This window comes from Pinus tabuliformis, chromosome 7, assembly GCF_031772625.1.
Source record: "Pinus tabuliformis cultivar Carrire ecotype Pingquan chromosome 7, CPIR1, whole genome shotgun sequence".
Taxonomy (NCBI): domain Eukaryota; kingdom Viridiplantae; phylum Streptophyta; class Pinopsida; order Pinales; family Pinaceae; genus Pinus; species Pinus tabuliformis.
The window spans coordinates 16,324,800-16,396,888 of NC_142293.1; positions in this window are offsets into that span (position 1 = coordinate 16,324,800).

Below are 72,089 nucleotides of genomic sequence, written 5' to 3' on the forward strand. Positions count from 1 at the left end.
TTTGAGTCATAACTAGAAAAAATTTCGACCAACTTAAGCTCAGGAAAAGGTGTTCCTAGATTATTTCAACATTCTAAACATAATGGAATAGGTTTCAGAGGCAATGGGGCACTTTTTTACCTGATTTTTCCACGTTGAAGCTTAGGGAAGCTTAGGGCCCCAAGGGAGGAGGTCAAGCCCAGAACATCTGTAGTCCATTTGCAGAGTTTGAAGAGTCATATTAGGGTTTTTGGATGCTCTGAATCCATATAAGTGGGTTTTAGGATCTATAGAGCATTGTAAACTATACTTTTTTTCCATTTTGAGAAAATACAGAGGCCCAAGCCATGGAAGTAGGACCAAGAAGATGTAGCCCGGGAGGGGTGAACTCCTTTATCAAAACACTTTGTTAAGTGTTTTTCTTGATGGTTTGTTGTTCATTTGCTTACTGTTGTTCAAAAATTTAATTTCATGCTATTATGCTCATGATTTCACATAAAATTTACCTATTTCCAATCACAAACAATATAAGAGAACCCTGCAGATGAAGCAATTGACAAGAATATTTTTATAAATCTGTAATTGAAATTAGCACAACAAAACTAACATTCAGCGATAGATCATGCACAATATTTTATAACTAAACTAACTATTGTATGCAGCATTTATTTATTTATTTATTAGCCTACTCTTCTTGAGAAAAAGAAATTCCTCTCCTCAAGTATAGGAGTATTTCCAATGTAACCATGTGTGTAATAGGTGTAAAAATGCATTCATACTCAAGTTTAAAATATAATATTCAATGCATACCTGAGTATGAAGAACCATTTGTCTTAATGATGATGTCAAGAATTAAGGAAGAATGAAGGATTGGTATGGCCTTATAGTTGCTTGAAACCAATTTTCAATAAAATAAAAATTCTCTTGGTTTACCTCGTTATTTGGGTCATTTGGCATATCCTCCTTTACCATGCCATGCATATCTTCTATTATGAGATGACTATCCTCTTGTGTGCTTAGAGGATCTGTAGATACGCATGTCGAAAATTCTTCAATCTCGGGTTCTAATGGTTGCTTTCCATTGAATGAGGTCCATGATTCTTTCATTTCTTAGACAATATTGCAAGGGTGGATATCCTCTTGTGATTCATGGATTTGTTGTTCTTTTATCACTACTAGAGAGATAAGTTCTTGACTGCTGTTAATATTTGTTCTTCCAGAGAAGTAGATGTCCTAGTTGCTGCTGGAATTTGAGAGAATTATTCCAAAATCTTGATCATCCTTGAATAATGTTTTGTTGGCTTCTAATCCCTATCATGCACATGGATTAGTGTATGGAGTTCTTATTAAAAATCCTAAATAAATAAAAAGAAAACACACTTAAAACAAATGCAAGCAAACCAATTGTGTACTCAAAGTGCCACCGTGCTACTAAGATCCTGTTGTCACCAAGTTATCTATTCACACATTTTAGGCTTCTCTTCTTTTCATGAATTGATCTAAAGGAAAACATACTTGCAAAGAAAAATAAATAAAAATGAGGCTTTAGATCCTACCTTTAATTCTATGCATATGCAAAAGAAACTAAAGAATCAATTAGAGACAACCATACTTTGGAGCAGCCCCGCCATAGTGGACATGTGGCTCTTCACTCACATATTACAGTTTTCTCTCCACCCTTAGGTCATCCCCAATATCACTCAAAAACCATCAAAAAAACAAACCATTACCTATTACCATTTACAGCTCCCCGGCAATGGCGCCAAAAATTTTGGTTTAATTATATGAGTGATATATCGCCACAAATTAAATTATCAACCAGGGAATCGTAATCAGTAGATTTGATGCACTATATGTGTCAATAACAGGTAAGTTCCTATGTCTGATGAGTATATTATAGATAAGAAGCATTCAAAACCAATGCTCCATTCTTACAATTTTCAATCTATCCTCCTCACATAACTTAAAGATCAGAAAGAAAAACTCATAAATAAAATATCAACAAGCATGTGATCTAAAGGTTCTTACTCAGGTAATCTTTTGTCCATTTACAAGCTCATGAAAGAAAAATATGGATTCAACTTTGTTTTCCTGTAGCAACTAACTAAAATTAACTTACTACACTCAAATATCGAGCAAAGCAATCATTCCTAATTTAACTAGTTATGAAGGAAGTTAAACATTATTATACAAGAAATGTTAGGTGTAACAAGAGTCTCCACTTAACAACACAAGTAGGTGACTGGTGATATCTCTTATCTTAACTTTTCCTATTCTTCAAAATAGAAATCAACAATCAAACATACAACCTAAGAAATAAGTTTGCATTCACAAAACTAGTGAATCCTTACTCAGAAACTAACATCTCCATATTTATATCAGACACTCTTAAACAAATTACTTGCATAGAATCAAAACTGGAACCATATCAAACACTTTGAAATTGAATTATAACACTAAATCTCTCTTCACACATAAACAAAGTTGTATTCACAATAACTATAATAAAAACTTTCCTTGATGGCTTCAGTGGGCCCTTGCTGAGCTATCAAGGAAAGCTTAAATAACTTACAGAACTAAAGAAACTATTAACACATCGAACTTATCAATCATTTCTCATATTATTGATTTCAAAAGATGGGATTACGAAACTTAATTGTTCAATCAAATCTCTAGCATAACAGTATTGTTTAAATCTATGTATCTCTATCTCTTTTACTAACTTTTGTCTAACTAACTCCTATCATCTATGAGCTTTCTCTTATAGAGGAATGGTCGTTACATCCAAATCTTAAAAGATATTATCAAATCATTATAAAATATTACAATTATCTTTCCTTCACATATTTGTCTTCATCCTCATGACACGCAATGCATGAGGATGAAGCGTATCTCAATTTGCCATAAAATGTTAAGGCTTTGACCATCATTTCCCTTGGTCTCATCAGAAGCATTTCACTCAAACCATCAAATCTGAAAAGTCGGTTTTGGTACTAGATGAATAGGGTCAATACAGGAAGAACGCAGGTACTGGACGAGCACAGGTACCAGATGAACGCAAGTACTGAATGAGCACAGGTACCGGATGAACGCAGGGTTGGTACTGGGTGAGTTGGAACATGGGTACTGAATGAGCAATGTTGGTACCGGATGGATAATACTAGTCTCGGATGAGCAGGAACAACATCTTAAGATCTATTATTGTTTCTAGATTTCTATGGGGTGGATTATGTGAATGAGTTTCCGGAAATTGCTCCAAACAATTAGAGAGTATAAAGAATCAATCATTTTATTTCTACTATCAAGAAATCATAAAAATCAAGCTTTGAATATAAATTACCTCATAGATACATAAGGATGCTAAAAGTTACATTCTTGAATAAAATAGGCAAGTGGTGAATAGATTTGAGGTAAAGTTGGTCAAAAATAGAGGACAATATAGGGTATTATAGGAATCAAAAAGAAGACCCAACATCGAGCATTCTAAATTGGTTGTGGATTGGATGATGAGGATTTCATCAATCAACATCTACTTCTTAAGGATGTTAATAACATAGTTAACAATGGCCTTTCCTCGAGATCATCCTTCAATAATATCTACAAGGAAAATAACTCCACAATTGTTGAGCTAACTAAAAGCACTATAGTATCACAAGAAGGCATCTTGGTTTTTATGGAACATCAAGGAGGGAAGGTCACTCCTCTTCTTGGTGTATAGTGTTGCAAGGAAAAATGCAACATAAGCATCAAGAAAAGGTATTGCAATCAATAAGAAAGCTAACAACAATGTGTTAGTCTATCATAGAACTACCAAAGGCCATCCATACAACATGCATCCCACATCACATGAACCACCCCTAAGCATGGTGTAAACACTTATAGAGTAACCTTGAAGCATAACATGGGATGTTGTGAAGGATCTACTAGGAAGGAAAGGGAATCACTCTGAGAATGTTTCAAGAAAGCCTTGGAAAAGTGGGTAGATGATAAAAGAGAATCTTGATTGTCCAAATTTTCCAGCAATTGTACTTTGGACAATTTTGATCACTAAGAATAAAGCAATATTTCAATGCTCTCTCCCTCACACAAGTTTTTCATATAATCAATTATACATGATGATATTCTGAGGGCCAATACTAAGAAGAAGAAATAGACACAAATCATAAATGCATCCATAAATAACAACTATCCCTGGTTACTTTTTATGGGGCCTTCAAGAGTGACCTAGGTTCATGTGGAGCAATGGCTGTTTATATCATTTTGATACGCATTTGATTTCCTTTCTATGTGGATTAAGTAGTAGTGCTAAGCATAACTTAGAGTAACATCCTTATTATCGGCACTAGGAAAGGAAAGGATCGTGAAAGAGATATATGTCTTTAGGCATTCTAAACTAGCCATGGATTGAATGACGAGGGTTTCATCAATCAAAATCTACTTCTTAAAGATGTTAACCACGGGGTTCACAATGGCCTTTTCCTCCAAATCATCCTTCAATGATATCTACAAGGAAAATAACTCCATGGTGGTTGACCTAACTAAAAGCACTATAGTATCATAAGAAGGCATATTGGTTTTCATGGAACATTAAGGACGAAAGGTCACTCCTCTTCCCCATAGGTAGATTAATATCACTATAGTCTAAATATTCTATGAATTTGATTTTTTCTATCCATTTTAAATAATAAGAGAAAATTGAGCATTTTTCTATGAAATTTGGGAAGATCATTTTTGGATTGTTAAAATGAAAAATATCAATAATTTAACATTGCAAAATTAAATTACAGTGGAAATATTCAAAGGCATTAAATCCATTTGCATTAAAAACAATAAGAAATTGCAATTTCAACAAAGATTTTAGGATGGAATCTATGGATGAAAAAAAAGATAATTTCAAAATCATAAAATATCTAACCTTATTCAATTCATATCTAATAGAAAAGTTTTTGTAACTCCCAATATAAAAATTAATTTATACAAATCTTTAAATAATATTTCGTAGTAATTTATATAAATCTTTAAATAATATTGTGTAGTGAAAGATGAAAAAAGGTTAAGGAAATTAAAGTAGAAATTTTTTGAGTTGAGTAATAGTTAACTTATGACCATTACAAAATGCATTATCACTTATTTCTATTTAAAATATAAAAAATAAAAAATAATTCGTCGAAGTCGTTCTTATTTCGACGCTGGTGGATGGACCCACGTTGACTTTTGAACGCATGGCCACCCTTAATTCTCTATCTGTGATTGCCATCTGAGGAGTGTGAAGGGTTACGTGACGTGCTATATAAGGGTGTCGTTCCGTTTGCCGGTCATTCCCTGACCGCCTTGTCATGCCCTCGTTTCTCTTACGACATGGCAACAACTTGCGGCCATGTTTCCAAACACCTCCATTTACCGAATGGGTTGTGATTAGAAAGGAAGTTTCCTCACCTTCCGTTGGTTGTTTTATTCATACTCTATTGATTTAAATCACAGGTAACTTTTTTATGTTTAGTACAAATTTTCTCTGAAAGGATGATTATAGCACTTTATAAATTTCACCATTTTATGATTTTCATAAATTTGAGGTGGTAACTTTTTAAAGTTTAGTACAAATTTTCGTTGAATGGATGATTATAGCAATTTATAAATTTCACCATTTTATGATATTCACTTTATTTTCATAAATTTGAGGTAGGTAGCAATTATTTTAATATTTAAAATGTACAAAGAAAAGAAAACAATTAGTTGTTGTTATGATTTAAAAGTATAAGTATTTTTATTAATTTAAAATTAAAATCGTTTTAGTGATTTTTATTAAAAAAAATATATGATAATGATGATGATGGTAGTTAATGTCCATTGAGACCAAACAATGATCTATCGGACCTAAATAAACAAATTATTTATTTTGATTTAAGATTTTATTCCTATTCTCAAAAAGTTTGGAGAGAAGCCTCCCAAGCTCACTATAATTTTGACATTGTAAAAGGCTAGGAAGGTCAGTATTGTAACAAAGATTGTGAAACTGAGATCTAATGTGGTTGTACGCAGGGCACTCTAAGAGGAAGTGGCACTATAAGTTATACCAACATTTAACTTATAATTATATTTTTATTTGAAATTTATAAATAAAAATGATAAAAATGATAAAATTAATTAATTCATTATTAATAATTAATTAATTAATTAATAATAATAATAATAATTAACAAATTATTGTTATTTTTATTAATAATAATTAGTATTAATTAATTATTATTAAGCCAAGGGATTAATTCTAAAACCTGAAGGTTTTATAAACCCAAGGGAATAATAAACCCAAGAGATTATAAACCCAAGGGATAAAACCAAGGGATTAATATTATAAACCCTAGGTATATAAACCATAAGATAAATACTATAAACACTAAAATAAACATGGTTGACCATGTTTTACCATGGTTGATTTTCATATTGAAACAATTTTTGTCACAATGCAACATTTGACCATGGTTGACCATGGAATAATAAACCAAGGGATTAAAATTAAAAACCCAAGGGATTATAAACCCAAGGAATGAAAATCAACCATGGTCAGTCATGGTTAACCATGGGCACATTGTGGCAAAGTTGTCTCTCAATCCAATGTCACATTGTGACAACATGGACATCCATGGTCAACCCTTGTCCAACATCGCATTGTGAAAATGATTGTCTCAATATGAAAGTCAACCAGGGTCAACCATGCTCGATCATGATCAACCATGGTCCATAACAATGGTCACATTGTGACAAAGGTTGTCTCTTGGTCCAATGGCACATTGTCACAACATGGTCATCCATGGTCAACCATGGTCCAACGTCGCATTGTGACAAAGATTTTCTCAATATGAAAATCAACCATTGTACAACATTGCATTGTGAGAAACATTGTCTCAGTATGAAAATCAATCATGGTCAACCATAATCCAACATCGCATTTTGACAAAGATTTGTCAATATGAAAATCAGTCATGTTCAACCATGTTTATTTTAGGGTTTATAATATTTATCTTAGGGTTTATATGCCTAGGGTTTATAATATTTATCCCTTGGGGTTTTAGTATTAATTCATTGGGTTTATTATTCCCTTGAGTTTATAATACTTATCCTAGGGTTTATATACATTGGGTTTATAATGTACCATTTACCTTGGTTTGGTATATAAACCCTAAGATAAATATTATAAACCCTAAAATAAATATGGTTGACCATGCTTGATTTTCATATTGACACAATATTTATCACAATGCAATGTTGGATTGTGGTTGACCATGATTTATTTTCATATTGAGACAACCTTTGGCACAATGTGACATTGGACAATTGTTATGTTGGAAACTAGATCAATACTAAGTTGGGGCATGAATCAGTAGTGAGAGCACTTATAATTTTTCTCCAGATTATTGATATTTAACCATGCATAAACTAAAGCAAAAAACCATAGGTCAGAGCATCAAATATAGACATGAAATCATAAAATAAATCAAGATAATTTACACAAGTATGTCTGGTGGAAAACCCTCTCCAGGGAAAAAAAAACCACCCATTGCAGCTGCACTGCTCAAATTCTATTATGTCATACAATTATTTACATAGAGATACAAATATGGCTACTATCAAATGGAGATTGTTTCTCAAGTGGATCTATGGACTACCATCCATTGAAGGCCATCACGATCAACGATCGTCGCCCGGTTACTCCTGAACTAGCAATCGACTCTACAGACTCTGATCCGTTGGAAGTCACCACAACCAACTAGCCTTGCCAAGTTTATGTCGAACTATCGAAACACCAATGGATTGAGAAAATTGCTCACTTATATTGATTTCGACTAATGTTTTTGGGAAAACTAGTGTCCATTCAGAGCTGCTAGTCCCACTAAGATGGGTAGCTATCTTAGAAACAAACAATTCAAAGTAACTTGTGTTTTCCTTTACAAGAGATAGATGAGAGAGAAGCAGGGAGTACCAACCTCAATCTTTCACTTGGCTCCTTACTTGTTTCCTCTCTCCTTTGATAGAGCTTCGCCACTCCTTTCTCACTTATCCCGCTTCAAAGAACACCTATACAGTCAAAGCAGTAAAATACCATCAAAGCATATAGATCTATAACCATAAATAATGTAGAATCAGATGTACATTAACCATATAAATGCATATAAAAATACAAGATTCATAAATATACAAGTATATGGAGGAAAACTCAAATAACTTTATTGATAGAAGTAGTAGAAGAGAGGATTGCAACCCAACTGTCTGATCCAACATTATCCTCCCAGCATGAAAGCTCTCTTCACCTCATAAAAAGCTAGATCACCCAACAATACAATGTCTCAAAGAGAAACCAATAGCACTTCCTTACAAATTACAAAATTCCAGCCTCCTGGATCTCTAGGATGAGGGATCCATATATAGATATCTGCAGGGGAGTGAGTCAACTTCTAGGATTTTGATTAGTGCCATTTCACTAATAGTTCTTGGTTCCACTTGGAGATTTCATGATCTCTTACTCATCCCTAGGCGAATTCAGAGAGGCAAGTGTCATATGAGCAGTTTCTAGAAGATTCTCTTAGTTTCCACCTAGCAAACTGCCTCTGCCATTTGTATGCTCTTGCTCATTGCACCCTACAGAAGGGATTTTAAATATGCATCGCACCCTACAGAAGAGATTTCAATCTGCATTGCACCCTTTGTGTGTTACAAGTGAGATGCATCGCACCCTCAGCATGGAGCAGTCTATATGGTCTAGTTTTGACTAGTTCTAAGCAATTTTTCAGGGAGAACTTTTAGGAAACGATGTAATCAGTTGACCTTGATCCTTTAGGCTATGAAACAACACTTTTAGGGGATTCAGAGCCCTTGGTTTATTGACATATGTGATTGGGGTTGCAGTGCCTAAATATGTCTATAACAATTGCCCCCTAAAGCATGAGGTCGTAAATCTTCTGATGTCAAGTGAAATGCTTTATCATGAGGATCCGAGGTTTTTTGAACTAGAAGGTGACCTATAATAAGATACAATACAATACATTATCTTCATAATATTTTCATGATCTAGTTGAGGCGAGCATTCCCATGCTTAGCTTTATAAATTCATTTTCATGTACATAGGATAGACAACCGTCTGTGTGGCAGACTGATGATTCTAGTAGAGCCATCATCCCTTAGTTTGGATGATTATCTGTGCAGCTATGAACTACATTTGATGTTTTTATTTTCCTGAATATATCGTAGCCCGGATGGATGAAACTAGATCCGGGGTCTTCAAACTCGTTCAATCTTCGCCCAATGTACAAGTCGATCCATGTGAAAAGATATTCTGGTGTCGAACATGGAAAGACATCGCCTGATTACCAGCCAATGATGTAAACTATTAACAGGCGCGAGAGGAATCACCAATAATGATAATGACCCTCAAGGTACTGCAGTACAATTCACGTGGTGTGAATATATGAGTCGATGTCGAACACCACGTAAAATATTTCGATCTAAGGCCATTGATGTAAACTGTGGCCGGAAGTGAGAAACTTGCCATTGAGGCATGCAAACTTCAAAGTACTAAAAGGGTTGTTCCTAAGTCGACTTCTTGGATAATGAGATGGTGTTGACAAGAAGTGACCCGTCATAGGAGGGCCTTAATGAATCCCACATCTACGACACAGAATGGAGCAAATGATTTTGTGGAGGTGAAAACGATCTGATGATACAAGGTTCAGGGTGGTGGTCATGAAAAATGGAGCGTGAAGGTATTGCAGTGGATGAGGCGTTAGCTGGGTTGGTGAATTCTTTGAGCGACTTCTCTTGAACATATCGGCGACACTGGAATGGATTGGTAGCATTAACCCCAAAGTGGATGGTATGGAGGACCAACGGTGATATGACTGGTGAACGAAATAACCCAAGCCGACTCAATCATGGTGATGGAGTGAAAGTGTCATGTTCAAGAGCGACCTGCTACCAATGAAATTCTTCAAGTTTTCTTCCCTTTTTCCCTAGTCATTACTAACCAGTACCTCTTTATTTTTATCAAGCTTGAGGAAGATAACATATGCTTCTTCTATAATTTTCCCTTCGGGCAAACCTGTCGCTATGTTTTAGCGAGCCTAGCAACAGTGAAACTCGCTCTTATCTGTATGGACAAGTTTGTCGCTATTGTTTTAACAAGTTTAATGACAAAGATAACTTGGACCTTTTCAGTTTTAGAGAGTTTGAAAAGAGACAGAAAGGAAACTCCAGTAGTGCTTTTTCATAGTATAATCCCTTAAGTCCGAAAAAGTATAAAATAATACGAAAGGGATGACTTTTCCGATCACTTTGGCGAGCCAAAAAACACAAGCGCTCGATCTTTTTGTGTAATGATCCCTCGGGTCCAAAAAGATTAAAATATAGAGGAGGGATGGCACTTCCAATCACTTTAACAAGCTGGAGAGGCCAATTGCTCGACATTATTTTCATATTTTACGAGTCTAAAAAGAGCTTAAAGGAGACTTGTTTCTGAGGAACGAGTGATGTTTTCGGATAGCAATTGGTTCCAGGTAAGTTTGGAACTTTTCAATCATGACAGTGTAAAGAAGGTGGCTAATAGAATCACTCATCGCAGCTGTTCCTCAAAAGGGTAAACAATCAAGTGGAGGCGTATGATTGGCTAAAAATAAGTGGAGGTGATGGTAAGAACACGACCAAGGCTCAAAAGCTAATAGCAATGTGATCACAAAGGTTATTTATCGAAGGTGGGTTCATTTTTTAATGAGCTTGAACTCTAGGAGAACATATGCTCATTGCTAGGTTTATTTTTTAACGAGCTTGAACTTCGCGGAAACATGCTCGTTGCTGGGTTTATTTTTTAATGATCTTGAACTTTGCGGAAACATTGCTCGTTGCTAGGTTTATTTTTTAACGAGCTTGAACTTTGCGTAAACCTGCTCGTTGCTAGGTTTATTTTTTAACGAGCTTGAACTTTGCGTAAACCTGCTCGTTGCTAGGTTTATTTTTTAACGAGCTTGAACTTCGTGTAAACCTACTCGTGCCAGTCATATAATAAGGATGTCTCTCATTAGTAGGTTCATTTTTAGGGAGCTTGCCCCATGCGAAACTTTGCTCCAAGCCTTTTATATGCAAGTTAGGAACAACCAACTATTGTCCTAAAGGTTAAATAACTACTGAGGTTAGGTAGGATAGTTTCGTAGAAACATCTCCTTTACTTTGTCGGTGCCATTAGCCCTTGCAAAGGTGAATGGTTGACCAGACCAATCACCTAACTTAAGCAGTTGAAGTTAGTAAAAACTATGGGGTTAGAGTTATGTTGGTCGCTTTTAACTTGCATAATAAAGGTTTGCATGCCCCCAGGTATAAGATAAGTAAAGTTTCCAGGTTACCATATGGAAGTTCTTGCATTAGCAAGATTGTTTCGTCTACGGAGCAGACAAAACACTTCCTTGGCTATGTCCATTGAAATAGACAAAGGTGAATGGTGTGAGCTTCCAATCACATAACCTTTGACCAGGAAATCCTATTCCAAACTAATCCCATTTTCCTAAATGTACGGGTGTGTCAGATTGGTCATATATCCTACGTGGAAACCTATCTTATATCTAGGGTTTTCCTACCGAAGCAGGCCAGGGCGCATGCCCCCTAGGTTCGTCACATTCACTGAATCACTCGTGCTCATCAAGTGGATGGACTAGAGGTTGATGAGACATTCCTTGTGCAAAAAGACCATTTAGGGATGGCATTTGACTAGTAGTTATGTTTGAACCGGGGAATGAAAGCTGGTCAACGAGCTGGACCATTCTGCCTTCATACGGGAAACACATCACCCGAAAGAGTGAGGAAACAATAGCTCCCATGTTGTAAATGTATTCATGCCCAAGGAGTAGATTGTAATCTAGAGGCCCTTGGACTACCATCACGTTTAGATGAACGGTTTTCCTTCTCAAAGTTATAGGCAAATTTGGAAGGATCCCTAATGGTCAACTGGTTCCTTTATTGAAGCCTGACAGATTTTGAATCTCAGGCAGAAGCAATGGCAAACCAAGCACTTTCCAAGCAGTTGAGGAAAGGATACTCACATAAGCCCCTTCATCTATGATAGTACCAGCCATGATCATTCTGTAAGCTTGTACTATGATTTGGAATGGTACATCAGATGGTAGGTAGGGTCTCGCTAGTAGATTCCAATCAAAGGAAATGACTAGATTGCTTGGAGGAGGGACTGAATAAATGACCGGATGAATCTCTTGAACTGAGTAAATTCCCTCCTGTGGTAAAGGAACGGGCAGATTTCCCCCATGTTCATCGTATTTTGTGTTAACAAAAATAATTTGAATGGTGTCGTTCTCATTCTCTTTGGATACTGTATCATCTGAAGGTGGACCTTCTAAAGACAAAACTGGGTCGACTGTCGTCTCGACCTGTTGAATTTGGTCCGGTGTGGACTCAGAGGGTTTATCTTCAATGATAGGCATTTCGACCGACAACAGAGGTGTGTCAATCTGGTTTTCAACTAGCGATGGGCTTGGCAAGAGTTTCTTATATCCAGGAGGAAGTTGTTGTGGTGAAGCAGGATGGTTATCCAAGACTCTTTTAGCTTCGTCCAAGAAAGGGCAATGGTGGAGGGCATGATCGCCTTCACACAACCTACAAGGAAACTTAGATATTCCTTTTTTCCCATTGACTTCATTTTCACTAGTTGACGTTATACTCTCAACATGATCGACAGAGGTTGAAGACACCGGATTGTGCAAGCGGGGAGACTAGTCTCTCAAGATCCACGGGATGCAGGGACAATCTCAATGATAGTGGTCTCCTTTGCAAATGACACATGGAGATTTGGGTTTTGATGGTGCAGTGTGTGGATTCTCGCCAGATGATGCATGGTTGACCCCTTTCACCGTTGGCTTCTTCTTCTTCTTCTCCTTCCCTTTCTTCTTCTTCTCAGTTACTTGGTTTTTAGTGTTACTAGTTTCACCAAGCGAAGAAGAAGAAGGAGAGGGAGAAACAATGAATTGGAAGGTGGGGGAGCAACTTCAGTATCATCTGGTTGCTGATTTGATTGGTGAGGAATTATGGTGTTTTGAACGACAGAGATTGAGAATAGCCATACTAGTAGGCCAATTGTGAGTCCTGGAAGGGACAATGTAGCCATGTGTGGAGCACCAACATCTCCCCAAGAGGAGAAAGGACTAGGATTTCCCCCAAGGGGAAATCCTTGATTTTTAGACTCCGTTTTCTCAATCTAAGACCAACGAGGGAACAGGGATGTTATTCTGAATTAAATGAATTTTATGACGCTTTGACACAACTTGCTTTTTCAATTTTTAAGAGTCAAGAAAAAGCTAAAGATGACTCTAGTCGCCTTCGATTTTTAATGAGCCTGAAGTGACAAGTGCTCAAATGGACCTTTTCTTTTGAGGAGTCTGAAAAGGAACAAAAGTGACTACTCTAGAAATCTAGATAGAGGGATTACCAAACCAATCGCAAAACTACAATATACACCTCAGTGGTAAATTATAGAGAAATTACCAAGGACTTTATGTACGGCAGTCAATCTTCCCGAATGTTGTGTTCAGTGCATTGCGATCGATAGGGCAGCAGACATGGTTTCCTAAGGATAAAGGATATTAGCCTATTTTGGTATCCCAATATATACTCGACGGTACGTGGGAGCACAAGTCCATACTGGCACTTGTCGTATCAAAGAGGAGGAATTACCTAACCTATGATGAAAACGATAGTTACCAGGATTTACGACGTCGGAATACATCTCTAGCCTAGACTTCTAGATGTTGTGCATTAGATTCCAAAGTGTTTTTGTATTCATTGAGGTGTATTTTATAGTTTATATTTTTTAAGAAGTTTTCCTTTCAAGGTTCACCGCATGATGTAGATGTACAACTCATAAATATGCAATCTAAAATGATAAATAGTCGTTTACTTTCTTTTAGCAATGAAAATCCTAACTACTAAGGAAAGGAAAATATGATTCTTTCAACATAGAGCAGAGAGCACACACTAAATGCACTTTTCTTAAATCAATTTTTGCATGCAGTCTAAATGCAAATGCACATGCATGTATTTGCTTTTCAGTTCCCTTAATGTGAGAATGACAAAAAGAAAACTATGTACAAATTTGAACTACTTTTCCTCAAAGTGACACTTTAACAATTTCTTTTCAAAAAATTAAAGGAAGACTAAGACAACACTTTCTCTTTCGAATGGAAAATTGTTTTTGACACTTCAAAGAATTGATAATTCAAATAAAATACAATGGAAAAATTTTAATCAACTATCTAAAAGAGGAAACTTTACGACACTCTTTTCTTAACTGAAAATGACAGTTGCGACACTTTCAAATTAAAAGACGACGGTTCGATTAAGCTACTGTTTGCAAAGGGGGACTGTAAATGATGAAAAATACATAAAAAAAAAATCGCAATTCCTTATCAATGGAGGCTGAGTAATGTGAAGGAAGAAGGTTTCAATAGTGATATACTGATCATAGACATCAAAACTACTTAATAGAGCTGAAAACAATGAAGAAAAGAACCAAAATATGGAAGTAGAAACAGTCTCATTCAATCATTGCACCTGTCCTTAAGGAAAACATGGATGCATCTCACTTGTAGCACACGGGAGGTGTATTTCATCCAGACTGCCAATGAGAGATAGTGCGATATTCCAAGGACGAGATTGAGCTTGGTTTTCACCCATAATTTGGAGCTAAGGTCAGGGATTTAAGCTAATCTTATGATAAACAGTAAACACAAAGTACAAGGGCTGATATAATGAGGTTATTGAGCTACCACCAGGGCACTTAGGATGTTTGCAAGTCAAATGTTTAGCTCATAAACCAACCCAGAGATTGACTGAAGCAACGTTGATCTACTTTAGTTGCATAGCAAAAGAAGTTCGAAGGCTAGCTAGCTTAACTTCAGGCTTCGTCTGTGGTTTATAAAGCAAACAATAGTAACAAATAAACAAACTATTCACTCCCCAGTGGAGTCGCCATTTTGTTTCTGGGAAAACTAGTGTCCATTCAGAGCTGTTTGTCCCACTAAGATGGGTAGCTATCTTAGAAACAAACAATTCAAAGTAACTTGTGTTTTCCTTTATGAGAGATAGATGAGAGAGAAGCAGAGAGTACCAACCTTAGTCTTTCGCTTGGCTCCTTGCTTGTTTCCTCTCTCCTTTGATAGAGCTTCACCACTCCTTTCTCACTTGTCCCGCTTCAAAGAACACTTGTAGAGTCAAAGAAGCAAAATACCATCAAAGCATAGAGATATATAACCATAAACAATGTAGAATCAAATGTACATTAACCATATAAATGCATACACCAAATACAAGATTCAGAAATATACAAGTATATGGAGGAAAACTCAAATAGCTTTATTGATAGAAGTAGTAGAAGAGAGGATTACAACCCCGCTATCTAATCCAGCATAATCCTCCCAGCATGAAAGCCCTCTTCACCTCATGAAAAGCTAGATCAACCAACAATATAATGTCTCAAAGAGAAACCAACAGCACTTCCCTACAAATTACAAAATTCCAGCCTCCTGGATCTCTAGGATGAGGGATCCATATATAGATATTTGTAAGGGAGTAAGTTAGCTTCTGGGATTTTGATTAGTGTCATTTCACTGATATTTCTTGGTTCCACTTGGAGATTTCATGATCTCTTACTCATCCTTGGGTTAATTTAGAGAGGAAAGTGTCATATGAGCAGTTTCTAGAAGATTTTCTGAGTTTCCACCTAGCAAACTACCTCTGCCATTTGTCTACTCTCACTCATCGCACCCTACAGATGATTTTTAGTATGCATCACACCCTTTTTGTGTTGTATGTGAGATGAATCGCACCCTCAGCATGGAGCAGTCTGTATGGTCCAGTTTTGACCAGTTCTGAGCATTTTTTCAGGGATAACTTCTGGGAAATGATGTAATTAGTTGACATTGATCCTTTAGGGTATGAAACAACACTTTTATGGTTTTTAGAGCCCTTGTTTTATTGACATATGTGGTTGGGGTTGCAGTTCCCAAATATGTCTATAACAACTAAGTCACCCAACTCCACTTTTCTATGTGGTTCTCGTTTCATACATTTTCATACTGGAACTGAGAACTGCTCAACATGAGCACTGAAGCAACATAGCATCAAAGCACACAATGAAAAAGAAAAACTCCAATCTCCAATACACCAAAAAGTGCAAAAAAATCACACCAAACACTTCTCCAATCCACACTTCAACTTCTCACTCACTTCATAAAAATGATGGCTAAAACATACTTCAACTATCTACTACTGCAACTACAAAGTGCTTTAGAAAATTATGCACTAAACAATTCATGCAGCTTGCACACAATCCTCCACAAACACACACACTCAACACACAAAAGTATCAACCATACTAGCATTAAGCTTCCTCCAATATATAGATGAATTGAGAGTGGCTCAATTCAATAATTACCAAGAACTATTGGGTTTCACAACTCTATTCATATGCTTGAGTTGATCTGGATTTAGCTCATTGAATGGTTCATGAGGCACAATACTTTCTAAGGTTTTGCAAATGGGGTAGCAAGCTAAGTGGGCTTGATTGTGGGGAAAAATCCACAGTTAAGCGCGCTTGAGCTAAAGGTGATCTGGGATGGGTGACCTCCCAGGAAGTCCTGGTTACTGGGTGCAAGCCCTAGAAGTGATGATTGATGCTATGTGATTCATTTCACTAGTTTCAATCCCACTTCTTCACCCCTGTGAGCATCACCCAATGCAATGAGTGTTAAGTGGACTATTCAAAAATCATGAGAAATTAGTTAGTTACGACTACCTCTCATGAAAATGGTCATAGATGAATGACTTACTTAACGCAGTTGAATCGCAAAATGATATCTAAAACTCATTGACTCTATCAAACTACTAACTCAACTTGCCTTTTTATATCTTCAACTTTAATTAACTTTAGGAGGTCCCACAAAATTTTGTGAGCATAAACTAAAAAGTTTGGGTTGATAGACATTGTATTTTCCACTCATATACAATAAATACATTAGCTTCAAAAATAATGAGTGAAAAGAGATAAACATAAATAATCAAGCCTTGAAAAACATAGCTCCCCCTAAGCTTGATATACCTCATATGAAGTGATCTGGTTGATATGAAAGTGCATGAAGGAACTGAATCCAACTGCCAACACTCCCCCTGAGACCATGCTAGTCTCATGTATACTATTGTAGTCAAGTAGATCTAACATGCAAGAATGGGCTGCATTAGGGATTGATCTCATCTACTCTTAATCTTATGAGGAAGAGTATTCTCTTCGTCTATTCTTACTTTTTACTCTTCCCTTCAACATATACACATTATTTGGGGTCTTGATTCCTCTTGAAATCACTCTCTTTGATCCTTCTTTCTGGATGATGCAGCCTTTGGAGTTGAAAATCACTTCAAGATATTATGCTTTAGGCCTTCGATGAGCCAAACATATTTTGCATTTTTTCTCTTCTCACTAAGATTGGCTTTGTCACTTCCCAACACTCTAGTTATTTCACTACCTTCAAACACAACATGATCATTCTTTTCTTTTGTAAAGCTTGGTAGGAACTTCTTTTTTCTATCTATAAAAGACAAGTTTGCACCACATATGTGAGATAGGTGGCCTCAACTTGCCCAGTGGGAAACCAAGTTTGTTGGCCACCTATCCTCGTTATAATCCATCCAAAAATAATATAGTTTTAGGTGATATACCAAAGCCATATATGTATCTATATTATGATAAGATTCTGAGTGTCTATCTATCATAAGCATGCATCAGTAAAAGTAAATACTAACCGTAATAAAACATAAAAAATATACTGGAACTTGACTAGTCATGTTGATCTTTTAAGGCTGACTCCACCGAAGCTGGGTCTTCGGTAGAGTCTCCGGGTATGTACGCCAGCTTGATAATACAGGGGATGTGCCTTTGAATACGATCTAGGCAGATGTCCTACTTGCACAACTAGAATTGAATGGTATGCAAGTCTTTCTTGTTGTTGGGTATGTCCCGGAGGGTCATGGCCATCCCCATAAGGCTCTTCATGAGCCAATACAAGTATAGTATTTGCTTAAATTGTGTGAGTCTTCCCCTAGTATTCCCAGGATCTGAGATTACCTCCCGCCAATTCTCCATTTCCTCTTCAGATTCCTCCTCCTGCTTTATCTTTTCCTCCCAATCTTCTAAAATCTTGTGGATGCCTGCATCCATTCCTACCCTGTACGTTGTGATCGCTTTGTTGATGAGTCGTTCTACTGGCTTCTTCCATGCCTAGGTTCTGAGGTGCTTGAGTCTGATGCTCTGAGCAACTCCCTTCCCCTTCTGTCTCGTCCTCTTCCATGTGTTGGTTTGGCCATCGCTTATTTTTTCTGAGCATGTGCACACACAGTATGCGTTAGTTCACGGGGCGTAGATTCATGCTTTTCCAGGTTGGTACTGATTCCCCTCCCCTCACATTTTAAGAGACAATTACCTCTTCCCATGTATCCCTCTACCCAAACCTATGGTGCCTCTCCCCTGCCTGAAGTGACAACGCCCCTCACCTGCCTTGCGGTAGCCTCTCCACCTTTTAGATTTTGGCATGTCTCTCCACTACTCCCTGGGATAATGTCCCGATGCCCGACTAAAATTATGCATACGGTGCTCACAACCCACCCATTGAGCTAGGTTACCATCTCCTCCACTCGCATAGCCTTCCCTCATCCCTCTATCTTGTGCTGCTTTTTCTCCTCTCTGCCTAGTCAAATTGCCCTCCCTCGCTTAAGCTTATCTACCGTCTCCCCTCCCTCACTGGTAACCCAACTATCTTGCTTAATTGTAGGAGGTTTCTCAAGGTCCCAACTTTTCACTCCTTGTGTCAATATCTGGCTCAAACCTGGTCCCCGTCTCTCCCATCATACAATGGTATCCCTAGCCTTTTCCCCAAGTTCCCCTCCCCGGTCTGCTCCCTCGCCCCCCAGCCATGGAATACCATAGTAAACATAGAAATGGGCGTGTAAGGCCAGTGAACATACCTCGTGATACTTCGTCAAGGTCTTTGTTTGTCGCTTCCCTATCTTGCAGCATTGCTCCTCCTTCCTCCCGTATCATATATACTCTTTATTCCATCCCACATGCCTTCATAATCTCATCCACCATCCTTTGTCTCATCACCCATTCTGGCTTATCCTTCCCACCTCCTTCACTACCATGGCACTGACTGCCACTTCTCCCCTGCCTTCTGTCAGTTGTCATGTGGGAGGCCACTGCACCCATCACCATGAGCGTGTGGGGGGTAGTTGGTAGTACCCTTCCCTTGTGTGGCCTGACTACCATAACTGGCAGGCGTACTTGGGCACACACCCCAATCGGGGGTATTGTTGTTAGGATTCTCTATTTCCTGGTCATTTTTGGTATCTTGTTGTAGGATCTCTTCCAGGGGTTTAAGTCTATCATACCTGAGCTGCATTGGCCATATTCTTTCCATTGGTCCATGTTGTTGGTTGCAACCCCAGTTGGCCAAGAAATCTGCTGCTTTTTTCCCTTCCCTTCTTACATGTCTAATTACTAGATAATTGAACTTATGAATGAGTTACCCTATCTCCTGGATAAGGTGAGTTGTCCTCCAAATTTGACTCAGTTTATCCCATGGTGTGCCCTTGTTAAGTTTCCTCATAGTGTTGATGACCAAGCTAGAGTTACCTTACACTTCCACGTGTTTGTATCCCAATCTTACAGCTATTCTGAGTCCCTGTCTAGCTGTTACAAATTCGGCTTCATTGTTACCTGCAATTCCACATGGTTCTGCATATATAAGCCACATGTTTGCTTGGTTATCTCTGAATATGCCACCTAATCCTACTATTCACGGGTTCCCTTTTGAGGCCCCGTCGAAATTTAGCTTGATGAATCCTTCTCCTGGTAGAGTGAAATGCTTCATGGAATCAATATTGATCTTTCTCGCTTTCCATGCATTTGGGGTGATCATTTCACTTTATAAATTAAGACAACGAAGTATTTTTGCTTCATGGGGAGGGACTTGCCAGTCTTCTGGTCTCCATTTTTCTGCAAGAATCATTTCCCTGATGTTATTTACTAATCCTTCCCATACCTAATCTTGTGTTGAAGTTTTTTTTTTGAAGATTCTGCTATTCTGTTCTTTCCATATGGTCCAGAAGTTGAATCCCAAGGCTAGTCCCCATGCACGATTCAAGACAGGGCTTGAGAAGATGTTGTTCCTCCATAATAGGATTGTTTCTTTTATGCTTTGGCAGTTCCTATCCATTCTTCCAAAGACTCCTTGTATTTGACCCCATTGTTGATTCGTAGACAGACATGAGTTCATTATGTGCTCGATGTCCTCTTTGTCTTGCCAGCACATCCAACAGAAGGACGGACCTTACATCCCTTTTTTCTGTAACTAATCCCAAGTCTGTGTTCTCCCTTTACAAACAAGCCATAGGAAATGAGCTACCTTAGGCCACCATCCTCCGCTCCAATTTTTTTCCATAACAGTGCTTGTCCATCTTGTTCTTGTTCTTATTTTAGCTCATAAGCTTCTTTTATGGTGAATGTTCCTTTTGTTGAATGCCCCCATCTCAGGATACCCATGCCCATTCTGATGGTTATTTTTCTTGTACTCATTTCTTTGTCAAACTCTGCCCCTTGCTCCGTCGCTATACCCTAACCCCAATCTGCTATCTTTTTCCAATTTCTCCAATTTCTGGTCCCTTGCCCTTCGTTCCAGAATTGTTCTACATAGTGCATATTCCTGTCATTGGTGTATCTATAGATGTCTTGGAGATCCTACTTGTCTATCAGTTTTTCTCTTTGCTGCCATGAATCCTGCCAGAATCTCATTGTTCTTCCATTTCGAATTTCCTAGAAAGCATGTTGGGCAATGATCTCTCGGTTTTGTCTTGCTAAGTTCCATATGGCTGAGCCCTTGGGGGGATCTCTATACCTAAGGATTTCCTCTATTCTCTCCAACATATTGTACTTTCTTGTCCAGATTTGTTTCCATAGATCTCCTCCCCCTATCCATCTCCACCAGAGTTTTGCCCCCATAATTTGATTTAAGGTGTAGGGGTCTTGTAAGTCGAGCCCTCCTTCCAACTTTTTCTTTGTCAATCCCTGCCAGGACATAAGAGCCCACTTTTTCTTCTGTTGTGCCCCTCCCCATAGGAATTTTTTGAAAATTTCCACCATTTTGGTGCAAGCCCCTTGGGGGCGACCATGCCTGACAGCTGGTAGATTGGAATTGACTACAACACTTTTTTTAGGATTACTGTTATGCCTACAAGATTTAGGGATCGAAAGGCCTAGTTCTCCATCCTTCCCTGAATCTTTTGGATAGTTTGTTTCCATCCTGCCAGTTTTAGGGGTTTTCCACCAAGAGCATTCCCAGGTACTTCGTGGGGAGGTTACTTGTGCTGAATCCCATAATCCTGGCCAAGTAGGATTTTACATTCCCTTGGGTATTGAAGAAGAAGGTATAGGATTTTTCCTTGTTGATTTGGGTGCTAGAGGCTTGCATAAAGGTATTCAGGATTTCTTTCATTCTTCAGGCTTCTCTGAGAGAGACTTGGCAGAAGAGCATGATATCATCCACGAATTTCTGATGTGTAATTGCAAGCTCATTCCCCATACCCTTAGGCCTTTGATTCTGGATGCCTAGGCTTCCTCCTTGATGTATCTACCCAAACCTTCAGTTGCAATAATAAACAGGAAAGGAGACAAGGGGTCCCCTTGCCTCAAACCCCCAGTGGGGTTGAAAGTGCTGGTAGGGGTTCCATTTAAAAGGATAGAAAAAAAAGGGGTGGATATCATAGCGCTTATCCAGTTTATCCATCTATGGTTAAAACCATACACCCTAAGTATATTCCTTAGATATTCCCAGCTTAATCAATCATAGGCCTTGGATAGATCCAACTTCACCAACATGGCTGGAGTTTTCTTGGTCTTGAGGGAGTGCACGACCTCTTGGGAAGTGACTAGTCTGTCTAGGATTTGTCTCTCCCTTCAACAAATCATGTTTTTTTTGGGGATATAATGATTGGGAGAATCGTATTTAATCTTTTGGTGATCAGATTGGTTGTAATTTTATAGATGACATTGCACAGGCCAATGGGTCTAAAACCCTGTGGGTCCTCCGATTTTGATGTTTTAGGAATGAGAGTGATGAAAGTGGAGTTAAGACCAGGGCATACCTTTCAATTTCATCTTGATTCCTCCACAACCTCTAGGATATCTGTTCCCATGAACGACCACGTGGCTTGGAAGAATTCCACTATGAATCCATCCAAGCCTGGGGCCTTATTATTTTTCATTCCTTTGATGATTTCTTCCACTTCCTCCGGCGTTTCTGCTCTCATCAAGGCTAGGTTCTATTCTTGTGTGACCTTCTGGAGAATGTGCGTGGAGATTCATTGTGTTGCTTCTTTTCTATCCTCTTGAGGTTCTCTTAGGAGATACCGGAAGTGATTTACTAGGATTCTCTCCATCTCTCCATGTTGCATGCCATGATTCCCCTTGTCGTCTTTAAGTGAGAATATTCTGTTGTTTTTTCGATATTGGATCATGGCCTTATGGAAGAACCTGGTGTTCCTCTCTCCTTATCTTAACCAATTCACTCTCGACTTCTGTTTCCAGAGAATCTCCTCTTGCTTTTTCCTTTCCTCGAGTTGACTTATGATCCTTCCCCCTTTTGCTGTTATCTCCTCTGATCTCCCTTCCCATATTAGTTTTTGTTTCACTTCTATCATCTTTTGGTTTAACTGTTGTTGATCCTTCATAATGTGTCTGAATACTTCTTTATTCCATATCTTTATTTTTATTTTTTTTCTTTGAGTTTTAATTGGAACATTTACATGAAGTTACTCCCCTATTGTTCGCTCTTCATCCACCATAGCTCGATTTTTTTTATGAGGCTAGGATCTCTGAGCCAAAAATATTTTAACCTGAAGGGGCAGTTTTTTGGGCTGGCTTTCATGTCCACTTCCAGCCTAATTGGCCAGTGGTTTGAGCCCATCCCAAGGAGAATCGAAGATTCAATGAATATGTCTTTTCTCATTACTTGTTATGATATCAGAAATCTATCTAATCTATATGCAATCTATTAGTTCCGCCCTCTTCTATTGTTCCAAGTGTGCAGCCCATTTATAGTTTGGATGTCAACTAGTCTTTGCTTCGCTATAGTGTCCCTGAAGAGTTCCATATCTATGTTTGTTCTCCTCATGCCCCCTCTTTTTTCTGCTAGAGAGGTGATCGTAATGAAATCCCCTCCCACCACCCATAGGTCCTCAGGGTATAGGCTTCTCATTTTTACGAGATTCTGGAGAAATGTCCTCCTTTCCCCCAGTATATGGGGGTCGTATACACCTGTGAGTTGTACCCAGTCATTGGAACCAATGACCCTGAATCTCCCAAAGAGGATTCGTGGCATACTAACCCAGTCATCAAACCATATTTCTCCTAGGTTCCAGATTATGGCCAATCCTCCCGCGCTGCCATTTTCATCTTGTCCTATGACTTGGTACTGGGATTTATGGTTTTCCAAAATCTCTCTTAGCTTTTTTTCACTGATTTTCATTTCCTGTAGGATCATAATACTTGGTCTATCCTTTTTCAATCTCTCTTTGAGGTATCTCTGTTTTCCTCTACTATTGAGGCCTCTTATATTCCAGGTTGTGATGATCATTTTAACAATTTTGGGGGTTGTTGGAATACCTTTGATAATGGCACCACTCTCCTCGAGTTTACTAGAAGTTCCCCTACCATCTGTATGGACTCATTCATGGGTCTTCTTCCCCTTTTATTTCCACCTTTTCCTTGTCCTCCTGGGTCTTTCCCTTGTCCTCCTTGGGAGCCTAGGTGTTCTAGTTGGACTATTAAAGTCATTCCCTGTTTTAGCTTGTATTGCTGAAAGGTTTCTTTATAGAGTTGCTTTTGATCCTCTGGTATGAAGCGTTCATCTAGGTGTCTCCATTCCTGTAATAGTCATTTCATCACTTGCTCCTCCACACTGAAATCTTCTTTCTGGGGATCGATCTCCATTTGATTTTGTTCCACCATTTGCATGTTATTCCCCTCTCCTTCTTTTTCATTTACTTCTTGTCCCTTTTCTTTTCTCCCCTCGTTTTCCTTCTATTGAGTATCTGTTGTCTCCTTGATGACTTCCTCATTCATCTCTCCCACCTCCTCCGATTGAAGGGTAGCAAATCTATTGAGGTTTCATCGCTCTACCTCATTTTGGTAAGCCTTTTGTGACCCTGCTAGTTTCTGATTTCTTCTTCTTCTGTGAACTTACTAGAAGCCATCTCCTTCCCCTTTTCCAGTCTCCTCTCCTATATTCTTTCCTTTCACTTGGTTTTCTGGGTTGTTTAGTGGGCAAGCTCGGTACAGGTGTCCATATTCATGGCATCTCCAACATCTGAATGGGATATGCTCGTAATCCAAGGTTTTCCGCCAGACCTCATTGTGGTATTCGACTTCTATGCAATCTGGTAACGGCTCCATGATATTCATGTAAACACATATTCTTGCATATGAATTATACCTACCTTTTCTCATCGTGTCTACCACTTTGACGAAGGTGCCAATTGAGTTGCCTATTCCTTCTAGAATTTCTGGGTCCCAAAAGTCCATTAGGAGGATGAAGAGTCAAACCCAGATGGGTGCTGGCAACATCTTCTCCTAATCCGAGTTATGGTACTCCTCCTAGTGTCTCATAAACAGGCCTGCATTGTTGAATAAATAGGGTCCATCTTCAAATATCCTTCCCTTATCTTCTAGGTTAGATAAAATAACCGAGAAGAACCCTTTCACCCCTAGTTCTTTCTCAGTTGACCATGCCCCTATGAACTTACAGATCAAGTCATGATCCTTCATATATCCTTTGTACTCCTCCGGTTTGTTATTTGGTATTATGAATCTAGGTTTTTTGGAAGCTCTGGGCAGGCATTTTCCTCCTAGTCTGGCTTGTGATTTCGCTCCCATTATAGGTAAACCCTTTCCTGATTTCCCATTTCCACCGATTGATCCCTGGTTGCTTGTCTCACCAGAAGTGACATTTTAGTAGGAGGGGATCTCTCCCCCATGCCATTCCACTCATTCCTTTATTAGTATTTTCCTTTTTCATTTCCTTCTTCCCTTTTGTTGTACATGAAGGTGCAAGACCATTAGCCCCTACCCATGAGCCTGATCCCCCACCATTCCAACCTCCAAGGTTTTCAAGACTATCAGGTGCAACCCATGAATGCAAACCGCCATTTTCCATCATCAATCTATCTGTCCGCTCCAACTTATCACCCCGAGTCTTTTCTTACAACATGACCATTATTGGTTTTATTGAGAAAATGAATTTTTCTCCTATATCTTGACATATGGAGTGAGCATACGCTATCTATATACCACATTTCATCCTCATCACAAGAACAAAGTGCAATGCCACATATTCCTAACTGTTGCTCCTTCTTTCATGTGTTCCTTGGTTGCACATTCTCCTTTGACTAATTCTTTTAAACAAATGGCCTCAAATATCTAGGCATCTTACAATCCTTGGCCATGTGTCCAAAATTATGGCACACATAACACTCTATATGAAAAATATATGTAGCCAAAGGATTTGATATTTTACTGCTCATACTTGACCTCCACCTTCTCATTCTAGATCTGCAATCAATGGATTTATGCCTAAACAAGTTACATACAAAACAATATCCAATAAATCAACTTGTATACCTAACAGTGGATCCTCCTCTTGGTTGATTATGTTTTTGCATATAAGTGTGCATTTTCCTCTTACAAGTAGCTCCCACATGTCCAAAATCATGACAATTGAAGAACTCACTCTCGTCCATCAAGGGGACAAAGGAGTTTCGACTTCTCCTCTTCAAACTACAACCATCAACCATGGGAGTGAATGGTATTCTAGATGTGAAATCTCCTTTTCGTTTATACTTTGCTGTTGTTGGTGGATATTTTTTCTTTCTCATTTCTCACTATTATTGTTGATAACATTCTTTATTACTAGCTTCTTTGGTTCTACTTCTTTCCTACATGCAAACTTGTCTCACCCTTTTAAAATTGTTTCCATATTTTGTCACTTCTATGGTGGTCTTCACTTTCTCCAACTTTTGGTTCTTTTCCTCAAGCTCCCTTCTCAATTTGTCAATCACACCTTCAAGCTTCAACATAATCCTTCCTATATTTTTGCTTGCTCCAATTGACTTCTTCTAATCTTTTCGATTCTACTTGTTGTATTCTCAAGGTAGAGAACTCTTCCTTGAGATGTTTCTCCTTTTGATCACAATCCAACAATTTCTTCTCATGCTCCTTGCATACATTTGTTAGTCTATCGATTTCACTAGAAAATTATTTAATAACAATCATGGCAGATTCATATTCAACCTTAAGGAGAAAATAATTGTGATCATCATCTCTTCACTAACTAAACCTGAATCATTTTCATTACTGCTATCAAGAATATAACTAAAAGTATATCATTACAACTTATACCTTCAAATTTGTTGTCCTTTTTCACAGTTGGTTCAAGTGGAGGTTCCTTCTTCCTTTTTCTTCTTTTCTTAATCTCTTCATCATTGTTACCTTTGATGTCTCCATATAGCATATGCAATCTATCCCAAATTTCCTTGGCAAATTTTAAATCTCCAATTTTCCCTAAATCTGCATTATGGAGATTTTGAAAATAATTTCCCTTGCTTGAGCATTTGGCTTCTGTACTTTAGATGCACGAAAATCCCCATCATGTCCTGTTGGCTCAAGGGGCTTGGACCCAAGTTCAAAGTGTATTGTGCACCAACAAAACCCTCAACCATTGGCCCTTTTGGCAATGATCTGCAAGCAGATTGCAGTCTCACTCGAAGCGGTTATGGGAGGTTGCAGAACCAGGTTTCTGTAGCCAAAGGGATATGCGCTCTGTGGCACCTGTGTGTTCACTTATGTCTTATACCTATCTACAAATTTTCATGCAAAAATAACTCTGCGTTGATGATTTACTTCACATATTTTCACTTATCACATAAACAGATCAGAAAATAGTATAACATGTATTCTTTTGCATAATTCAGTTAAAAGCATGTATAACAATATGTATAAACATAGATTATAAACACAAATACATAATCTTTTTCTGAAACTTATTCTTTTATTAAGATAGATCTTCAATAAATATAACTTCTTTGACCTACGCACCAAGCTGCAGGTGGTCTGTGCACTCAGCTACAAACTCTTCAAGGAATCTGCGCACTTAGTTGTGGGGCCTTCTCCTAAAGCCTAAAATATAGACTAAAGACAGAAGATATCAATGATTCATCTATGACTTCTCTACCATATTAAAATCCTCGATGAAGTGTTGCATCTCCTTATATAGATTTCATTACTACAAGACCATGGTCCACATACCATGGATCTAACAAAAAAATGAACTAATGCCCAATACTTGTTACAAAATGAGGGGCTTTGACCCGCCCCAATGCCCCTAAACATCACGCAGTAAATGTAACTTTGAGGAATTCATGCGCTCCACTCCTCAAAATGTGGAGCCTTTGACCAAAACTCAACCAAGTTCGGTTGTGCCCAATAGGGCCCCCAACACTCACATGTGACCTGTATCGAGTCACTTAGCTACAATGCCCTTGATCTCTGTTGCAATACCATTGTAGATTTTGTTGTATTGTTGGAATATTTCTTCTACTTGTTTCTCCTCTTGGTACACCTCCTCCAGCAATGCCTCTATATTTGGACCAATAGTCTTCTGCAGTATTTCTTTCTCCCTTTCCTTTAACTGCTTGAGCCTTCCATCCACTGCTTGTGAAAGTTGGAGGGCCTCTACTTGCCATGGACGAGTCCTCGCTTGCAATATCTTCTCCTTGCTTTAAAGATCTTCTATCTGTTTTTGGTGGTTCTTTCCTTCAATAATGTTGGCAAGCCTCAGCGAGACTAGTAGGGTCTTCACAGTTTCCAGGATCTCTTCTTGCTACTTCTACTTCACCTGTAACTCCTCCTTGATCTTCTGAATGTTTGGATCCTCCTACAATGAGGTCCAAATTTTCATAGTGTCATCTAGTAATTTTATGCAGTCTGTCGTTTGGTCGAAGATTCCTTTCAAAGTTGATTTTAAGTCCTTCCCCCTCTGCTCCCGTACTTTTGGTTGCATGGCTAGCTGCAATCTTATTTGCAACTCTGAAATCTACACTTCATAGTCAAATTTTATTTTCGCGATAGTATTCTTCGATTCTTTTATTGCAAAGGTGAGTTTCACAACCTTCTCTGCTGGTGGCTCCTCTTCATGTACCTTCACATTTGGAACTATGTTATAAGTGTCTGCAATGGCTTTTTCCAATTGTCATTGTTGCTGCCATACCTCATCTCTTTTCTTAGCCAACTACTCCAACTCCTTTTTCATCGAAGCCTTCTCCTTTTCCACCTGACTAGTCCATAGTGAAGTTCGTTGTTCCGGCTCCTGCAACTCAGTTGCTATACTTTGGTGGAATTCATGTAGTACCTGAATCGACAGTGCGGAAATTTTCATGTTGATGCTTCTCTAGGCTTTAGCTCATTCCTTACCCTTCGGTGCTTCAAACTATAGTGATCCAGCTAGCACCCTCAAAATCCTAACACCGAATGTTGTCTCTATTCCTCGCTCTACCTCCAGTGGTTGAATTTTCTGGTCTAGTTGTCTTGTTTTCTATGCTATTGCATTCAACTCTACAATGCCCTGCTGAACTTCACCAAGATTGTTCTATAATGATCATCAATTCCCTCCCAAGTTTCTATTCTTACCTCCTGGACCTTTTCCTCGATCTCGTTGATGTCCCCATCAGCGAGGACAAGTGGTATAGCACCCCTAGATTTGTCCACCTTCTGGTTTTCCTTCATGCCCAAATATTATGGGCAAATTTAGTGTCTTTTCGAATGACTAACCTGTTATAGATCTAACCCAGGAATATTGTAGATCTGATATGAAAATATAAGATAATGCAAATAAACCCAGAAATAATATGAAATGATTTTTTATTGATCAAACCCTTAAGGTAGGGCAACACCATACATTCACTCCTTAAGGAAGGAGAGCACTCCACAAGCCATATGCATGTTCATACAATAATCCTTGACAATTCCTTGACGTGGAGTCTCTAGCCTCTATATAGGCTTCATACATACAATACCATGGGTCATTACCATGGTTCCCTCATACCATCAAACTAATACCATGGGCCCATTACATTATTACTAACTACTTGTGATACCTTACATGATATGGGTTAACCACCTTATTCATTACTATGGCACATCCCATTATTACATTATTACCTTGGGTAACTCCCTTGGTACCCCATATTATCCCCCCTAGGTATATAACATTCCACCCCCTTAGCATGTTTCGTCCCTAAAACATGGGAAGAACACAAATAATAAGGTCTACTAAAAAGAGTAGTCCACTGGTACCATGCACGTGCATCTGGCCATCCAAGAGAAAGGTGAACCCTCGGTCTCGCTGGTGCCTCGCTCGCTTGAGATGGAAGTTGACTGTGGTAGCTCTTATGTGTTGATGTGTAGTAGGTGGATCTTCGCTCCTTTCTATCTGTCCTGTGGGGGTTGTTGTCCGTGTGGCTAATTGGTTGCCATCTTGATGGTTGTATTGCGGGGTGATTTGGGTGATGATATGTTGAAGTTTTAACCCACGATGGCTTTTTCTTTAATTCACCCTGCTGTGGTGCTTGTTGTGGTGTCTTATTTTCCAATATGACTTCAACCACTGAGCCCTCATCTAATATACCTGTAACCTTTTCTGCTTTAGCCTTTGTTTGTGTTTGATTGTCGATCATCACTGGCTCATCATCTAATATGTCAAACCCTGGAACATCTTCTCCTTCAGCCTCCTTGGACTCTACTTGTTTATTAATGGAATATCTTGTAATGTAATTTTCTTCTTTTTATACCAGAGCTTCAAGAATTTCTTCTGTACATTAATATTGATAGTACCCACTGATTCCATCCAAGGGTATCCCAAAACAACATCCATGTGATCCATCTCTGAAGTATAAAAATCACCATGCAACACATACTTATCCATAGAAAGCTTCAAATCCTTATAAATTTGAACATCCTCATCATCAACCTGTGTATTTTCAATTTGTTTTGCTGGAACTTGCAATTTTTTTGCCAAATAACATTGATGAAATTATGCTTGCAACTAGGATTTATAGAAACAATGATCTTCTCTTTCTGAATCAATCCATGAACCTGCAATAAGGAGATACCAGAAGAAAATAACCCTTTAGGTTCCTTGGTTTCCTTCTTTTCTATAAAATCTTTGCTAGGCTGTGTTTCTGTCTGTGTGAGATTATCCACAAGATTAGCTTTACAGTCAAATTGGTCCATAAGATCTTTTGTTAATTTGTCCCAAGTCAAGGGCCTTCGATAGCAACGTTGATGCCATTGCCACCATTGTCGTCTTTCATTGTCCAAGTACATTATTCCCACACTCAAATGAGTCGCATCATCCATGATGTAATTCAATCTAAAATATTTCTCCATTTGTACTAGCCATTTGGCTGGATGAGAGCCATCAAATTTATACAAGTCCCTGAAATTCTAACCTAGGGCCGCCATCACAAAAAAAAATTGGCAAAAATTTGAAATGGTCATAATTCCGTCAATATTGGTCAGAATTCGTATTATGACCTATTTTCAGAAATGGAACAACCATTCTGCATCTGCCCATGTGATAGAAATCCTGATCCAGACACTGGAATTTCAGATCTACGCTGCTACTCCCCCGCCGTCACCACAATTTCTGCAAAAAAGAGCTGATTTTAAATCAGCGATATCTCCTTCATCCGGACTCCGATTCGACTGATTTTTTTTTGAAATTGGGTATTTTTTAACAAAGAATCCATATCTGCAATTATATTTTGTATATCTTGTGCCAGGACGTCCAGATCTGCGCCACAAATTTGCTGCCCCGAAAAATTGTCTACAACACCACTGATTTTTAGATCAGTGATATCTCCATCCAGACTTCGATTCAGCCGATTTTTTTTTTTTGAAATCATGTATTTTTTCACATAGAATATAGATTTGTAATTAGATTTTGAAGATATTGTACCAAAACGTACAGATCTGATCTGTAAGCCCACGAAATCCTGCAAAAATAATAATAAAAATTCTCCACCTTTTTGCCCAAGAAAGTGCTCCGATACCACTTGTTATAGCTTTGATACCACTTGTTATAGATCTAACCCAAAAATATGTGATAATAGAAATAAACCCAAGAACAATAAGATTGAAATAGATAGAAATGATTCTCTTTATTGATCAAACCCTTAAGGTAGGGCAACACCATACATTCACCCCTTAAAGAAGGAGAACACTCCACAAGCCATATGACTGTTCATACAATAATCCTTGACAATACTCCTTGACGTGGAGTCTCTAGCCTCTATATAGGCCTCATACATACAATACCATGGGTCATTCCCATGGTTCCCTCATACCATCAAACTAATACCATGGGCCCATTACATTATTACTAACTACTTGTGGTTCCTTACATGATATGGGTTAACCACCTTATTTATTACTATGGCCCATCCCATTATTACATTATTACCTTGGGTACCTCCCTTGGTACCCCATATTATCCCCCCTAGGTATATAACATAACCCCTATACCTAGTAGCAAGTCTAGAACAACAATTAAAGTAATTCTATTGTCTTTCATATAGTTAACAGATAAAAGAAAGAGGAGCAAAAGTACCAACCTGGATCTCTCGCTCGATCCCTCTTCCCTTTGACCTCTTTTGCCACTCTCTTTTGTACTTAACTCGCTTGAAAGGTACCTGCACACAAGTTGAGATAGAAAACCATCAAAGCATACATATCGATTTGTTAACTAAACACATTATGGAATCGAAAATACAATGTACATTTCATAACACATGAATGGAAAAATCAAAGAACTCTTTATTGATAGAAAGGAAGATTACAACCCATGTAGATGCATGTCTGATTCAGCATCATCCTCCCAGCTTCAAACCCTTTTCTCCTCATGGAAACAACAATTTGACATGATAACATTACTCTCTCTACTAATCTCATCCAAGCAGCGTTTCCTTAGCTCAAGAAGTTCCAACCTAGACTAGCCATTGAGAGCTTGGTCCATATAGTTGAAAAGAAGAGGTTTGGCCATTAATGGCCCTCATGAATGCTTTGCCATATTTAGGAAGTGGTTCCATGGAGGAAGGGATAATGGATTAAGGTTCATTCATCTCCTTCCTCATCCAAAAGTGAGCCCAATCCCTCTAGAAACATATAGAAGCATCCATTGGATGAGGAATCTAATGGATTCATTTGAAAAATTCGATGGATCTCGCCCATCGCAGGTGATACAAAGGCCTGGTGCTATGCATAGCACCCTGCAGTGTAGTGCCTGCCATTCATTGTAGCTAGATAGAAGGCCACCTGGGATGATCTCCTTAGGGACATTTTTTGGATGAATGGTGTCATGAAACTCTTGGGAAGCAAGCATGATGTAGGTTAACTTCATTAGGGAATTAAAATAACTGAATTAGGGGTTGATAGAACCTAATAATATAGATCTAGAAGTTGAGGTTGATGTGCCCAAATTTTCCTATAACAAATCCCCCTAAAGCATGAAGTAAAAAATAACCATGTCAAGTGAGATGCTTTACCTCTTGGAGAGAAGGTTTCGAAGCGGAAGGTGACCTGCATCAAGTACAATAAAAATATCATGATACTTTGATTTTTTTCTCACAATTAGCTGAGGGAAGGCATACCCATGCTCAGCTTTTATAAACTTCCATTACATGTACAAATATAGTCGTCTACAGATGTAGACCCATGAATGTAAGGCCATTGTATATTTGATATAGTACTCCAAAATGTATCGCAGCCCGAATGGATGAAACTAGATCCAGGGTCTTCCATCTCGTCCAATATTTCACTCAAGTACAAGTCTAACCATGTGAATAGATGTTCTGAAGTCGAACATGGAGAGACATCGTCTGATTACCAGCCAATGATGTAAGCCGTTAACAGACGCGAGAGGAATCACCGATAATGATAATGACCCTCAAGGTACTACAGTACATTTCACAAGGTGTGAATAAATGATTTCATGTCAAACACCAAACGAAGTCTTTCATTCGAAGGCCAGTGATGTCAACCTATCTCCAGAATCGAGAAACCTACCATTGATGTATGCAAGCTTCAAGGTACTGAACGGGTGTTTCTAAGTCAACTTCTTGGATGATGTGCTGATGTCGACAAGAAGCAACTCATCGCAGGTGGGCCTTGATGTATCCCACATCAACGACATGAAACGAGGTAAATGACTTTTGAGATGAAACATCGACTGATGACACAAGGTTCAGGAATGGTGGGCATGAAAATGAAGGTTTACTGTATTGCAAAGAATGAGGTTTTGAACTGAATGACTTCTCTTGAACATATCGGCGACACTGAAGTGAATTGGTAGCATTGACCCAAAAAAAAGTGATGGATGGTATGATAGACCAATGGTGTGATAACCATCAAGCTGAATGACCCAACCCACTTAATCACAATGATGAGCTGAAAGTGTCTTGTTCAAGAGTGACCTGCTACCATAAATTGTTCCCAGCTTTTTCATTTTTCCCCAGTCATTTCTGGCTAGTACCTCTTTATTTTTATCAAGCTTGAGGAGGATAACATATGCTTGTTATATAATTCCACCCTTCAGGTGAATCCATCGTTATTTGATGTTTTAACGAGTCTAGCGAAGGTGAAACTTGGTCTTGTCTAGATGGACAAGTTTATCACTATTTAATGTTTTTAATGAGTTCAACGATAAAGATAACTCGGTCCTTTTCACATTTAGAGAGTCTGAAAAGGGACTAAAAGGAAACTCCAACAGTTCTTTTTCGTACATTTGTCTCTCAAGCCCGAAAAAGCATAAAACAATACAAGAGAGAACCTATTGATCATGTTTGAGCAACGAGTACCTTTTTCGTTGTTAATCTACTTAGCCTTAAAAAGGGGTAAGACTATACTGAGTAGATATCGATTCTAATCCATTAATGAGATAGAAACAACAAGGGCTTGACAATATTTTCTGATCCGAATGGAAAATGGCATCAACCCATGGTACTCATCCACCCATATTATTCACCGACCCATGGATTTTACCCATGGTATTGTAAATGCCATCCGCCCGTAGTATTGTAAAACCCACCCATGGTACTCATCCACCCATATTATTCATCGACCCATGGAATTTACCCATGGTATTGTAAATGGCATCCGCCCGTGGTATTGTAAAATCCAGCCATGGTATTCATTCACCCATGGAATTGGCCCGTGGTATTGTAACCGAAAAATACTATAAGTAACAAGTCACATTTTGTAAAAGGATAGATTGTCCACCGCAATGTAGCCTTTACAGTTCAGAGGCATGTAGCCACCACATCTCTTCTTAGAGATAAGCTACCATCTCCCTAGCTGGTTTATTTCCATTACTATTTTAAATAAAAGTTTCTTTGTGGTTTTGTTTATTGGGCATTCTCCTTATTTTTCTTCTGGCAATTCAAGTTTTCAGATCTTGTGGTCCTTTCCCCCAAGATCCATTGCAAGTTTTCAGATCCTGGGGGTCTCTCCTCCCAAGATCCAGATCAGTGGTATCAGAGCAGGTTATGATTCCATGGGAATGAGGGTTTGATGCATGTTTCAGTTTCGAATTTTGCAGCAATATTCAAAAAACTTAAGGCATGTGCTACAACCTCCACAGAGCACTTTCTTGGGTCAAGCAGGAAGAATTTTTCTTTTTTAATTTTTTGTAAGAATTTTTTTTGGGCGGCGACTTTGCAGATCAAATCTGAAACATTTGGTACAAAATTTACAAAAACAAATACCAGATCCGGATTCCTCTCGAAAAATCACCCAATTAAAAAAAAAAATGGGTCGAATCGGAGTTCGGATGTGGGAGATATCGCTGATTTAAAATCAGCTATTTTATCAGAATTTTTGTGACGGCGGATCTGTTGCAGCGCGAATCTAAGATCTCAGAATGTCCAGATAAGGATTTCCAACTCATGGGAAGATGCAAAAGGATTCTTCTGCTTCTAAAAAAAGGTTATAATAAATATTCTGAGTTATATTGGCCGAGTTATGTCCATTTTAACTTTGGAGCAGCGTTCGGAGTGGGTTTCCATTGGAGACGTGCCCTCCCACCCCACTTTAGTAGGCACCTGCTTCACATTCATCAGTTTCAACATAGCAGCATTCGGCTTGGGTTATTTGGAGACGTGCCCTCCCACCCCAAGCTATGTAGGCACCTGCTACTTCATCAACAACCAACATCATGGTTATGGGTCATCCACAAACCCACACTTCATCGAAGTCCATTTGCTAGGCCGCACACTGTCATCATCACAGTTGGTCACAAGCATTACAGGGTATCTCTATCCTCGGATCTCCGTTTATCACGGTTATGGGTTAACCACATAAAACCCTTATCTTCAGTGGTTCTTCATATTCAACAAAGGCTTCATAGGAGGGAACTTTACGCAATGGGGACCATTGCTTCTTAAGGAGGGAGGAATGATCCGAATGGAAAATGGCATCAACCCATGGTACTCATCCACCCATATTATTCACCGACCCATGGAATTTACCCATGGTATTGTAAATGCCATCCGCCCGTGGTATTGTAAAACCCACCCATGGTACTCATCCACCCATATTATTCATCGACCCATGGAATTTACCCATGGTATTGTAAATGGCATCTGCCCATGGTATTGTAAAATCCAGCCATGGTATTCATTCACCCATGGAATTGGCCCGTGGTATTGTAACTGAAAAATATTATAAGTAACAAGTCACATTTTGTAAAAGGACAGATTGTCCGCCGCAATGTAGCCTTTACAGTTCAGAGGCATGTAGCCACCACATCTCTTCTTAGAGATAAGCTACCATCGCCCTAGCTGGTTTATTTCCATTACTATTTTAAATAAAAGTTTCTTTGTGGTTTTGTTTATTGGGAATTCTCCTTATTTTTCTTCTGGCAATTCAAGTTTTCAGATCTTGGGGTCCTTTCCCCCAAGATCCATTGCAAGTTTTCAGATCTTGGGGGTCTCTCCTCCCAAGATCCAGATCATTTTCATATTTAGAGAGCCTGAAAAGAGCTTAAAGAGGACTCCAAGGGGGTTCCTTTTTCATTTTTAACAAAGCTTGAAAAAGCAATAAAAGTTTGCTTTGTGGTCAAAGATGTTAAATTTACACGTAAGCAAATCATAACTGCTTTCCAGTTGTTAATCCTGCTCAAGATACCATCAAAATATTAAACAATACATGTTCATGGATTAAATAAATAAAAAACCAATGTTTACTCGATTAAAGTGCAAGAAATAAACATAAATACCGGTTCTTACCATTCATTTTCACCATCTTGTTTTACCTTCTGATCTCTGGAGCAGTTTTTTCCTGAAGCTCACCAGTTGCTTGCGAAGGATTGAAGGGATCATTCCTTGTGCAGTTTGGACCAGGTAGGATCTAATTCTGTTCTCTTTTATTTCATTTATCTCCTGTTTTAGTCAATAACATTCTAGGGTTTTGAGGCCCCTAGGGTTTCTCCTTCCAAATTAGGAATTTAAAATGGTACTCATATGGAGAGAATGAGAGCATCAAGAGTAAAACATCATAGCCTTGAGTAATCCAGGAATAGTCGAGGCCCTAAGAAACTGTGGTTTACTCAAGTATTTTAAGCTGTCCAACCTGCGATGGCAGATGGATCTTCTATGATTTCTTGTTCAGTCATGGTATCCGACCGAACATACTTTTCACATTTGGGACAAAGAAATCTCTTTTACTATCAATGATGTATACTTCCTAACTGGACCATCGAGGCGAGGTGCCCCCATTTCACTAACAGGTCTTGCCCATGGAGGTATACCGATGAAAGATTATGTGCGACAGTTCTATAGGCAAGATACCCAGCCTAGCAAAGATGGAAAGATAATTATCAAGGATGTTAGTGATTTACCACTTAGGATGATCCTTTTTACCATTGCCAAATTGGCTAGCAGTTCTTCGGTTCATTTGGCCACCAAGTCATACATGCAGTATGCTTTAGAATGTTTAGAGCCAAAAATATTCAACTAGTGTTGGGATGTCCTTTCATCTGTGACATATCAACTAACCAAGGTGAAAAAAGGAAAGCTCATAAATTTCGGCTATGGTTCAATTGTGATCTCCTTCGTCTTGGAGCAAATACCTCTCTTGCAACCACAACTCATTTCACTGGGTGTATCTGGACCAAGAGACCCACGGTTGCAGATGATCCAAGTGGATGTTGGTGGCCACCCACCTATTCCATTTGGACCCCCACAACTGTCTCTTTCAGTCTTTTCAGTTTCCTAAATTGTAGCACAATTTACTATTTTTAGCAGTTTTTCGCGTCCTGAACTTCCGGAGCAGTTTTGAGGCCCTAAACGACGTTTTTTTGGGAATCTGGAGCAACATGGGTCCATGGACCGATGTTGCCTCCCAAAGTGGTAGTACTCGGATAGATCTTTCTAACGAGCTATCGTACACGTCAAACGGAGATCGTATGCCAAAGTTACGACCCCGGGAAATTGATGTACCAATTTACCCAAACGGGGCCCACAATTTGGCGTTTCATCTTCTGGGGTTAGGTTTCGGGATGTGCAGGGTTTTCCATTGTTTCTCAACAATAAATAGGCCTTCGAGCCTCATTGTAACACAGTTGGGAATAGTTCAGAGGCATGTAGCCACCACATCTCTTCTCAGAGATAAGCTACCATCGCCCTAGCTGGTTTATTTCCATTTCTGGTTGTAAGCATATTTCAGTATTTTCCATTAATGAAATGAAGTATTATTTCCGCTGCATCTTTGTGTATATGGTAATCTCTGTAATTTGTTTTGTTCCTATTTAAATTCAGATCAGTGGTATCAGAGCGGTCTGCTTTTTCTCTGTTTTTCTTTGCATGTCCCCAACGAGGTCGAGATATAAGGAGTTAGGGCTTGAACTGGTCGAACCTTTGCAAGAACAGCCTCGAAAATCCCGACGGCCTCCCATGGCGGATGAGAAGAAAGACGAGGGGGCAGGAGATCCTATCAAAATCTTGCTCGAAGAAGCGCTCGAGGGGCAAAGGAAGGCGATGATGGATAGCTTTGCGTAGATCCTTCAGTGGCTACCCAGAGGCGACGCATCGACTTCCAACAGCGACTCTGGAAACGCCACACCGTTTAAGGTACAAGTTAATTTTGAAATCCCCATCTTCGAGGGTAAAATAGACGCAGATGTCGTAGATAAATGGTTAAATCTACTAGATGGGTATTTTTCTGTTCATGAATTTTCAAGTCGGGAAAAGATTGTTTTCGCTCTTCTCAAAGCAGCCCCCCATGTCAAGGGTTGGTGGGAAACCTACTACGAGCAGAAGGATGAAAGTACAGGCTCACTATTTTCAGCTGCACCCACTTGGAATGACTTCCGGGATGCCATCAAGGAGCAGTACTACCCTGTCAGAAGCTATGAGGACAAATACATCAAATGGACCACACTGCGGCAGGGACGAGACCAAGATGTGCTAGAGTTCACAAACATTTTTCATACCCTTCGCACACAGTTGGGTATCAAAGATTCTGAGTTGCATCTGGTACTCAAATATCGTGGCTGCCTACACAAATACATCCAGGAAGAGATGGGATTCTTGAACATCTCCTCACTCAGCACAGCATACTGATATGCTGTCAAAATCGAGCAAAAGTTCAAACAGAAGAAGCGAGACTTTGGATCTGTAAATCCGAAGCCCAAAGGACAAAGCCAAGGCGGGGTGACCCAAGCCAACCCGTCGAAGCTGCAAGAAAAGAACAACACCACGAAGCCAAAGAAGGACACAGGGAAGTGGTGTGAGTTCCACAAGAGTCCCACTCATAACACAAGTGAGTGTCGGACCAAGCGGTCGCTGGTGGCTGAGTTGAAGCCTTCCGAATCAGATGCATGTTCCGACCCTAAGCCAGAACCCGACAAGGGGAATGGCAAAGGGAAGCAGATCATTGATGCGGATCCTAGCGCCACTGTTGCCACTGCCAAGATCCAGAAAGATGAGCCTGAAAATCCAGAGGAAGGGGAGCGTCTTTTCCACTCACAGATGTGGGTGAAGGGTTCGCCGCTACAATTCATTGTCGATAGTGGAAGCCAAAAGAACCTCGTTTCTGCAGAGGTCGTGAAGCGGTTGGGCCTACCGACTACACCACACCCACAACCGTACAGTATCGGGTGGCTTCATGAAGGACGAGATCTCAAAGTTCGCCAGCAGTGCCGCCTTCCCTACAGCATCAAGCCCTTCACAGACGAGGTATTGTGTGATGTTACACCTATGGATGCTTGTGATGTATTATTCGGCTAGCCATACTTGTGGAGGCGACATGCTGTGTATGAGTCCAGGCCTCGTGCTGTCATTATTTCTTTGAATAATTCATTATACAGGATACCGGATGTAGCCCCACCTACCGCCACATCTTTGATGACTACCAAAAAAGGTAGCAAGCTCATATCACAGACCAGGAAATTCATCTGTCTGGTTCACTCCTAAAGTAAGGGGAAGATCGTTGCTACATCCATGACCCCTGCAAAGGGTTCCTCCATGCAGCAGCAGCAGCAAAGGGATACGGTCATGCCAGAACACAGGAACAACTTCTCCTCACCCACAGATATACAACACAAGTTTCAGGTGGGCAACAAATTCTGGTTGCATCTACAGAGAGAACACCTTACCAGAGAACACCTTACCAGAACCCATTAGAAGCTCAGACCACTCCGACATGGTCCTTACAGCAGTACCAAGGCTGTGGGGAACAATGCTTTAGAGCACATCATTCCTCCATTCCTTTTCCTGCACCAAGTGTTTAATATGGACCATCGTCGACCATGCTTCCCACCATTACTGGACACATCAGAGATTGCAGGACAAGTTCAGTAGATGGAGGAACTCAACGCAATGGGGACCATTGCTTCCTAAGGGGGGAGGAATGATCCAGGTGGATGTTGGTGGCCACCCACCTATTCCATTTGGACCCCCACAACTGTCTCTTTCAGTCTTTTCAGTTTCCTAAATTGTAGCACAGTTTACTTTTTTTAGCAGTTTTTCGGGTCCTGAATTTCCGGAGCCGTTTTGAGGCCCTAAACGACGTTTTTTTGGGAATCTGGGGAAACATGGGTCCATGGACCGATGTTGCCTCCCAAAGTGGTAGTACTCGGATAGATCTTTCTAACGAGCTATCGTACGCGTCAAACGGAGATCGTATGCCAAAGTTACGACCCCGGGAAATTGATGTACCAATTTACCCAAACGGGGCCCACAATTTGGCGTTTCATCTTCTGGGGTTAGGTTTCGGGATGTGAAGGGTTTTCCATTGTTTCTCAACAATAAATAGGCCTTCGAGCCTCATTGTAACACAATTGGGAATAGTTCAGAGGCATGTAGCCACCACATCTCTTCTTAGAGATAAGCTACCATCGCCCTAGCTGGTTTATTTCCATTTCTGGTTGTAAGCATATTTCAGTATTTTCCATTAATGAAATGAAGTATTATTTCCGCTGCATCTTTGTGTATATGGTTATCTCTGTAATTTGTTGCGTTCCTGTTTAAATATGGATCAGCAGAGGTGGACAGATCTAATGGCTAGGCATGGTGCCCACTCTAAGATCGTATTTACCTCTACATTCTTTGAATGGTTCGATCAACAGGAGATGACCTTCACAGAATATCCATATTCAAGAATGGATTTCCGTGGCGATCTAGATTTACCACTACCAGCTGGAGCAATCTGGAGTGCTATTGGTAAATTGTTTGACCAAGTGTTTTTTAATTTTTAAAGTTTTTGCATTTTTGTGTTTATGATTAACTCCAAGACTAAGAAAAATCTTTTTTTTTTTTAATTTATACAAATATTGGACCTGTTCAAGCTATGGGAGACCCACGAGATGTAGCTAGACTAGCACAGAGACCTATAAGGAGAGCGATTCTCTAAGACTTGGACCTGGCGAGACTCTGGCTGAATTTCAAAAACACATAGAGGGTTTAACCTTAGGTATTCTGGATATCCAAATCGAGGAACTACCTATGAAATTGCAACGCCACACCATTGGTGTGTCGGGTCATTGGATGAGACTCTTGCACATGATAGCATAGGCAGTGACTTGCTATCATGAGCGCCACTAGCTTACTAGGATCATTTCTGCATACATTTAGTTTTTTGGGTCAAATGACCAATTTTTTGTTCTAGACACAAAACGTTTGTAAAAAAATTTTACAATTATCTTTCAGGGTTTCATTATGGTTGAGTGATGCAATCCTATTTCAATTGATGATGTAAATTGAAAATATTTACTTTACATATGTTGCAAATGTCTATTTAACACATAATTTGCTAAAGAGTCAGTTAATGTGTTTAGACTTCTGGAAATATGTTGATATTCAATAAATTCAAAATACCTTTCCAAAATATGACTCTAAGGAACATACGATGAATTGTTGGGTTTCGGATAGTATAAATGCTAGTAACTTGTAGCACAATGAGCTATGAGTCCAGCCTAATGATAATTCAGCGAATGCTAAGTGAAATGGCATCAGAGAGAAGTGCAATCAATGCACTATATTCAACGATATTTTTTGTTGACTGACCAATACAAATCCCTCTAAAACTCATTAGCTCGCCGCTCGGAGCGAAAATGGCCCATGCTGCAGAAGATAGGTTCTGTGTACTACGACTAGCACCATCAGTGTAACCAACCCATGGTTCCGAAAAGTTCGACATCTGCAATAAATGTGAAGTGGATTATTTAACCAAATAAAAGCCATTAAAGAAACACACTCACACATGAAATCCAAGCATATATACATGAGTTTTACCATACTCAATTAAGCATAGTAATGTTTTAAATACAACCCATTTCTGGGCTTAGACAATGGAATTTTGTCATAATCAACTAACCCATAGGCACCTTTCACCAAAACGCGTTTAACAATATAAGGGCCCATCCAAATTGGTTCAAATTTTCCTACACCAATCTTATCCAACTCCTAATCGTACAACAGGACCAGGTCACCTTCTGAGAAGACTCGAGGCTTGACATTTTGATCATATTGCACCTTTACCCGTTTCTTGTGTGCTTCGTTAGCCAACGCAGCATCACAACGGATTTCATCCAAATGGATTAATTCCAAGAAATGTGCTTCTTCCTCAAAAGTGTCAGATAGTAGGTCAATTGCGAGTTTGAGCGACAAAATTTCACATTGAATTGGCAAGACTGCTTCCAAAACATACACCAACTGAAAGGGTGTGAATTCGGTAGCATTTCTCATCGAGGTTCGATATGCCCACAAAGCTGAGTATAGGATTAAATGCCAATTTCTTTTGTGAACTCCAATAATTCGTCGTAACATACGCTTAAGGACCTTGTTGATAGCCTCAACTTGTCCATTAGCTTGCAGATAATATGGAATAGAACTATCATGTGAAAGTCCTAATCTGGCAACTAACTCAACCATCATGTGATTGCGAAAATGCAACCCATGGTCTGTAACTATGGCCTGTGGTACACCAAACCTAGCAAGCACATGGTTGAAGAAAAATAATGCAGCTGTTTCACCGTTGTTGTTTAATGTAGGCGTCGCCTCGGCCCATTTGGTAAAATATTCAATGGCGACTATAATATACCCATGCCCCCTTGTCGAGGTGGGGTTACATGTCATGAAATCTATGCCCCATTTTGTGAAGGGTCCAACAACAACTACTAGATGCAAAGGTGTAGGTGGTAATCGAGTTTTCCGATCGAATATTTGACATGCATGACAACTTATGGCAGCAAGTATGCAATCTTTGAATATTGTTGGCCAAAAGTATCCAACATGGAGAATTCTCTCTATTGTTGCATATCCAGATAGATGTCCACCACAAGCACCGGAATGATAATCATTCAAAGCTTTCTTGGCCTCCTCATGAGTGAGGCACCTAAGTAAAACCATATCAATACCATGATGATAAAGTAGATCACCAACAATCAGATAATTTTTGGCTTGGTATTTGACACGTCATTGTTTAGACTGAGAGGTATTGGGTTGGAAAGCTTGGATCTGGAGATAGACCAATATATCTCCATACCATGAATCACTTGACGAAATGAGAAATAGATACTCATCCACGATTGATGTTTCTGAAGTTAAATCCTTGGAGGATGAGGGAAGGTTGCAAAGTAGTTCTGAAAATACGAGAGATTTCTTTGATTTAGACTTAACAAATTCCAAATCAAATTCTTGCAATATAACTATCCACTTCGAATATTTGCCCCCCGGCAATTGACGTGACAAGATGTATGTCATAGGGTTGCAATCAGAGATTATTGTAGTTTTACGCAGGAGAATATAGTGACAAAACCTCTGCAAGGTTTGAACGGCTACCAAAGCTAACTTTTTGACATATGAATATTTTCTTTCTATATAGTTGAGATTACGACTCAAATAATATACAAGATGTTCTATTCCATCTACTTCTGGGACTAAAACCATTCCGATGGTTGTATCTGTAGCGGCGAGATATAGGTAATAGTCTTGTTGATAGTTTGGGTCATCCCTTAATGATGCTCTAATCAGGGAATCTTTAAGAGCACTAAATCAAGCTTGTGCAACCTGATCCTAATGGAAGGGTACCTCTTTCTTCAAAAAATGTGTGAAACCTTCAGCCAACTCAACATATTTTGGAATGAACCTCCTCAGAAAGTTTGCCTTCCCTTGAAGTTTATGTAACTCTAATAAATTCAAAGGTGGAGGCAAGTCAAGTATTGCCTAAACCTTAGATGGATTGAGTCGAATTCCATCTTTTGAGACCACAAATCCAAGAAATCGACCAAAGCCAACATAAAAAACACACTTGTGTGGATTGAGTCTTATTTTGTAGTGTCGGCACCGTAAAAATATTGCTCTAATATGCTGCGGATGATCAATCCGCTTTCATGAATGAGCAGGAAAATCATCAAGATATGGTTGTACAATGTTCTTAGTGTCATGGAAGGCATAATTCATTGCCATCTGAAATGTAGCCCCTACATTCTTCAAACCAAAGGGTAATTTCCTATACGCGAATGTGCCCCAAGGACATATAAATGTAGTTTTTACCTGATCCTCTGGGCGGATATTGATTTGATTGTAACTAGAAAATCCATCCATGAATGAAAAGATTTCACATCCGACACATTTGTCAATAATCTGGTTGATGAAGGATGTAGGATAATTGTCTTTTGGACTTGCTTTATTTACATCCCGGTAATCAACACACACTCAGAGTGTTCCTTGTTTTTTCATCATGGGAACAATATTTGATACCCAATCGATAAGAGGTACAAGGTAAATGAAGCCAGCATGCAAAAAAAATTCAACCTCTGTCTTAATGGTAGTAGCTTTCTTTGGATGTACAAGTCGAAGCCGCTGTTGTATTGGTTTGACATCAGGGTACATTTTGATTTGATGTTCAACAATGCTTGAATCAATGCCTGGCATCTCCTCGTAAGACCATGCAAATACATCTCTAAATAAACGAAACAGAGCATGGTAAATATCGAGTTCCAAAGGAGAACAAGATTTTCCGACATGAATGTTTTCTACAACGTTAGGCTTGGTCGAAATGTTTATAGAAATGGTTTTTCTATGTTAGAAAAATTACGCTCAGAATCTACTGAACCTATTCTAATAGAATTCGAAAAGAAATCTACAATTGAAGGGTGTACTAGTCCATTTCAATAATCCTTATTAGAATCAGGAGGAAGGGAACGATGATGATAATCTTCCCAAGGTTCTTCTCCTATCATCATGGATTGGATGATTTCCTCATATGTAGAATATATATAAGCAAAAGGATTGGAAGAAGTCCCATATTCAAGTGAATGATCTGCGCATACAATCGGCGATTGTGTATTTGAAAATGCCGCACAAGCAAGAAAAATTGATTGCTATGTGAGGTCAATAGGACTTAGTGGCATAACTTCAGTAAAACTTTAGTCTTCAACACTATTGGTGATCCTCTTTAAATCAGATAAAGTAGAGGATAACATATAACATGTCTTGACTCTCACAACTTCCGATGTGCCAGATGATGGAGGAAGTGTGAAAGTACCCATTAATGAGGGATCTTTGAAAAGACCTACACCAAAAGATTCAAGTGAAAGAAAGGGCCCATTAACAAACAGAATGCTTCCCGTAACTTGAGAAATAGATGCAAAAAATGAGGTTTGGTTAATAACGATATTCCACCTTTATGAGTAAATGCAATTGTACAAAAGTATGTGGAAAAAACAGTAGCCATTGCATAAACCCATGGTGTTATGAAACCAGCTCAAGAAAACATAGAAAAGATAGATCAATGCCTTAGAATTTAGCCTCTTCGAGGGGGCAACCTCCTTTACATTACATAAATGAACAATTCTTGGATGATTCAAATGAAAAAACCTCCTTTCTATATATATGAGTCTAAGGAGTCACAATATAACCCAGCCAACCTAACAATAATAATATAAAGCCACAAAAATAACAATAGAGGGATTCTATGGGGCACAGTAATAACAATATGGGGATAATAGGGGCACAGCAATATTAATAAGGGATGCGACTACAATAGTAATGGGGTAATTACTAGTATTTTAGGGACCCAACATGCCCCTCTCCTTCAAAAAAAGTGTTGTCCTCAACACTTGAGTAGTTTTGGATGCTTCTGTATAAAATTCTCATCCTTCCACGTGGAATCTTCAGCGGACAAGTTCTTCCACTTGATAAGATACTCCGAAATTGATTGATTTCGTAGCTGTCGAGTTCTTGTTTCTGTGACTGCTTCTGGTTCAAATATAATTTTTCCTTCCGCGTCAAGTTCTGGAAATATTGTTTGAACTGGGAGCTTGTTGCCTATAACCTTCTTTAAACATGAAACATGGAAAACTGGGTGCAATCGAGAAGCTGCAGGAAGATCCAATTAGTACGCCATAGTACCAATCTTTTGCAACACATTGTACGAACCATAATACTTTGGTGATAATTTATTATCCTTCTTAGCTTGCTTGAGGGACATTTTCTTATATGGTTGTAGCCGTAGGAATACCCAATCACCTACATCAAAACTTCTTTCACTGCGATGTTGATCTGCCTGTTGTTTCATTCTATTCTGTGCCAACACGAGGTTATCCTTTAAGAGTTGGAGGACTTGTTGTTGATGTTCGATGTGATGTTCCACTGCTTGAACCTTAGAATTTCTCTTAAATATGATGTGATGGATGGTGGCTGATATCCATAAAGTGCCATAAATGGGGTCATTTTTGTTGCTGTATGGAAGGAAGTGTTACACCACCATTCAGCCAGAGGCAACCATTTGACCCATTATGTCTGTTTATCAGATACAAAGCAACGAAGATATCCTTCCAAACATTTGTTTACTATCTCAGTTTTCCCATCAGATTGAGGATGATAAGATGAGCTATGAGCTAACTGAGTACCAAGACAAGAAAATAATTTTGTCCACAAATTTCCAGTGAAAATGGTATCTCTTTCACTTACAATAATCTTTGGGTTTCCATGTAGCTTTTGAATTGTTTCCATAAATGCAGTAGAAATTGTACTGGCTTTAAATGGATGTGATAATGCACAAAAGTGTGCATACTTGGTAAGTTTGTCAACTACCACCATGATGACACTCTTTCCCTCAGACTTGGGTAAACCTGTGATAAAATCCATTGAAACCTCCTCCCAACATTGGCTTGGAATGGATAAAGGTTGTAATAGACCCAGTGTCTTAATTGTTTCAACTTTATTTTGTTGGCAAACCAAACATTCCGCCACAACTTTTGAATACCCGATTTAAGGCCATCCCAAAAAAATTCCTTCTTAACCCTGTGGTAAGTTTTTAAAAATCTTAAGCGCCCTCCTAAGGGAGAAGTGTGCAATTCCATAAGAATCTGTTGTTTTAGTTGGGAATTCTTACAGAGGTATATGCGATCTTTGTACCATAAAGAATCATTTTGCCAGCTAAATGTATCAGACGTACTGGAATCTTGTTGTAACTTTCGAATAAGTGCCCATCATTCTTCGTCATTCTTCCATTCCTCCCTTGCTTTGTTTATCCAATCTGGTTGGATAATAGAAATGGCGCACAACAATGCTTCCACATCCTCATCCTTTCTTGAGAGTGCATATGCTACCAAATTTTGCTTCCCTTTTTTGTAGATGATTTCAAAGTCATAACCCAACATCTTTGTGACCCACTTTTGTTGCTCTTCAGAGGATAATATTTTTTCTAAAAAGTATTTAAGGCTATCATGATCCGTTTTTACCTTGAAGTGTTTTCCCATTAGGTAGGGTCGTCATTTCTTAAGTGCATGGAGTATTGCCAACATTTCTTTCTCATAAATAGCTTTGTGTAAAAACTTTCCCTTGATTGGACGACTTTCAAAATCAATGGGTCTTTCATCTTGCATTAAAACAGCACCAATTCCATTTCCTGAAGCATTGCATTCCACAATAAAGTTTTTTGTGAAGTCCGGTGTAGCTAAGACCGGTACTTGGCACATTGCCTCTTTAAGATGTTCGAAGGCCTTTGTTGCTTCTGGAGTCCATGAAAATGCATCTTTCTTCAATAATTTTGTTAGAGGTGCTGCTATTCTCCCATAATTCTTAACAAACTTTCGATAATACCCTGTCAACCCAAGAAATCCTCGCAGATGCTTTATGGATGTGGGGATTTTCCATTCCTTAATGGCTTTAATTTTGCTAGGGTTTACCTTAACTCCTTCATGAGATACAATATGATCTAGATATTCCACCTCTTGTACTCCAAAGAAACATTTGGATCTTTTTGCATATAATTGTTTCTCCTCCAATAGTTGTAGCACCCTGTCAACATGTTCAACATGATCCTTCCAAGACTTGAGGTAGATTAGTATATCATCAAAAAATACTAACACAAATTTTCTAAGGAATGGTTTGAAAATGGAATTCATCAAACCTTGAAATGTTGAAGGTGCATTGGTAAGGCCAAAAGGCATGACCAAAAATTCATAATGACCCTCATGAGTTCTAAATGTTGTTTTCGAAATGTCTTTAGTCTTCATTCTGATTTGATGATATCCTGAACGAAGATCCAACTTGGTGAAGTAAATTGATCCATGCAATTCATCCAGTAATTCATCAATGACGGGAATGGGAAACTTATCTTTAATAGTGAGCTTGTTGAGCTCCTTATAATCCGGACACATGCGCCATGATCCATCCTTCTTGTGCACTAATACTACTGGAGCAGAGAAATAACTTTGACTCGGTTGAATTATACCAGCCTCTAGCATTTCTACAACCATACGTTCAATTTCACTCTTTTGAGCATAGGGATATCTATACGGCCTGATGTTTGGAGGAACACTTCCTGGAATCAAATGAATAGCATGATCATGATCACAAATAGGTGGGAGACCTATGGGAGTCTCAAATACCTTGGAATGATTGTCCAAGACTTTTTGGAGATCTGGAGAAATAGATGATACAATGTGGAAACATCTAGCGAACATAATTGTGCAATTACACCCCTTTGTTCCTTTTTTAGAAGCTTTGTCATACCATTAGAGCTAATTATCTTTCCCGGTTTCCCTGCAATACCCCTTAATTCAACATCCTTTCCTTCCACGGAAAATTTCATGAAAAGTTCTTGAAAATTGAAAGCTATTGTACCCAAGGACTGTATCCATTATACTCCTAGTACAACATCAGCACCTCCCATTGGAATCGAAAGCATTGGGCTAGTCAATACATATTCTCCCATCGATAGCTTGATATTATGGCACTTTCCAGAGCAATTTATTGTTCCTCCATTTGCAACCATCACTTGACACTCTGGTGCTGGGTATAGGAAGCAATTCAATTCTTTTGCTACCTTACAATGAATAAAATTGTGGGTACTTCCTGAATCAATCAACACTAATACCTTTTTCTTCTTGATTTGTCCTTCTATCTTGATGGTTTGAGGAGTGGTAATTCCCGCCAATGCATTACAAGATATGGTCGGATTCATTTATTCTTTATCTAGGCTTCGTTCCTAGAGTATATCCTCTTCTTTTGACCTTTCTTGCTCCTTTTCTTCTTCCTCTTCACAATCTATGTAGAATAATTTCTTCTCAGCACACTTATGACCTTTAGTGTATTTGCTATCACAACTGTAACAAAGCCCTTTTGCTCTTTTTTCTTCCAATTGTTGTGGTGTCAGCCTTATAGGTTGTGGAAGACTAGGAGCAACCACACTTCCATCTTTATAGTTGTGAGTGGTATGCTTCCTGGTTGCCATAATTTTGCTTTCCATTTTTCTTGCTAACCTGAATGCCTTCTCTAATGAATCAGGTTCCCAAAGGTGAACATCATGTTGGATATTATCCTTTAAAGTCCCTATGAACACATCAATCCTATGCTCCTCTGGAATATCTTTTACCTTTATGTTCAATTTTTGGAACTCCTCAATGTGCTCCATTATTGAACCCTTTTGTTTGAGACTTATCAATTGGCTAAAAAAAGTGTTGCTTTTTGTATCCTCATAATGTGCTATCAATTCTTTTGTAAAAATTGCCCAAGTGACAATTTGTTTGCGAGAGAAAAGCCATTGATACCATACAAACTGATTTGGTTCCAAATATAAAGTTGCAATACGTACCTTTTGTGTGTTTTGCACATTATTGAGATCGAAAAATTGATCCATTTGTAATATCTGATGAGCCCCAAATTTGGTAACATTTTGGGCTCATTTGGCCTACTTACCCTTGCTCAACCCTTCATTTTTCATCACCTATGCATCATTTTTTAGTATATTCATGTTATTTGTAGGAAGGAGGGCAGTCACTATTCCTAGGTGGCTAATACATGTTTATTTCAGGTTTTTTGACATTAAATGGAGCAAAACCAGGCAGATGAAGGCAAGGAGACAGCCAAGGTGGCATTGCGGTTTTGTAGGAAGGTTGTCCACAGCCTTGAATGACCTTCCTCGTGATCTCCACCTCAACTCCGAGCTCCAACAGCTATCACCACCGAGCTAGAAGGCAGCCAACAGATTCTAAGGGAACAGCAGTTTACTTTTAGTTGGTCAGCCAAGCCCCACTAATTTAGGAGGCGAGCTTGTCCCTCATAATGTATAAATATTGAGGTTGTAGCCTTCGATGGGAACTTTTGAACCTTTGTTGCAGATTCTGAATTACGAGGTATAGCTCTGTTTTGCTTTTTGTAAGCCATTTTTGGCATGTTGTTAGACTTATGACTATGATCTTTTAATAAAAGGCAGGCAGATTCGAGTTCAGTTTTGAGTTCTTAGAGGAGCTATAGCTCTCAGGGTTGGGCCCAACCTGAGAGCAATAGGCCTCCTTTCTTTGTATTGTTACTTTTCTTTCTTTCAGCATTATATTTTTTTTCCTTTACATGCACTTGGAAACACAGTTTGCTAATTCGGGTTTCTTGGTGTGGTTACATAGGTTAGTGTTATGAACAAAGTTTCTTTCAGTAGTTTAGATTAGAGTAAGAGGATTGGAGTTAATCAGAGTTCCAAAAAAAGGTTGAATACACACTCACTTTCACCTCTGTTTGGGGACCGGAAGTGCAAACCGTGCCAACTCCCAAAAACATTGTTTTACATATTCATGCAAGTCTTGAGGTGATGTTTTCGATTGTAGAAGTTTCCATGCATTTAGATCTTGTGGAATAACTCCTTGTTTCAGCACCATGCACGATTTCCCTTTCAACTACATTGTTGTTCTTTTGTTTCTAATAAAACAGTTAGAGTAGGTTGATGACATTTCGGTTATACGCAAGACAGGGGTGATTTGTTTCATTTACACTGCACATCACCACTCTATCATTTCCTTATCCTTCTAAGCCGTACCTAGGCCATCTACTTATCTCCCAGTTAGATCATTTGCCTCCCAACTCTTCTATCATCCACGTTGTTTTATCTTTTCGGCCTTCCATTGCCTCTATCCTCCTCTAGACCAACCAGCTTTACACACCCCCTCTCCATCTCATCTCTCTGTCCATAAGCCATCACAAGCTCCCCTCCTACCTCCTTGACCATCCCTATAGCCTCTCCCACTCATCCATCACCCAAAACTCCGATTGCAGAACATCCTGTAGAAATTAGCAGACTTCCTGTAGAAATCTTGAACTTCCTGTAGAATCCCCTGCAGACATCCTGTAGAAGCTTGCAAACACGGTTGCCAGGAATCTGAACTTTGTGAACTCCTATGGAATGATGTTAGGGATCCCTTAGACCCTCTCAGAGTCCTCCTGGCCTTTTCCAAGCCTTCCTCCCCTTGATCTACCCCTACACAGTCAAGAACCAGTAAGAAGCAAAGTCATAATAACTCCCACAACTTGAGAAAAAATACAAAAACATGTTCTCTTCAGATGAAAATAGTTTAGACACATGCATCTCATCTCAATAGAAGTAATGGCATCACTTTTATAAGTTGCATTCCCACCATTGCATCATAAGGATTAAGCTGGTAGAATTAGGGTTTACTAGGGTTTCCATGTTTTGTTGGCTTTCAGTGCATTTCTTGCAAAGTAGGTTAATTTCCTTTGAGATAGCTTTCGTTCATCACTTAAAAATCTTCTTCTGAGAACATATAGAAGTTGGCTTGAGCCCTAGCGGACTTGTGCCAGCTGACCAAGTGACAGCTGCGACAAGAGCTAGTACTTGTGCATACAGCACCGTCGTTGTTACGAACTACCGGGTTGATAAAATTAGAGAAGGAAGCTCCAGGAGTTGTAGCATTATTGCTACAATACTGGAGCCCACCATCTTTTTGGCGCCGTTGCTGGGGAAGCATCAGAGTATTAGTAATTGTTTCTTTTCTTCTATTTTCCTACTCTCGCCTTCTGCCAAGTAGTTTATTTCATTTCCATTCTGCAAAAGTAGCATAGACATTTCCTGCTTTCATAGATTAACATTTCAATTCTGCAATTTCAATTTTGCAAGCATAGATTAGCATTTCAATTTTGCAAGCGTAGACCAACATTTCCATTCCTGCAATTCCATTTGAGCAAAGTAGATTAGTTCTTTCCTGCTTTCATTTCAATTCTGCATTTTCATTTCAGCAAGATAGTTAGTTGTAGATCAATCTGTTTCAGTTTTTGCGGGTACCAGAAAGAACAAAAGCAATCAAAAAAGTCTTTCCATTTCATGCCTCGTAGGAATCGAGATAAAACAGGCAAATTCTTACCCAACACCCCCACTACATCACTAAGTCACCCTTCTCTCTTCTTCGGTGACAGTGATCCAGAAGAACCTATAGGTGAACCTCCTGAGATATACGAAGATCCTATAGCAGAAGAAGAATTAGAGACCATTCCATCTGAAGCTATGGCTAACAATAGAGGAGAAGATGAGAGAATAGAAGGTGCCTTCCCCATTCGAGAAACCAATGGAGACATGAAAATGAAGAACATTAGCCCCTCCGCTTTACCTCACTTCCATGGACTGACTACTGAAGATCCTGATACCTTCCTGTTTGAGTTTGATGTCCTTTGTCTAACCTATGACTATACTGAAGATAAGCAGAAGCTGAAACTCTTCCCTTCAACTCTTAAGGAGGCAGCATTATGTTGGTTCATGGGTTTACCTGGGAACAGTATCACCACTTGGGCTCAGATGCAGCAAGCTTTCAACACTAAATATCGGGACTACTGTAGGTCCAAGGAAACCAAGGGAGAAATCTTTTGGATGACCATGGGAAATGATGAGTCCTTAGAGGATTATGAGGAAAGGTTCCAACTTAGCTATAAACGGGCCAGGTGCACACTTGACCCTGAATCCCTCAAGTTGGTCCTGCTCTGGGGAGTCCCTGAAGACCTCTTAGATACCCTTCACATGTTAGCTAGAGGAGATATTTACCAACTGCCTTATGAGGACATAAAGACTGTGTTTAGAAACCACTCTAGGGCAGCCCGGAAATGAGGTAGAGGAAACCTCCTCTCAGCGGGTATTCCTTTCTCCAAACATGAGTTTGCAAATCAATTAGAGGATCTCAAAAGTGAGGTGAGACAGACCATTGCCATGCAACTTGATACATTCAGGATCCAGCGGAAAAAGGAAGAAGCTGAGAGGGCCTTGGCTATCTTCTGCCCTAGATGTACAAGGAGACACCCTAAGAACGAATGTCCATTACATTCGGTTGAGGTGTGTTTCGTTTGTGAGGAGGACCACTACTCATTCGTATCACTCACATGCCCAGCCACAACCTTAGTGGAATGCACCTCAATCGGGGTGGAGGCCCCAGTACAACACTCCTCCCGCCATTTTTCCTCCACCACCAGTTCAACCTCAACCATTACCTCCTGCTCCTCCAAGGCAACCTCAAATGCCTGCTCAACCGAACCCGAACCCCAACAACAGACAGGCCCAACAGGTATACACTGGGGAAACATCATGCCCTACCTATGCTGTGGAGATCCAGGAGATCAATCTGCGATCTGGAAAGACTCTTCCAGATCGCCAACCTCCTCCCCCAGAGGATGAGGAAGATAAGCAGGAAAGTGAACCAAAGGCTATTCCACCCTTTCCTGAGAGACTAACAGCCACCACACAACCCAACCCAGAGGAGGATGAGCTTCTGGGAGAGCTCAAGCAGTTGTGTGTGAAAATACCACTTCTCCAAGCCATCAAAGATGTACCGATATACAACAAACTGGTTAAGGAAAAGTGTTTCAGACACCCATGCAGGCGAAAGAGAGATGCTTCAACCATCAATGTCATAGGACAACTGTCTGAACTTATGTTGGGACAAGTCATCTGCCCAAAGTACCTAGATCCTGGGAGTCCTGTAGTAGATGTCCACATCAATGGAACCATCATACCTCACACCTTGATTGATCTGGGGGCTGCCATTAATGTAATGACCAGGGATACCATGCTCAAACTCAACCTTCAGGGTTCCTTGAGGAAGACCTCGACAGTCCTACAACTAGCAGATCGCTCCACCGTGACTCCCGAAGGGATTGTGGAGGATGTCTTGGTCTCTGTTGACTCTTAGGAATATCCTGCAGATTTCTTAGTTCTACAACCAAAGGCAAAGCTTACTGGATACCCTCTCATTTTGGGAAGGCCTTGGTTAGCCACTGTAGATGATTACATAAGTTGCCGTGCAGGAAACATGACCATCAAAAATGGTCCTATATCCAAGCAGCTAGTCCTATACCCTCCTGCCCAACCCTCATTAGAGCATGACTTACCACTATGGTTGGAGGAAGGAGAAGAGGACGAGGTGTACTCAACACCTTTGTGCACCCTAGACACCACTAGAAGAGACCCCCCAACCGAGGATGACTTGATTGAGACCTTGATCCAGAATCCACCTCCCAGTGCACTAACCTTAGAGGAATTGGTGGAGGATGCCCAAGCCAGCACCTTAGTGGACCTTTGTGCGACCAACCTTGTCACTCCCAGAGTCAAAAATGTGGAGTTCGGCCCTGAGAGAACGTTAAAGATCAGCTCCTCCCTATCTCCTTCCCAGGAAAAAGAGTTGTGTAGCCTGTTGGCCAGTCATCTAGATGCTTTTGCTTGGAGCTATAAGGAGATGAAAGGAGTCCATCCTTCGGTCTGTACCCATCACATTTACATCAAGGAGGATTGTAAACTGGTTAGGCAACCCCAGAGGAGAATGAATCCAGCCCTTAAGGACATTGTCAAGGAAGAATTGCAAAAACTGTTGGATGCCGGATTCATCTACCCCATCTCGGATAGCGAATGGGTGTCCCCTCTGGTGTTGGTTCCCAAGAAAAATGGGAAGTGGAGAATCTGTGTGGACTACCGAGAACTGAACAAAGCTACCAAGAAAGACCATTTTCCTCTCCCTTTCATAGATCAAGTGTTGGATGGACTGGCAGGAAAGAAGTTCTTCTCTTTCCTAGATGGGTTTAGCGGGTACAACCAAATCCAAATCAGCCCGGAAGACCAAGATAAGACCACCTTCACTTGTCTTTGGGGTACCTTTTCCTACCGAGTTCTTCCCTTTGGGCTATGAAATGCTCCTGCTACCTTCCAGAGAGCCGTCTTGAGCATCTTCTCTGAACTGGTCCATGATGCGGTGGAAATCTATATAGATGACTTCACTCCTTATGGGTCCAACTTCAAGGAAGCATTGTCCAATATGGGAAAATTCCTAACCAAATGCATTGAGATGAACCAGTCCCTTAGTCCTGAAAAATGTGAATTCTTGATGACTGAAGGGACTGTGCTAGGCCATACCATTTCTTGCCAAGGGTTACAAGTGGATCCTAACAAAATTGCTCTCATCAAGAAGGTTCCACCTCCCCAAAAGGTAAGGGATGTTCGGAGTTTCTTAGGATTAGCAGGGTATTACAGGAGATTCATTAAAGACTTCAGCAAGCTAGCCTCACCATTGTTTGGCATGTTGGCAAAAGATGTGGAGTTTAAATGGACTGACGATTGTCAGAGGGCTTTGAATGAATTAAAGGACAAGTTGGTGTCTGCCCCAATCTTGAGAGGTCCAAACTGGACCCTACCTTTCCACATCCACACTGATGCCTCGAACAAAGCCATACGGGCAGCCTTGGGATACGTTGAACAAAAAATTTCGTATGCCATTTACTTCGTTAGCAAAAACTTATCCAAAGCAGAACTGAATTACACTTTACCGAGAAAGAATTTTTGGCTGTGGTCCATGCACTGAACAAGTTCCGACATTATATCACTGGCTATCAAACATTTGTACATACTGATCATGCTGCAATTAGATATTTAATGAATAAACCAGATGTGAATGCTTGTATTATTAGATGGTTACTTTTGTTGCAGCAGTTTGATTTGACCATTGTTGACAAACCAGGTAAAGAAAATGTTGTTGCTGACTTTCTATCTAGATTGGATTTATCTGCAGATGAGGATGGAACAGTGGATGACCAGATGCCCGATGAACATCTGTTTGCTATTTCAGTACTCTCTCCATGGTTTGCTGATATAGCGAACTACCTTGTTTCAGCACAGTTCCCTCCGCACCTATCCTCAAGAGAGAAGAGCAGAATCATCAGAAAAAGTGCCTCATTTACTTGGATCGGGGGCAACCTGTTCAAGCTTGGCCCTGATCAGATCTTAAGGCGTTGTGTAAGGGAGGAGGAAGTCTTTGATATCCTCCTCACCTGTCATGATGGGCCTTGTGGAGGACATTTTGCAGCAAAGAGGACTGCCTTCAAAATCCTACAGGCAGGCTACTATTGGCCCACACTTCATCAAGATGTTAGAAGGTATATCAGCCAATGTGACCGATGCCAAAGAATGGGGAAACCGACTCAAAGGGATGAGATGCCTCTCCAACCTCAAGTGACTCTTGAGCCATTTGAGAAGTGGGTATGGACTTTGTGGGTCCAATCAACCCTCCTTCAACGCAAAGGTCTTACATCATTGTGTGCACTGACTACCTGACAAAGTGGGCAGAAACTAAGGCAATCAAAGCAGCAACAGAAGAAAAGGTGGTTGAGTTCTTAAGAGAAAACATCTTCTACAAATTTGGCTACCCAAGGGAGCTAGTCACCGATCAAGGAAGCCAGTTCACATCCAACCTAATTGAAGACCTACTAGGTCATCACAAAATCAAGCATAGGACTTCCACCCCCTATCATCCTCAGGCAAATGGGCAAGTGGAAGTCACCAATAGAGCATTGGAAGGGATTCTGACTAAGGTGGTGAGCAATAGTAGGAAGGATTGGGCAGATCGCCTGGTTGAGGCCACATGGGCTTACAACACCACCTGGAAGACCACAACCGGCTTCACACCTTATGAGCTGGTCTATGGGAAGAAAGCTTTGCTGTCCATTGAATTTGAATACAACACTTTGAGGATGGCAGCACAGCTGGACCTAGATCTCAGCCATGCACAACAAGAAAGGTTATTGCAGTTGAATGGACTGGACGAGCACCGAATGCAGGCCCTCCTTCACTCATAAGTGGTTCAACTTCAGAGAAAGGTGTGGCATGACCAACACCTCAATGACAAGCAATTCCAGCCAGGAGATTGGGCATTGTTGTATGACTCCAGGCACAAAGATTTCAAGGGGAAGTTGAGAACCAGATGGCTGGGACCATATGCAGTGGAAAAGTGTCATGACAATGGATCTGTTCTTATTCGGACCATTGATGAGGAGGCCATCCCCATGCTTGTCAATGGGCATCGACTGAAGATCTACAGGAAACCTCTCTCAAGACAAGAGTTCATCAAAACTGTGGAGAACCAGTGTTGGTCATAGAGAAGGGTTCTGCCTATGTTTTGGGCATACCCTAAAAGATCTAAAAAAAATAAAAAAAAATTAAAAAAAAGATCCTTGGGTGAAAACCTTTCTGAGGCTCCCAAGGCAGATGGTAGGGGTGAAAACCTCATTGAGGCGCCCCTATTGTCTTTCAAAAAAAAAAAAAAAGATTTGAAAAAGATCCTTAAGTGAAAACCTCTCTGAGACGCTTAAGGCAGATGGAAAGGGTGAAAACCTCATTGAGGCGCCCCTGCTATCTTTCAAAAAAAAAAAAAAAAAGAGAGAAAAGAAAGAAAAAAGAAAAAAACAATAAGCAAAAAAAAAAAAAGACAGGGACAGCAAGTTTATAACGTAGCAATGCATGCAGGTTGCAGCTATGCTATGAAGGAGCGGAGGTCCCTCAACTTGAAGACAAGGGTCCATATCATGCTGCCAGGAGACCTCACCGGCACCTCCTCCAAGAATACTCATCTTCTCCAAGGTATGGGCACGATTTCATCACAGCCTAAGTCTTCTACAGGAAGTTTTGTATTTCTACAGGAAACTTCCTGTAGAAGTTTTGGACGACCCAGAACTAATTGTATGAGGAGATCTAATGACCAAGGTCTGGTATGGACGCATGCAAGCTACCATTTTCTCCCTCACACACTGCTGTCACCTCCTTCTACCACCCCTGTCGACATGCAATGAAGATACCTGCACAATCAAAGCAGATCATTGATTTATCAAGAGAAAGCAATTTTTAAATGAAAAAAGACGTTGAGATGCCATGCCATACCCATCCCAGCTATCCAAGAGCCCTGTGAGCGCGATCATGAGGCCACTGTCTTCATCGTGCAGCATGCACCCGAGGAGGAAAAACTGCTACAGGACATCCTGCAGGAGTCCCGTAGCAGTTAAGCCAACTAGAGTGTACACCATTCCATCGCCCGCAACATGCAAGGTTAACGTAGGCACATGCAGCCGAATCATGAGATTCATCGTCAGGGACCTATGAAGAGGGACCTTCGGGCCTGTGCAATCCACCAGCAGCAAACAAATCTACTCGTCATCGTCCAAGAGCCTGAAAAATCGTGTCGCGGCCGCACAGGTAAGTGCCTCACCCTTTCTTCCGTCGAATTGCATGAATTTTACTTTGAAATGTTTGCGAGTGTGAAGTGAATGGGTTGAGCGGTCGTATGGCCATTCGACTGGCCACGTCGACCAGTCAGATGGTCTAGTCGGAGGGTAAACGGTGGTCGTGGCAAAAGGAACGGGCAGTGCACACGTGAGAGCCATCCAATCGGGGAGAAGCGCGTTTTAACAGACATTACGGCGGCAGATTTGCAGGGAATGATGCGGCAGTAAGGGAACTTGCAGAAGAATGATGGAGTGACGTCGTCCAACGGTCTGGCAGGGACAGCTCACCCCCGTGCCACGGATTCCGCCGGATTCAAATCTAATCAGCTAGATTGCCACCCCACGCATTTATCATTCACCGTTTGAAAGTCGAGTGAGCATTCGCATTCCTCTGAAGCTCGACACTCCAAGTCTTCGGCCATTTGAACGCCTGTTAAGCAGCACAGAGAGCGGAGACCCACTGCAGTATCCTCCAGAATTCGTGCGCTGCTTCTACAGGAAAGCTGCTTCTACAGGAAATTGGGTTCCTCACGTCAAAAGGTGGTGGATTAAAAAGGTAAGCCTGAACCTTCCATGCAGTTGATTTCGAGGGTGGCAGAGTCGACGTTCTACAGTCTGCACGTAAAAAAAATTGCAAGTATTGTATGCCGGTTGCATGAATTGTCATCCTACAGGATGTGAGTATAATTAAGTCGTGTTAAGGTCATCGGGAGATAAGTTTTTGTGAATTGTATGCGTGACAGAGGCGTAATTCTACGCTCTGTCCCAGTAGGCCAATTTTCTTCCGCACTCGCCACCTCCAGCTAACGCAGCAGTTTTTCACCATGCCGGGTGGGTTCATCAGAAGGGAACCAACCGACTCAACCAAGCTAAGAGAAAATCTTGAGGTGGTGGAGCTGTTCATGCAAGCGCAATGGATGTCATTCTGCGACAAGTTGCAGGGCTATGACGATGAGGTGGCAGAGGAGTTTTTGCAAGCTCTGAAGCCGAAATCCAAAACATTGGCCACCGTTAACTTCAGGGGTTTGAGTCTCAGACTCACCCCACAATTCATCAGCCGAGTTACTGAGCTCCCAATGGGATTACCATGGGATAAAGAAGAGAGGAAATTGGGCCAGAAGGCTAAGAAAGAATTATTTCCACCAGAGGAGGAATTCTCAGAAGATAAAAACGGGGTTCGTAGAACCAGCTTACTGCCACTTTGGAGTGAAGTTAGCCTTCAGATTATGAATTACATCACCTGCGAAGGTCAGTTTCGCATTGTATATGGGTACCATTTCCGGTTACTCACGGAATTAAGGCATCAGATGGACCTACCTGTAGAAAACAAACTAAGTATCCCCTACTTTCTACTACAGTCTATGATTGAATGTGCTACCAAGTTGAAAGAAGGCACACCAGACCAGGTAGCCCACCATGGACTCATTAAACTCCTCGTGGAGGATGCGCTCCACACATACAAGGTTCCTCTCTCATGGGAAGCCTTCAGAAATTTGACCAAGGACGGTGATATAAAGATGTTGACCGAAGAGCTCGGTTCATCCAGCAGTGAGGAGAAAGAGTCAGTGCCCGCAGGGAAGAAAGAAAAAGGCCAGAAGACCACGACCACGGAGCAGAAGAAAGAGCAAAAGAAGGAACAAGAGAAAAAGGGTGCCAAAGAGAAGGATGACACACCCATGTTGACGGCCAGAGAGAAAAGATTACAAAGCAGAGTGGACAAGGCTGAGCAGGTCCACGTCAACAAAGGTACCTCGACAGCAGCCGCAACCAAGTCAAAAAGTAAAACACCCTCAGCAAAGCAACCTAAAGTGGTGCCACCTGTTCCTACAGGAAAACCGAAACTGGCTTCTACAGGAAGCCAGAAATCAACTGAAAAAGGGTCTTCTACAGGAAGCCCTGAGAAAGCGAAACCCAAGGAGAAGAAAGCTGACATTCTTGCAAGGGAAGCAGCAGCTGTGCTGGCCGCCCTCAGTACACCTCCTAAGCCCAAGGAGAAGAGAAAGAGGGAGACCCCTCTATATTTTAAAGCTAGGAGAAGTGTGAGAATAAAGACGGGCAAGCCACAGCCTCCGTCCAACAGCCCAATCACTATAGATGATGCCCCTACTTCGCCCAAGGAGAGATCCCCCTCAAGGATATCAATCACCTATGAGAGGGGGAGCCCGAAGAAAACTACTTGGAAAGAAAGGTTAGACCAATTGGCTTCAAAATCTCAGCTACAGGATGTTGAGGATGCTCTACAGGAAACCTTAACCCGGCTTAAGGAGACCGAGAGGATGGAAGGAGAAGCACCCTCATCACCACCGAGGGAGGGCGAAGTAGAGCCACCAAAAGAAGTGGAGAAAGAGCATATTCCAGAGCCTAGCCCTCAGCCAAGTCTGAGTTCATATTACAACTTCTTAGAGGCTGGCAAAATTATACCTCAGAAATTCACTGTGCCACTGTTCTTTGCATTGGAGGAAGAGAGAGTACGTACACACACGTGGATGAAAATAGCCAAGTCAAAAGGTGTGGCGGACATAGGCCCTTTGGAGGAGCAGCTCAAGGAGGCCAGAAGTGAATTAGCCATGGCTAAACACGTGGCAAATTGCCAACGAGTGTTCCTACAGGAAGAAAACGAAAATCTTAGATTACAGCTACAGGAGCTGAGGACAGGAACAGGTACATCCTCCGGGGACACCACAACCGAACAGCAAGGCAAAAAGGAACTGCAAACCGGTCTTGGGGAGCTAACCTTGCATCTACAGGAAGCAGAAAAGCAAGCACAAATTGAGGTGCAAGCTCTCAGACAACAGCTGCAGCAGAAAGAGGCACAATTGGCCTACATGGCTAGTTGGGCCATGGATGCTATACAATGCAGACAGCCGACCAAATCCTATGGCCTGTAACTGAAAGACCAATGGCTGCAATTTCAAATCAATACCTTGGCGCAAATAGGTATCTCTTAGCTCCAAGACCCACAGCAATTCACTGAATTATGTAGCACCAGTTCATCAGAGGATAAGGCCAAATTAGCGGAGTTCTACCTCCATAATTTGGCCCTGCCTAATGTAGTTTCATGGCATCCCAATACGGCCTTAGGAGATATGCAATTAATGGCATTTTCCTCATGGTTGAACCATGAGGACAAAAGAGAAACAGAAGCCAAAGCGGTCATGAACCAAGAGCTGAATGAGCCATTGCTAATTAGAGCAGAACCAGGGGATCCAATTGCACTAATCTCGGCACACCAACACTTGTCCACCGACCCTCAAGCTTCATTGAGATATATGGATCAGCAGGCCCAGGCCATAGCGCATTTTGAGGACATGGAGAGACTGTTAGGAGACAACGCTGTCCAAGCTTGCACCCGCCGATGGAATACATTGGCCCACAGTCTGAAAATCAAAGAGTATCATACCCCAACTCAGATAAGGGAAGATCTAGTACGGGTGGCCCTCTATAAGAAATCCATGCAAAACCTCCAGGCCAGCTGGATTGGCCTCAAGCTAAGCCCACCACTGCTGCTGGGATTGATGGAAGGCAGCACAGATAAGGATGATAATGAACAGTGGGAAGAGGTGAACAGAAAGGCTGGGTTCCACATCAGCAAGGAGGACACTACTACAGAGGCTTGGGATGTAAGGGTGGCAGTAAAGGCGATGAAGGATGAGGAGTTGGACTAGTTGCTCAAGGATGAGCAAATATTTTAGCTGGGGGGTGATGATGAGCCCCAAATTTGGTAACAATTTGGGCTCATTTGGCCTACTTACCCTTGCTCAACCCCTCATTTTTCATCACTTATGCATCATTTTTTAGTATATTCATGTTATTTGTAGGAAGGATGGCAGTCACTATTCCTAAGTGGCTAATACATGTTTATTTCAGGTTTTTTTACATTAAATGGAGCAAAACCACGCAGATTAAGGCAAGGAGATAGCCAAGGTGGCATTGCAGTTTTGTAGGAAGGTTGTCCACAGCCTTGAATGACCTTCCTCGTGATCTCCACCTCAACTCCGAGCTCCAACAGCTATCACCACCGAGCTAGAAGGCAGCCAACGGATTCTAAGGGAACAACAGTTTACTTTTAGTTGGTCAGCCAAGCCCCACTAATTTAGGAGGCCAGCTTGGATCTCATAATGTATAAATATTGAGGCTGTAGTCTTCGATGGGAACTTTTGAACCTTTGTTGCAGATTCTGAATTACGAGCTATAGCTCTGTTTTGCTTTTTGTAAGCCATTTTTGGCATGTTGTTAGACTTATGACTATGATATTTTAATAAAAGGCAGGCAGATTCAAGTTCAGTTCTGAGTTCTTAAAGGAGCTATAGCTCTCAGGGTTGGGCCCAACCTGAGAGCAATAGGCCTCCTTTATTTGTATTGTTACTTTTCTTTCTTTCAGCATTATATTTCTTTTCCTTTACATGCACTTGGAAACACAGTTTGCTGATTTGGATTTCTTAGTTTGGTTACATAGGTTAGTGTTATGAACAAAGTTGCTTTCAGTAGTTTAGATTAGAGTAAGAGGATTGGAGTTAATCAGAGTTCCAAAAAAAGGTTGAATACACACTCACTTTCACCTCTGTTTGGGGACCGGAAGTGCAGACCGTGCCAACTCCCAAAAACACTGTTTTACATATTCATGCAAGTCTTGAGGTGATGTTTTCGGTTGTAGAAGTGTCCATGCATTTAGATCTTGTGGAATAACTCCTTGTTTCAGCACCATGCACGATTTCCCTTTCAACTACATTGCTGTTCTTTGGTTTCTAATAAAACAGTTAGAGTAGGTTGATGACATTTCGGTTATACGCAAGACAGGGGTGATTTGTTTCATTTACACTGCGCAGCACCACTCTATCATTTCCTTATCCTTCTAAGCCATACCTAGGCCATCTACTTATCTCCCAGTTAGATCATTTGCCTCCCAACTCTTCTATCATCCACGTTGTTTTATCTTTTCGGCCTTCCATTGCCTCTATCCTCCTCTAGACCAACCAGCTTTACACACCCCCTCTCCATCTCATCTCTCTGTCCATAAGCCATCACAAGCTCCCCTCCTACCTCCTTGACCATCCCTATAGCCTCTCCCACTCATCCATCACCCAAAACTCCGATTGCAGAACATCCTGTAGAAATTAGCAGACTTCCTGTAGAAATCCTGAACTTCCTGTAGAATCCCCTGCAGACATCCTGTAGAAGCTTGCAAACACGGTTGCCAGGCATCTGAACTTTGTGAACTCCTGTGGAATGATGTTAGGGATCCCTTAGACCCTCTCAGAGTCCTCCTGGCCTTTTCCAAGCCTTCCTCCCCTTGATCTACCCCTGCACAGTCAAGACCCAGTAAGAAGCACAGTCATAATAACTCCCACAACTTGAGCAAAAATACAAAAACATGTTCTCTTCAGATGAAAGTAGTTTAGACACATGCATCTCATCTCAATAGAAGTAATGGCATCAATTTTAGAAGTTGCATTCCCACCATTGCATCATAAGGATTAAGCTGGTAGAATTAGGGTTTACTAGGATTTCCATGTTTTGTTGGCTTTCAGTGCATTTCTTGCAAAGTAGGTTAATTTCCTTTGAGATAGCTTTCGTTCATCACTTAAAAAGCTTCTTCTGAGAACATATAGAAGTTGGCTTGAGCCCTAGCGGACTTGTGCCAGCTGACCAAGTGACAGCTGTGACAAGAGCTAGTACTTGTGCATACAGCACCGTCGCTTCCAAGTTTGTTACGAACTGTCGGGTTGATAAAATTAGAGAAGGAAGCTCCAAGAGTTGTAGAATTATTGCTACAATACTGGAGCCCACCAATATCCATGTTGCGGGATCCTTGCCATCAAACTTCCTCATATCGATTTTTAGAATATGGTGGGTTTTCGATCCCACATTAGATTCTAAGAAATCATGATTAACATTTCTTTTGTTCGCATCATGAGTTTCCTTTACTACCTTTTCACCATTGGTAAGTATTTCTTGTAGAAAATTTGTCAAATCTGTCTTCAAATCTGCCATGCCTGTCTTCAAATTTGTGTTCAAATCTATCTTCAAGTTGTCCATATTAGCTTCCATTCCATTGATCTTAGCTTCCACGCGATTTATCTTAGATTCTGTTAGCTTTTGTGACAGTGACATTTTTTGCACTTGTTCTTGTAATTTTGATATATCATGTAGCATTTCTTCATCTTCTTCATGAGTCATGCTAGAGCTTTCAGGTTGCTTACTAGGTGTTTGCATTTTCTTTCCTCAGGGCATCAGTTACCGATAATAATGCTCTACTATGCCCTTTGAATTCCTTCAAAATAAATTTTCAAACCAAGCTTAAGCAAAAATTTAAGAAAATCTACACACTTTTTTCACTTTGTAGGAGCTCAATATTGCCTCTGATGTATCTTTGTACTTTCTGATCATCTAGTTCTGAATTTGTGACCTCCAGTAGCCCTCTGTATCCTCTTTCCAATGCCACAAGTCTGACCCAAATTGGATTCTCCAAGGAAGAGTTATGCGAAATCTCCCACAGTGACTTGATTATAAACTAGTTCAGTAGAGAGAACTTGTACGACATGCCACGAGTCACTGTTTCGACCTTTGGCTCTAAAAGATGCATACAAGAAACTACAATCCGTCCTCTTTCTGTAACTTCTTATGAAATTTCAATCCAATCCCCAGAGAGAAAGTTATGATGATTTTCCCCAGGTCACCTGTTTGGAATGTAATTCAGGAGTCTGCAAAAATACCAACTTCCTCAGATCATATCTCCACAAATATAGCGCGAAAAGCTATGAAATCCAGACCCAAGGTTCAACGCGATGTCTTCTCAAATGGGTTTTTTTGAAACTTCTGAAACGTCACAGGAACAAAGTTATAGCGAAAATTCCACAATGACCTGTTTGGAGCAGCAAAACCCTAGAATCCAAAGCTCTGATACCAAATGTTATGAAACCAGCTCAAGAAAATATAGAAAAGATAGATCAACGCCTTAGAATTTAGCCTCTTCGAGGGGGAAACCTCCTTTACATTACATAAATGAACAATTCTTGGATGATTCAAATGACAAAACCTCCTTTCTATATATAGGAGTCTAAGGAGTCACAATATAACCCAGCCGACCCAACAATAATAATATAAAGCCACAAAAATAACAATAGAGGGATTCTATGGGGCACAGTAATAACAATATGGGGATAATAGGGGCACAAAAATATTAATAAGGGATGCAACTACAATAGTAATGGGGTAATTACTAGTATTATAGGGACCCAACACATGGTAGTCCAAGTAAAATATTGTAATCAAGGGGCTGTCAACCACCTCAATCTCAACAGTTACCGTTTTGCCCCCTAGTTCTACTTTCCTACTATTCAAAATCCCACATGAAGTATAAGTCCTTCCATCAAAATTTTTCAATGTGGTTGGTGATCTTGACAATGTAGGTGACCCCAGTGTTTTCCAACAGCTCATTGACATAATACAGGTAGAAGCTCCCTCATCTATGATGGTTTGATGAATAGTTTTGTTGAGAGCTTTAACCTGAATCAGAAAGGCTAACTGAGCTAGTAACTACGGTGTATATCCTAAGTGGTTAAAAACCGCAAGATTAGAATCCGTTGGATCTACTCCACCTATTGCGGATAGTAAAGCGTGCTTTTGGGAGGGGAAATTTTGTAATACCTCAAGCGTCGACATAGCAGAAGGAGACTGAGAAAGATCTTCTACTATGTTGTAATTTTGAGCAGCTCGAGCTCGAGGGTTAAACGTCAATTTATGCAAAAATCCCTTAGGTGTCTTTATTGTTAACTCTGGTGCAATGGGTAGTGGAATGTTTTCCAATGTGGTCGAAGTCAAAGAACCAGGTTGATCAGTGGCCTGATTATTAGACGACGATGACGATTACCATAATATTTACTACGTTTCTGAACCAAGACTTCATATTTAGGTTCTATGATGGATAACATTAATACCTAGGGTGTGGAAGCATTTTCAGTTGCAACCATATTGGTATCCGTATTCAGAAATGGATCGGTCAACACTGCAGATGCGGTGGAAGTTTTTAACAACTTAGAAACTTCCGAGTGGTGAGGACAATCTCTTGTAAAATGATCGTTATCACATATCAGACATGGATAATAAGGTTTCTTTCGCGAAGTAGAGGAATCAGATGATTTCTCTTGAGGAGGGTTTTCATTCTTCTTTTTATTTTTCCCCTTTTTCTTGCTTCCTAGTTGCTTTTGATTCTTACCTTTGTCAGATGACACAGCATTAATCTCGGAAGCAGGAACCTCAGGTGCATTTACAGTTTGATTTTTGGCAAGTGATTGACCAGATGGTTTACTTGCCATTTGCGTGCTCAAGGAACCGATCACACCATCTCCAGCATGAGAGTCCCTATTCGATGGTGGAGGTGGAATGGATTGATTAAGGCGCGGTGCATGTGGAATTTTGTCATAGAGCATGTCGGATTGCATATAAATCAAATCCAAATATTGGGCACGAGCAATCACTTGCTCTTCTGTAACAACTCCACCTTTAGCCACATCCTCAGTGATAGATGGCAATAAGGACTTAATGAACCACTCAGCTAAAAGCTGATCAGGAACATAGGTTTTAACCATACGACGATGACGATGCCACTCATGAATATGATTGGATATATGAGTAGAAGTCGTTTGTTTGAAATTGGTCAAAAGTTCCATTCCAGTTTCATATCTGATGGGTAACTGGAAGTGGGTCAAAAAGGTAGTGGCTAAATGGGTGAAATTATTAAAAGAAGCTCTCGGTAATTCGATATACCACTTAGTAGTCGTGCCAATTAATGTTCTTTGGAAAAGACGGAGTCTTACCGAATCATCATTCAAGGAGTTCGAAGAACACCATAAATGATAAGTCATAATGTGATTTGACAGGTCTTCTCTAGGATTTCCACTAAACTTTGGAATGTTGGAAGGCAACTTATGAGGAATCACCAGCCACAATGGTGAATGCAAAATTGGGTCATTTGGAAGTCGGTTTAAATTCAGTAATTCTAGAGTTGCCACAAACGACAACTGCCAATTCAGATCAGGTTGAGCATACTCGGGATAGGATGGAATTGCATGTGCCATAGGCCTTTGCATACCCACACAAGGCGGATATCCTTGATAAGGCGGTGGAACATATCCGGTATATGGATTGAAACTAGGTTGACCTTGCATTTGTTTGTAACCAATTTGGGCTTGATACACAGGACCCTGATACACTTGATATTGTCCTTGCCCAGGCTAAGTTTGAAAAGCAGGCCCATACTGAGGTTGGACATTCTGAAATGGAGGTTATGGATACTATACCTGCCAAGGTTGTTGGGGTATCGGTTGTGAAGTTTGATATTGCCCCCGAACGCTAGTTTGACCAGGCTGAGAATAAACTAAACTTGTAGCAACTTGAGTCACTCTAGATAATGGCACACTAACTTGAGGTAATTGTACCCCAGAAACAAGCGGTTGTTGCATAACAGCCTAAGAAGTTTGGGTTTCCTGACTCGAAACTTGAGGTTGTGAGGCAGCAGAACTAACTTTCACAGGTTGAGATACAACTGGTTGAGCTTGCATTTGTTTTTCCATAGTTACAATAGGTTGGGTCGATATAGTCAGCTCACTTCGCATAGGTTGTGTCAAATACACAAGCCTCGGTTGTGGTGGCATAATTGGCTACCACTAACAGACTCTCACTTCAGGCTGACCTGGATACGACGGGACATAACCATAGGGTTGTCCTCCTTGATAGGGAGGATGTTGTGAATAGGCATATTGCTAACCATATGGTGGCAATCTAGTGTTAAGAGGATAAATGGGTCTTTGTTCACCGTATTGCCTAGCTTGATACTGATACCCAGGATCAAACTGTTGTCCTTGATAAGAAGAACCAGGTAAAATTCCTAATGATTTCATGGGAGATGACCACGACAAAGATGAAACCCTAGAGTGGACTCCAGACATAGGCTAGTAACCAGACGAGATGAACAGATGTCCATATAAATGTGACTCAGGTGTGGTTGTAAACATCGAAGAAGTAGCAGCAAAAGACTCTACCGCAGATACATCAGATGATGTAGTCTAGGATGTTTGCAGTTGTTTTGCCATGGTTAGCTAACCCAAAAGTTGACCTAATGAATCAAGTGGTTTTCAGAAGTAGTAGCAAAACGAGGAAGAGATTCAGAGTAAAGATATAAACCAGGACAAAAATGATGTGGAGTCCCAAGATCAAACTCTTCTTCAAATTATTCCTCTACAGTAATTAATCCAGGTGGAAGGATTTCACCATCAGGTCCAAAAAAGACTTCTGGTGTTAAAGATGGAGTTTCAGGAACTACAGATGATTGAGGTATTTCGGTAACAATTTCGGAATGTTCAAGGTCAAAGTCTAGATGTTCCAGTAAAAGAACTTCAGTTTCAATGGAAGATTCGTAAACAACTTTGAGTTCAGGAATGTCTTCGGTTTCAACTGCTATGGGTTCTGGATCAAATTCCAATTGAACAGGTTCAAGTTCTGAAGTAATTTCTAGTTGATCAACTTCAGGCACTTGTTCACTTGTTTCTATTATAGTGGCGTCGGGTAGTTGAGTAACTTCCTCTTGTGTAACATATGTTCCAGAAATAGTTGGAGTAACTTGAGGCTCAGTACTAGCCATGATAGGCAACTCTGGTAATTCAAATGAAGTACCAGAAACTCTTGAAGTACCAAACTCAGTTTGACGAGTTCGCCTTGACCGGATGGGTGTCGCTTCCGATGGCAAGGGCAGTTTGCTCGTAACTCTCCTCGAATGACAGAGTGGAGGTTGATCTTCCTCCAGAATTGATGATTAATCTTATCAACCTAACTCAACTAAGGAAAAAATGATGTTTTCGCAGTCAATTAACTTTTACGACGCAAGAACTTAACTTTGCTTTTTCATGTTTTAAGAGTCGAGAAAAAGCAAAAGATGACTCTAGTCTCTTTCGTTGTTTAATGAGCTTGAAAGGACAAGTGCTCAGATGAACCTTTTATTTTAAGGAGTCGAAAAGGAACAAAAGTGACTACTCTAGAGATACTAAGCAAGAGGGTTTACCAAACTAATCACAAAACTGCAATATACACCTTGGTGGAAAATTAAAGTGAAATTACCAAGAATTTACCATACGGCAGTCAGTCTTCCTTAATGTTGTGTTCGGTGCATTGTGATCAGTAAGGCGGCAGACTCGGCTTCCTAAGGATAAAGGATATAAGCCTATTGGGGTCTCCCACTATATACACGATGGTATAGGGAACACAAGTTCGTACTAGTACTTACCGGTTCAGAGAGGAGGAATCACCCAACCTCAATGAAATGATAGCCACTAGGTTTTAAGACGTCGGAACACATCTCTAGCCTACACACCTCTAGATGTTTACATTAAATTCCAATGCGTTTTTAGGTTAATTGAGGTTAATTTTAGGTTAATCTTGCTTTTGCCTTTAGGTTTCACCATGTGATGTTTTCCAAGATTCGTAAGAATGCAACTAAAATGAGAAGCACTCTTTCCATTTTGCTTTCAACAATGAAAATCCTAACTAATAAGGGATAGAGCAAACAAGTACTTTTTGGATCCAACAACAAAGAGCACTCACTAATGCATTTCCCTAACCATTCTGTTTAAGCACACACAATCAAACTCTAAGATGCAATTACATGTATTTCTTTTTCTAATCCGTTCTCCTTAATGTGAATTATGCACTAAGAAAAACAAATGACAAATGATTCAAAAGATCTTTTCACTCAAATGTCAATTTATGAAAATTTTACTTAAAAGATAAAGGAAGACTAAAATACACTTTCAACTTTAAGGAAACGAAGATTTTCTACACTTAAACGAAAATATGAATCAGATGTACAAAATAGACCAATCAATTATTCTAAGAAATAAGATTTTACTTCAAAGCAATTGAATAAAACTACTTTCGACTAAGGACTGCAAATGATAAACAAATACATAAACAAACATTTAACAATCCAGTCTAAAATGGGTTGAAACAAGGAAACAAAGATTTCTTTCAGAGACAAGAACTCATCTCAATCCAACAGACAATTCAAACAACTGAAAATTGACTTAAGTATTCAGCTCCTAGATGGGAAAACTGCTCCAACAGGAACCATCTCATGCCAGAATGAGGGACATTACGATGCATAGCACTGTCTCAGTTTAGAGGGTGCCATTCATTATACTATCTCAGTGACAGAGCTATGATGATTGCAAAATGACAATTTCATGCTCAAAATTGGCTCAATTTCAGTGAATTGGGCTTAAATTCGATGAAAAATAGAGGGTAAAGTATGTCAAGTGTTCTAAGAGATTGATTAGCTACTACAAGGGATAGGATCGGTCCCTAATGGAGTCACCATTTTCTTATGGGCAAATTTAGTGTCTTTTCGAACGACTAACCCCTAGACCTAGTAGCAAGTCTAGAACAACAGTTAAAGTAATTCTATTGCCTTTCCTATAGCTAACAGATAAAAGAAAGAGGAGCAAAAGTACCAACCTGGATTTCTCACTCGATCCCTCTTCCCTTTGACTGCTTTCGCCACTCCCTTCAGTACTTAACTAGCTTGAAAGGTACCTGCACACAAGCCGAGACAGAAAACCATCAAAGCATACATATCGATCTATTAACTAAACACGTTATGGAATCTAAAATACAATGTACATTTCATAACACATGAATGGAAAAAGCAAAGAACTCTTTATTGATAGAAAGGAAGATTACAACCCATGTAGATGCATTTTCGATTTAGCATCATCCTCCCAACTTCAAACCCTTCTCTCCTCATGGAAACAACAATTTGACATGATAACATTACTCTCTCTGTTAATCTCATCTAAGTAGCATTTCCTTAGCTCAAGAAGTTCCAACCTAGACCAACCATTGAGAGCTTGGTCCTTTTATAGCTGAAAAGAGGAGGTTTGGCCATTAATGGCCCTCATGAATGATTTGCCATATTTGGGAAGTGGTTCTATGGAGGAATGGATAATGGATTAAGGTTCATTCATCTCCTTCCTCATCCAAAAGCGAGCCCAATCCCTCTAGAAACATCTAGAAGCATCCATTGGATGAGGAATCCAATGAATTCATTTGAAAAATTCGATGGATCTCACCCATCGCATGTGATACAAAGGCTAGGTGCTATGCATAGCACCCTGATAGTGTAGTGCCTGCCATTCATTGCAGCCAGATAGAAGGCCACCTGCGATGATCTCCTTAGGGACATTTTTTGGATGAATGGTGTCATGAAACTCTTGGGAAGCAAGCATGATGTAGGTTAACTTCATTAGGGAATGAAAACAACTAAATTAGGGGTTGATAGACCCTAATAATACAGATCTGGAAGTTGGTGTTGATGTGCCCAAATTTTGCTGTAACACCAATGTCGTTGTTGTCGGTACCATGTTTTTAATGATTAATGGTGACTCCTGTGATACTCCATCGATGAGGGGTTCCTGAGTACCATGTTCCTATTCTGGCTTTGTTTCTTCCATGCCTTGTTCTTTTTCTGTATCCTTTTCACTCTGACCTACATCCTCTAGAGTACCCTTCTTTGTTCTAACATCTTCACTAGGTGGAGTCATCCACTCTGTTGACCA